We start from the raw sequence: 65,263 nt of genomic DNA, 5'->3' as shown, positions 1-65,263 counted from the left end.
GGGAAACCAGGCAGCTGCCACGCAAAGCAAGTGCATGCGCTATAATCCCCAAACCAGCCATGGCTTTTCTGCCATCAGCTGACACTCGGTTACTTTAAGGAACGGGTTTGATGAGTAGTGGTAAAAGCGGAGCAAAAAGCATCACCGTTGGTGCACGAACCCGATCATCTTCCTTCTCATTCTCTGCGCTTGCTTTTTTGTTTTGTTGATGCAGTTTAACCCCTTAGGGACATTTGACGGTTCAGGGCCGTAACACAAAAACGGTCTTAACGACCTTTGACGGTCCTGAACTGTCATTAAATACGATTAGAAAGTGATCAACGATCACTTTCCTCGCTTAAACGGTGTTGCTGTAATGTCTCGATGTTGAGGCATTCAGTAACGCCGAGATCTGCATTAGGGGCCATGTCTTGCCCCTCCCCGGGCGTCAACATCCGCAATACATTGGGCGCCCGTTTTAAAAGAGTATAGGAGACGCCCTTTAAAAAAAAAAAATACAATTACGTTGAAAAGAATCCTCAGGAGTGTCTCTCAAGACCCTCCTGAGAATCTGGCTCCAGTTGCAGGTTGAATACAGATACTGCATCCAACCATGCAAGTCAATGGAGCCCAGCTTTCTAATCACAATGTGATTAGTAAAGTATTCAAAACAAAATTGCTAAAAAAATGTGCTAACATTTCAAAATAATTATGCAGTGATGTCACCAGAGGAACCATCCAGTACCAGCACAATGTAAAAAAACAAAAAATAAAATAAAGTTTATTATGAGCAAGTGCTAAAATTAGCGTTTTATCGTCTCAAAAAGCTCAACATAGAAAGAGTTAAAAGAAAAGCATTTCAAATACCCAAGGGGTGTCTAATAAAATATGAATGGGTTTGATGGGGTAAATTGGAGTGGCCGGGCTCAAAGATAGGGCATAGGCACAGACTGACCAAAATGGAGAAAAAAGGCGTACTTCCCAAATGTGGCATTTTAACCCCAAACACCTGACAAACCCATGCATGTGGGGTATCTCTGCACTCCGGAGATAATGCTGAACACATATTGGGGTGTTTGACAGTGACGCATACCAGGAGCTATGAATTCAATTCAATTTGTGTGAAAAAAAATAAAAAATACTACCACAAGATTTGGCAAAGGCAGGTGGAAGAATCTCATGCATAAAATGATTAAAATACCAGCATTTGAAATACTTTGGGTGTCTAGTTTTCAAAAAATATATGGTTTAATGGGGTATATTGAATTAGCCGGCTTCAAAGATGTTCCAAAGAGGAGATGGAGGCAGAATGACCAGATTTGGAAGAAAAGGTTTGGAAATCATAAAACGCTGCTTGTACTTATTGCCCTATAACTTACAAAAAACAGCAAAAAAAACATTGGGTATTTCTAAACTCAGGACAGATAGTAGAATCTATTGAGCTAGTTTTTTTTTTTACTTTTGTAATAAAAGATTTTTCAAATAGAAGTCATAAAAAGGTGTTTTATGTTTTATTATTAGTTTTTTGAGTAAATAAGACGATATGATCCACATAATGGTATCTGAAGAAAGCCCATCTTGTCCTGAAAAAAACCAATATATAACGTGTGGGAAAATTACAGCTGAACACGAGCACCGCAAAAGTGTTAAAACAGCCTCGGTCCCAAGGGTACAAAAAGAAAAAATAAGCCCGGTCCTTAAGGGGTTAACGCCGGTGACATGTCTACGGCTGCCGCAGCTGTGTGTGTCGGCCCTGAGAAATTTCCATGTGCTTTATAACTACGCACCCTCCTGGAAGCAGATCGCGCAGGTTAATAGCAGTGTCACATTACAGCAAGTAAATCAGCCGCATGCATAGTAATGGCCGGGCGGTTTTACTACGAGCCCGCGTGTCTGTAATGTGAATGTATAATAACACAGGGAGAGTAACCATCACAAGCACCGACAAACGCTGGGGATTGTGTTACTCACAAGACACCTTCGTCAAGCCTTTGGGAATAGAAGCGAAACATAAAATAGTAAATGTGTGATAAATGGAATTAAATGGCACTGCGGATGTTTTCACAATTACTAAACTAACCTGTTTTCCTTCTCTGCATAGATGCGGACGTATGTTTAGAGAACAGATCCGCAGCTAAGCAAAGAGCTTCACGTATTTTAGCGTGTGTGTATATATATATATATATATATAGTGTATATGTATAATTATGTGCGTGTGTGAGAGTAAAAGTACATATAGCCTGACAGAGACCCCCCTCCTTTTGCTGTCATCTTTATTGCAGAGTGACAGGTTTTCTCCCCCACCCCTCCTCTCACTTCGCACCCAGTACGGCGGTCCGTAGCGTAAACGGGCTGCTTGGTGAGATCATAGATCTCCCTTATAACTGACCAATTCAGTAGGGGCAAACCAGGCAACTTGATCTGCCCCCATTTCAGAGGGGGCCCGAATACACTGCAGAGTAGAACTGGTGCGCTTTCTTTTTCAATAATGTCAATTACTGGAGGCTTATAGACACATTGGCCCTGCAATAAATAAATGCAGTCTTAAGCTGCATTTACAGACATTTTATACCGTTTGTAAATAGGCATCATTGTAAAAGTTACGGATTTCAGCATTTCACACTGTAACACGGCAGATAATGGCGACTGTAAAAGTAACAAAACCCCTGCGCTGCATTCACGGAGCTGATCTTTTATTCCCGATTGTGTAACTTTACAAACAGCGACTTTTCCCACTTGCATTCCTAATTTTAGAATACGTAATCGCTGCCGCTCGGCGTCCTCCCCCACTCTTTGTACAGCAAACAGCAACAATGGAGCAGAGCCAATTCCTTGTGACAGCGGAGGCGCCCACACCCACCGACTACTGTGCGTCCGCAGCTCTCCTGCGCCACCTACTGGCAGCTGCCCCAATAACACGTGCAGCGCATGCTGCGGCCACGCAACATTCATTACAAAAATTGCAGTTTCGACAAACCCTGTAGCTGACAGCCGTAAATGTCACTTTTAGGGATCTTAAGCACAGTCCTCTAGGGCAATAAGGCTCAGGAACACTGAGCTGCAACAAACTATAAAAAAACAAACTCAGAGCCTCTCTAGCTATACTTTGCTGGCCCAGCCCGACCAGCCCAATTTCTCATTTCACTTACCCACCAGACAATGGAAACCTCCCCCACACAGGACACACGAGTTCAGGCAGGTTTTGCACACTTGGCTCGGGGATCTTCTTCGTGGCCTCTCCTTGGCGTGGGCATTTAGTCTACTACCAACCTAGAGTTGGACCATTGGCCGGCCCGCCAGGCTCTTCAAATGTTTCACCCCAGGGACAGACAGACAAGATCTGCACATCAGCTGTGCATTAAATACACACAGAACATGTCCCTGGGCCTGTACAGTGTCACACGGTGTATAACTCTGTGTCACTCATAGTGCCTACTAGCCTATACACTGCTCAAAATAATAAAGGGAACACTATGATTACACATCCTAGATCTGAATGAATGAACTAATCGTATGACATACTTGCGTCTTTACATTGAATGTGCTGACAAAAAAAATCACACAAAAATTCTCAATGGAAATCAAATTTATCAACCCATGGATCTGGATATGGAGTCACACTCAAAATCAAAATGGAAAACCACACTACAGGCTGATCCAACGTTGATGTAATGTCCTTAACACAAGTCACAATGAGGCTCAGTAGTGTGTGTGGCCTCCACGTGCCCGTATGACCTCCCTACAACGCATGGGCATGTTCCTGATGAGGTTGCGGATGGTCTCCTGAGGGATGTCTTCCCAGACCTGGACTAAAGCATCCGACAACTCCTGGACAGTCTGTGGTGCGATGTGGCGTTGGTGGATGGAGCGAAACATGATGTCCCAGATGTGCTCAATCGGATTCAGGTCTGGGGAATGGGCGGGCCGGTCCATAGCATCAATGCCTTCCCTCTTCCACATGAGGTCTAGCATTGTCTTGCATTAGAAGGAACCCAGGGCCAACCGCACCAGCATATGGTCTCACAAGGGGTCTGAGGATCTCATCTCGGTACTTAATGGCAGTCAGGCTACCTCTGGCAAGCACACGGAGGGCTGTGCAGCCCCCCAAAGAAATGCCACCCCACACCATTACTGACCCACCGCCAAACCAGTCATGCTGGAGGATCTTGCAGGCAGCAGAACGTTCTCCACATCTGTCATATGTGCTCAGTGTGAACATGCTTTCATCTGTGAAGAGCACAGGGCACCAGTGGCGAATATGCCAATCTTGGTGTTCTCTGGCAAATGCCAAACGTCCTGCACGGTGTTGGGCTGTAAGCACAACCCCCACCTGTGGACGTCGGGCCCTCATACCACCCTCATTGAGTCTGTTTCTGACCGTTTGAGTGGACACATGCACATTTGTGGCCTGCTGGAGGCCATTTTCTGCTGGCAGTGCTCCTCTTTGCACAAAGGCGAAGGTAGCGGTCCTGCTGCTGGGTTGTTGCCCTCCTATGGCCTCCTCCACGTCTCCTGATGTACCGGCCTGTCTCCTGGTAGCGCCTCCATGCTCTGGACGTATTGCTGACAGACACAGCAAACCTTCTTGCCACAGCTCGCATTGATGTGCCATCCTGGATGAGCTGCACTACCTGAGCCACTTGTGTGGGTTGTAGACTCCGTCTCATGCTACCACTAGAGTGAAAGCACCGCCAGCATTCAAAAGTTTTTTGTAGCTCCGTGCAGCATTGGTGCATTTATAGCAGCTTGAATTTCTGAACCGGGATTTCATTACAATCAGAAGATGCAACCAGCAAGATTTGAATAGATTGGCCACTGTATTAAATATGTAGATATATATATATATGTGCTATTTTTATAAGAGAGGTAATTGGGGCTGCAGGGGGTAGTTGTCACCCCCACCTTATGTAATATACTCTAGTTTCTTGTTACCTCTCACGCCACATTCCTGAGCAGATACCAGCATCATGTTGTACCAACTCTCCGACAGTCATGTTTATACAAGTGCACACTGCCACTACTGAATACACATTTTCTGGCAGCTCAGGTGCACTCAACATTCAGCGAATAGACCTGCCACGCCTCTAAATCCCATCTCATCTATTTACTCGAAAAACTGAATTGCTGGACCGATCTGCTATCAACAGAGCACCCTTTAGGTTATAAAATGTGTACTTTTGTGTTTAAACCAATAATAAGCCATCCAACTGAAAGTTCAGTTCAGAGCAGAGCGACTCCCTGGCATTAAGGAGCAGGTTGATGATCGCAGCTAAAGTATCCTCTAAGGGTCTTTGTTCAGGGAGTTTTATTTATAGATGAATCTCAGCAACAAGAAAAAAACTGCAGTAAGATATAGTAGAATTAAACGTCCCCGGTGAAACTGGCTAACATGCTTCATAACACGCGTGCTAATTTATCAGGGGAGGGTATATGATATGCTGTAATCAGGCCATCAAATACATCACGTTAAAAACGCTACAATGGGGTGGATTTATTTGACTTTGCAATCTCTTACTGCGGTTTATTTTTTGTTTAGTTTGTTAATGCTGACTGTAGTTTTGGGGTGGATCATGGATGCCCTCTTTGTTTAACCTCAGCCACTTCTCAGCTGTGCCCCCAAGCACGTCCCTTACATATTACCGACATAGCGCTATCAAAATGTAATTATATACAAACTGCCAATGAAATCCTCGGTAATACCATTTACTGGAAGTTTCAGACAAGGCAAGAAATGTAAATGGGGTCTTACTGTCAGCTTATCATACAATGTCTGTCCAGGATCCGGTATTTATATTAAAAAAACAAAACAGTATGCAGAGTCGGAGCCATCGTGGAGAAAAAAAGAACTACATGTTGTCATCATCTGAATCGTCTTCCTCTTCTAAAGATTCCTGTAAAATTGAGAGGAATACATATGGTGATGTTACACACTGTAATAGTTCCATATAATGCAGCATGAATAATATAAAAAAAAAAAGTTTACCTTTGCATATTTTTCTGCTTCTTCTCGGATATCTTTAGGAACGATTTCATGTTTTCCTTTTGTTACTTGTTTTGGGGAAGAAAAAAAAAAAGTCACTATACAGATATATAACAGTCATAAAAGTCTCAATTTTTGGCATAATAAAAACACACAGATTATAATTATATATATAGATGTATTATATATAATATCGAGATATATATACACACACACACATATACACATATATATATATATATATATATATACACATACATATATATATATACACATACATATATATATATACACATACCGTATTGGCTCGGATATAGGCCGCCCCCGTATATAGGCCGCACCCTTAAAAAAGCACCAAAAAACATGCTGCCACTCTGTCCCCCCCCCCCGAGATATGCTCCCACTGTCCTCCCTCCCCAAGATATGCTACCACTGTCCTCCCTCCCCGAGATATGCTACCACTGTCCTCCCTCCCCGAGATATGCTGCCACTGTCCTCCCTCCCCGAGATATGCTACCACTGTCCTCCCTCCCCGAGATATGCTACCACTGTCCTCCTCTGCCCCCCCCCGAGATATGCTACCACTGTCCTCCTCTGCCCCCCCCGAGATATGCTACCACTGTCCTCCTCTGCCCCCCCCCGAGATATGCTACCACTGTCCTCCTCTGCCCCCCCCCCCGAGATATGCTACCACTGTCCTACTCTGCCCCCCCCCCCCCGACTTACCGGAGCAGACTCCCGGGTGTCTTGCGTGGCCGGCGGGGGACATCTACGCAATACAACTTGTTGGATACGCGTATTGCGTATCCCGTGAGTCTGCTCCGGTAAGTCCCGGGGGGGTGGTAAAACGCATCGTGCGGACAACCTCCCGTGCCGGCAACCCCCCCCCCCCCGTGGGAAGTGCTGAGCGTATTGGGGAGTAGGATACGGGTCCCCTGCACCGCTGCAGGGGATCTGTATCCTAACCCCGCTGCCTGCCCATGCAGTCCCGGGCGTCGGGCACTAGACCCCGAATATAGGCCGCACCCCCACTTTAGAGACTTAAAGTGGGGGAAAAAAGTGCGGCCTATATTCGAGCCAATACGATATAGATAGATATCTATATCTATATATCTATATCTATTCTTAATTACGAACACTTTTTTGGCAGTTGTAACAGAAAACACGGTGTCTTCTTGCACTACAGCGGAAGATGTAAATGCACGGACCTCACTATGCATTATGAAGGTGCCACCCAGTGGGCTTCCCCTGGAAGAAGGGCCGAAATGGCCCTGCATAATGCATGGTTTACTAAGCAAGATGACTTGCATGTGTTTTTTTTAGCATAAGCCAAGTTAGTTTTACTTGGGACAATAAAGCCCAAAACTAAAAATGTGCGAATTCAGAAGCCTGCACGCCAATCACCATGAAGACTACAAACCCGCCTGGTTCTTTGAAAAGGTATCCGAAACGATTCATTGTGTAAGAAACGCGTGTATTTAGGAAAGAAGTACCAGACTCCGCACCATGCCGCATGGAGATAACATTTCGAGTGCTCACCTTCTCCCACCCAGCTCAACTCCAGCTCAAAGGATTTATCCTTCACTTCATCGTGGACAATATAGATTCTTTAAAAATAAAAAAGGTTCACATTATGAGTTGCTGTTACAAGACATTAAATACTGGTATATTATGAGCATAATCCTTACAAAATGTTATTCTGTTCGCTAAGCTTTAATCACATAAACACCACCACATGCATTTTAGTTTCTATGGCAACAATCAGTGCCTGCTTTTACATCACATGACATTTAATTGTTCCCGGCAAAAGAGATCAATGACAGAAGTTTTGTTCATTTACAGAAGTGTTGAATTCTGTAGAGGAGGAACCAAAGGAAGTTGTTACCAGACCTTGTTAAAATTACATTAAACAAATATAGCAGAATCACACCAAAAAGGAGCGTTAGATGTGTGCAAATTTGGTGTAAAGTAATACTGTTTCTGGATTAGTTATAAAATCATTCAACAGTTTATTAAATGGATTATTTATAAATGTTGGGGGGGGGGATAAGACACTTACATTTTTGCCACTTCTTTGACCGCCTCCCGACAGGTCATCTCCTTCATCTAAAAAAAAAAAAAAAAAGAAAGAGAAACACAGTGTCACGGAAGCCTCCATGCCATGGGCTCCTGTAGGGGACTGAGTGCCAGCCCTGGTAAGGAGTGCCACGTTATCCAAATAATAAGAGACTCTAAAGACTGTGGAGCTCGGAAACAGATTTGGGGTTCCTGCATTTTGGGACTCTGACGGTTCCTTGAGTCACCCTACCCCTCAATTAATGTTATCCTTTTGTGTGTTATTAATAAAAATGTATTTTATTATTTCCTAACCGTTTATACACAGCACACTAAGGTCTAGGAGATCCTGAGGTCCCTGGTCAGTCCGTCACAAACAGTGTTTTATTTATTTTGTTAAACATTGTTGTGCATTCAATTAATGTACTGTCTCTATCCAAATCATTCCCGCTGAAATCAGCCATCTGCATGTACGCTACCAAATATCTCTTTTCAGATATAAGACATGAAATTATCTGCTGCTTCCATTGATTAGGAGTGATATCGAGCAGTACAATAAATATATACTCCCTGCTTTCAGTACAGGCAGCCGGAGGTGAGCTGAAGTCTCATTTTCTAACGCCAATAACTAAAGAATGCATTTAAAGCGGTAGGTTAATGATTAAAGAAGACTATATTAAAATACTGTGCGAGTACACACTCTTCAAAAAGTTAAAAAAAAAAAACCCTGACCTAGAGGCTGCAGCTCTTTTGGCTGCATGTTTTATCTAGCAAGCAAAAAATTAAGCACAATAAATGTGGTCGTCACACACTTACCTGGAGCTTTTCAATTTCTGTTTTAGCGGCCTGTTTGGCTTTACCAATAGCACAGCCCCAATATCCCTGAAACAAACAGAAAACATGTCCGATCAAAAAAAAAATAAATACATTATTGGGTTTAACATGATAACATGACAGCCTATCAAGGATGTAATGTATTAATATTTCAGGAGATTTGGTAAGCAGACATCACCAAATAAATTTGTTTATTTACAGTGTTGTTGACTTATTTTGGTAAATCTTACAAATACTTGAATTTTGTATCAAAAAGGTATAACAACGAACCAGTAGAACATTCAGTAGAAAAATCACAAAATTATGCATTACCAAGGGTGCCATAAGACCAGTAACCACATTATGCCTGACAACAAAACACATTGTAACTATAATCCTACAACACAACTTACATATGATATGCCAGATGGGTCGACCATATACAACTGAGAGCCATCATCTTCATTATAGGACCCCAGGATGAAACTGAAAAATGAAGAACAAACAAGTGTTCTAGTTTTAGAATGTAAAACTAATGAATGATGTGTCAGTGAAATGCAAATAATCCTTCCAGTTACTATTACACTATGTGAACATACGAAATGTTTTTTTTTTTTTGAATAATGCTGTCTTCTATATAAACATAGATCATAATATACATGTGAGTCTTATTTACTAAAGCAGGATTTGCGGGTGAGTTGTCAAGGAGGAAGGGTTGAGCTGCATTATACACACTTCAATCAATCAGGAAATATCCCCTTATTACCGATGGACATTCCACTCCACCTCTGTCCCTACTGACGAGTAAATGATACCCAAGCGTTTCGATGCAGCGGGCAGGACAAGGGTCAGAAACCTAAACCCGTCTCGGGGGGGGGGGGTGGTTTACAACCCACATGAGTACAGCTTCGAGACCCGCTGAAGCCACGCAATCCTTTTACCATTTAAGTGCAAATGAGCTCCTGGCATCTGGAAACCTATTGCATGTAAACAAACACAGTTTGCCCCTCTACAAAGAAACATCACTGTAAAAGTACCAAAATAATACAAAGCCGTGTATAATATGCATGTTTATTGTATTTTGCACATGTATATACACACTCAGGAGGTGTGAGATTTTACAGATCCAGCCATGATCATACCTGCAGCCGAACGGTCTGACAGCACTGTACAGGGTATACGCATGCACATACATGGCCACTCTGTCTGAGAGATGCTAGAAATGACAGAAGAGGTGGAAATAATTAGTCTCCATGATGCAGACATAGCATTAAGTGGAATTGATATTCCTGTAACACAGTATATTATTATTATTATCTTTTATTTATATAGCGCCAACAGTTTACGCAGCGCTTACCTTTAGTGGAATGTCATAGCCATAGTTAGATCTAAAGTTGGAGGCTTCTTCTCTGGCTATGTCTGCTAAGGAGCGCGCATCTGCCAGGAGACCAGCTACAGCCTAAAGCAAACAAACAACAGTCTTAAAACAAAAAGTGCTGCTGGAAATGCGTGCATCTGGAGACTTCCCATAGGTATACAAGCATAGACTATTTGGTTTATCCTATATAATTTACTGCGAAATCCAGCAAATGCAAAACTATGGAGATTACTACAAAATAATTTAAGGCACATAAGAATGCGCACATCCCTCAGTTTGATGTAATGTCAGGGTTAATGAACCATACATATATTAATAAAAAAAAACAACTTACCATACCAACGTGACGATCCACATTGAAAATCCGTTTGTTGGATCCTTCTTCATAGAGTTTGGACAGCACTAGTTTCTCTACCCCAAACACGACTCCATCCTTACACCGAATGCCGATGGCTGTGCTGCAAAGCGTAAAAATAACGACGCTTTCACACGCATAACAACATCACAGACGCCGCAATCTGAACAAGACGTCTTATGATAATTAAGGACTTCATAAAAAAATGCACAGCGTTGCAGATCTTTTGGAAACATTATTCGGTTACTCAAACGATTAACAGCAGTAATTGTAAGTTTAAAACCCAGCTGTACTCCTGTTAGTTACATGATATATATATATTAATTAAGGGAATTGTCTTAAATAGCATATTTTGAACCCTGCAGGTTTGTTTCCATATTAATATGAAAAGCATTGGAGAGAGAGGAAGACTGTGTTATGCTGTAATGAGCGGTCAAGACAAACGTGCTACCCCCCCCCGTTATCAGAGATAAATATTTGTGCCCCAGCCCCAACACAACTTTGCCATGTAATGAGAAATGGATTCCTGATTCCTCCTTTCTCAGTCAGTGCTACGCTTTCTTCCATCAACATTGCCCTACCCCACCTCTGACCAAGTACAACACAAGCGAAGCCCCCAGACCTTGGCCACTGGCTTGATACCACCATACTGAATGCCATCCTGATACAGAGCTGTTCTTCATGCCGCCTTCTATTTAGAAGGTCACCAGAATCAGGAATCTGCACTCACTCCCCACAGGAACTCAGGTGCTTAGCTGTGCCAGGAAGGGCCAGCTCCCCAGTAAATCAAAATAGAAAAAGGCTCCAGGCACTCAAGGGTTCCATCAGGCAGATTTATTGAAAGAGACGAACAACAACGTTTCGACCTCACGATGAGGTCTTTATCAAGTTGATAAAGACCTCATCGTGAGGTCGAAACTTTGTTGTTCGTCTCTTTCAATAAATCTGCCTGATGGAACCCTTGAGTGCCTGGAGCCTTTTTCTATTTTGCCTTCTATTTAGAAGTCCAGAGAAAGTCTGGCCCGCAGCACAAGAAGCCATTAAGTAAGAGAAATTGTATATCTTTTGTTTTCTCGTGCTGTTTCCTTGCTGCTGATCGCATTCTAAAGCCAATGACACGGGTCACGGTTCTCACCTGCTGTTCTCCACTGCTTTGGCTGCGTATTCTACTTGAAATACTCTGCCGTCTGGAGAGAATGTCGAGGCCGACAAGTCATACTGCAGAGAAAAAGAGGAATTCATTGACTGCATACTCCAGACACATCCTAAAGCCGATGTATGATGCTGGGGGAACCTGTCAGCCTATCATTATTAATATAGCGCCATCATAGTCTGAGCGCTGTACAATAGGCAAACAGGATATAACAATGTGGACTTGCAGAAACAAACGGTCCGCTGAAAAGAAACACGGCATAGAAAGTTACCTTCATCTACATACATGTGTTAGCATTCTGTCGTATTATACAAATGGCATGTAATCTAACCCCCAAGCATCAGCGTTATATATATATATATATATATATATATATATATATATATATATATGAGCAACAAACTTAAGTCACAAAACCATTACAGCCGGGTTCAGGTTGCTTCGTGTTAAATGACACTGTAGGGATTTAGGAAGTAATGAAATATCGTCTCTGAAGAGCAGGCAGATCCAATGTTGATGCCTCTCATTACATCAGAGATTCTGTCATCTGACATCATCAATACCAAGATCAGACTGACGTTCATTACTTTATTCCGGGGGCTATCCCCAGCAAGCGTCTCCTGCACCCACCTTCCTGAATAAAGCCTTATGTCTGAGGCTGCTGCTTTTAGAGAAGCTTCCAGATATACCCCATCTAGTGCACTTTCTAGAAAAAACTCACCATCAGAGTGACTACAACAGTACAAAGCGACCGAAAAAAGCCCCCAGAGGCCTGCTGAGCCCTGACACCTGAGTGGAAGAACCCCGCTGACTTTCACTTTCTTTTCTCGGCACAGGGCAGAAGGCAGCACGTCCACAGAACCCTCTCATTTTCCCTACCGGGCCAACAGCACCCGTCCGGGCCAGAGCAGGATACCCGGGTCAGATGTCACAAGCCGGGTACATAATGATCATGCACAAAGCCGGCGGCCATAAGAAGCCCTTGTAACCAAGAGGCCTGGTAGCTGCCTAGTAGTATCTTCCGCCCTGTGCAGGCAGCGGGCTCTCCGTATGAATGCTGTTACTCACCCCGGTACCGATAGAACTCATCGCTGCTTGTATACAGTGAAGTCAGGGGGTGAGACTGCACTTTCGCTCCTTCAGTTCCTCCGTACAGTCACCCAGCAGCAAAGCGCGATTCGATTGCTCGAGAACGAGCCAATCAGAACGCAGAGCGGCAGCGCATGCGCAATTACCTCTACGACGCACTCAATAGCAATGAGTAGTGAAGATCCTTAAAGAAACACGTTTTCAATCCCAAGAGCGCCATAAACTAGCGCCCTCTAATGGTGGGAGGGCGATTACGCACAAAAACTGTAGCAGGCTTAACTTTTACACTGTAACCACGATTAAGAAATGTAAAATAAAGTCATACTCTATTCTGTAAACGCATACATATCACTGAAGCTATACCCAAAATCGAACGCTCGACCAGACCTGATCCTGATTCAATAGGTTTTACTGGGGTCATTTAAACACAGGAATTCCAACACAACCATGTTTAAATATTTTACAAGAAAAAGCTCTCACTATACATAAACCCAAAACCGTACATAGAAAAGTCAGATAAATATGGGAGGCTTTGCTTCCCAGTGTTCTTTATGAAACTAATAATTTGCCAGTTTCACTAAAGCCTGTTTCCGGCGTCATGGATGCCTCCTACATCAAGGTATAGATGCCTTTTTCCTGATTGTAAGAGTTTATTGTTCCTGAAAAGTCAGATGCTAGGAACAAAAGTAAGTACTACTTTTTAGTTCTTTAGTTCTATGTACAAATTCTTGACTATCCTTGTTAATGTAACATTAAAGCTCACATTTTTCATAATTCCCAAAAAAGAAAAAGAGACGATGTTTATATGTTTTTTTTTTATTCTCTAGGAACATCGAGTAAATACTACATTAAAGGTCCAGCGTGTGTTATATACAAATGTGTAAGAGCGTACAGAAATCACTGAGCGATGGAAGTGTGTTAAAAAGGTTAACAGTTACACAGTAGTGAGTTTTATGGTTACAAAGAAAGTATGTTAAGAAAAGAAACAGCAATGAGAATATAAACAGATGCAGAAGAAAGTCTGTGAAAGTAGAATTCAGTTTCACGCAGGTTTCCGGATCTATTAAGATGTGTTTGGCAGAGATCTTCTTTCACCTCCTTGCGATGTCCTTAGCGCAGGCAAGCTTATAATAGGAATCCCAGGCCTATCATTAATACGGCTGATAGCTTCACCTTGCAGCTTTCTGTACACACAGCCCTTCCCCGTGTATATTTCAATTTTAAAAGTATTGAGGGGTTGATCCACTAATGTCAATATCAGATAGTGGCAGCTAACAACTCTGTTTTACTTTCCAGATATTGAAAATGAAATAAATATCTAGGGAAGAAACAGAATGATCAGCTCTGGTAAGATGCCCCACCTTCCAGGCAATGATTCCAAAGATGAACAACTGCTACTCGTTACGGCTGTAATAAATAATAAGGTTCAGGAGTTAATTACAGTCTTTCTGGCAAGCAAAGCATGTCGTATATACACCAGGGGAGAGGCGTCCATGAAGCGAGATCATTTCTCGGTAGAAAAGGCTCTCTTCATGAGCGGGGGGGCCGACTTTCCAATCTCATGCATCATTTCCAGAGGAGGATTATTAAGGCAGCACCAGTCGGGTATACGGCCGGTCTGGTTGTAATAGTCCTTAGACACAGATCGGGAACCAAGGATATCTTGCAAAGCCCCGAAGATCGCTCCTATTCAAAAGGAGGAAAAATATACACACACGTTTAAAAACACGTACAAAGAACAAAAACACACACAATGCAAAATTCACAGGTCTTTGATTCACTTTGTGATACATACTATAATAATTTATATATATTTAAATATTTATGATATATTTATTAGCACAAAAAGCATGGGATTTAGGTCTGGTCGTACCCATGTGAAAAGAAACATTTCTGCATTGCTCTTTAATGGATGTGACATCTTTACGGTTCCTGGTTATTTTCTGTCTATAAGGTAGAGTAATGCTATGAAATATATTCCCTATATGTGCGTACCTACAATATACGCTGCATGGAAGCAACTTGTCCAATAAGGTGCCCGCTGGTGAAAGGTGCACTAGAGTCACAGAACGCGTTAGGGCTGCTGCGCGATGCATCTCTTTTTTGAATTTTAGATGCTATCTGTACACATCTCCTGCAAGCTCAGGAGCGGGGAAATAGGTATATTAAATTGGGAAGATGTTACAGAATTCACCTTCCCTCAATTTATAGGAGACACGAAATCATCACATGCATTGAAGTTACCTGTATAAGAATTAAATTGATTTTTAGCTCATTTTAGAGTCTCAAAAGGTTCAGAATGATAACTTGACTCTAAAAGCACATTTCATGTCCACAAATTCTTCGATGCACCAACACATTTATACAAAAACTGTTCCCATGAACCCTAAGCTTACAGATCATCATGGGAGTTCAGCAAGTGTCTAAACCCGACTGTAGATCTATGGAAATGTTGACATTACCTCCGAGCCAGGCAACATAGTTCGGCTTTGCAGGAGGAGTATGGACCTTGAAGGTCTTGGTAGCAAGGGATTCTTTATATTTCGGCTTCTCAACCAAGTATCTTATCTCCGCCATTAATCTGTGGAGGAATCCAGGAAGCATGGCTGTGCCGCCAATAACCACTAGGTTTTCCGCAAGCTGTTTTCTTGTATCAATAGGGCACTGGTAAAAGGAGGGGAAGTAAATATAAAACACAGTATAAGCAAAAACAATACATAAATAAGCATCGTTATAGGTACTATAGTAACACAGTATTATCTTGTGCGGTGTAGAAATCTCGTACGGATATCTCTGTCGTTTTTCCTCACTTGCAATTTATTATTATTATTTCTTGTTTTATATAGCACCATCAAATTCCGTAGCGCTGTACAATGGGTAGAGAGGACATTAGTATGTAACATAACAAATTGACTTACAGAAACAACAGGTGAGGAGGGTCCTGCTTACGATCTACAGAATGAGTTAATAATAACTGTGATTGTAAACTAACCTGTACAAGGGAGTCCAGTATTAACGTGGCAACAGACTTCTCTTCGTTATCCTGTTCGAACAGTAATTCTGCAACGGAATCTCTGCAAAGGTTTTTTTACAGGAGGGAAATGGGAACAGATTTAAATCAACTCAATTCTTGCGTCATAATTAAACAAGTCAGCACGGAACCTACACCTATTAGATCAGTCTAATGAAGCATGGAGCACTTCAAGCAGAACGCACACAGAATACACGGCTGTTTTCACTACAGCAGGAGTGCGGCGACTTCTCTGCACATTATAGGAGACCAGGCTGAGCTGCCCTCTGTGATGTTAAGCCTGATGACTATGTATTGGCACCTAAGCCCTTTCAGGGGACAAAGCCGATTAGTAACAGCGTTGTCATCTATAAAATATGGATTTGTTATTTAGTGGATGCCCCCTACGCTGTAAGTTTCTTTATTAAACATTTATGGGGTTCTTGGGCCCTGATCTGTTAACATCTCCAGATATTTAATTCACATGTCCAATATTTGACATTATGGTAATCAAATAGACTAAATTGCATTTTAAAGGTTGTAATATGCAGTGACCTGATAGAGCCTTTAACATGTAAAATCTTTTGTCCATCCAGAGGATAGTCCACGTCAGGAGGAGGAGTGGGACGCTGCAGAACAAAACAGGAAGATACAAGTCAAACAGAAGTTTAGAACAATAAGAGTCCTTAATTTAAGGAGGTCATTTTACAAGAAGGTGTTTTATAGCATGTCGGCATTTAAGACTACATTATAAATCTTTAATAAATTCTGAATTTTAATACACAAATATTGTGTCATAGCTGCGAACATCCTAGCAGCTGCAGTATATTCCTGTAGGACCGACCGCTAAGTATCAGGCTGTGAAGGCTCAATGACTGTAAATGTGCAGATAAAAGTCAAGAAAAGAAACAAAGGGCATTAATCTCACCTCATCACTACCATCAATGTTGAATTTAGCAGCCTGGATTTTCATTCCTCGCTGAAGATCACTTACAAAGCAAACACGCACTAGAACATTACAAAAGATAAAGACATTTCACTCTTGTAGTGAATATATGCACTATTTTTAGGTTTTTTTTTCATTTTTTACCATGTTTCTTAAGCCACGATTCCCCTTTTCCATATTCAACCCGTACAAATTGTACATCATTTTATTCAGAAGAAGCAGAGCTTTTTTTAAAAAATAAATCATAGGATTACATAAAACATAGTTTTAGTGATAAAAACTATGTAAGTGAAAAAAAAAAAAACTATACTGAAAAAAAATGTAGTTTTACTTAAAATTTCTTCTACAATATAAGAGCCACAGATGAACAATAACCTAATTTATATTCAGTAACATCTCCTTATTATATACTCCACATACATTATTTTTTGCTGAACAGGGCCACAACCATCCTTTCCACTTTACATATATATTTTTTTAATACTACTGGTTTAAGGGATTACGGGTAGTGATTTTTTTTAAAATAATTTTTCATTTAAAATAAAAAAAAAAGTTTTGTTCTCATTATTATTTTTTTTTTTTGCACTGCTCCCAGTACAGTATGATGGCATCATTGGGCTTCCAATATTCGTTATATATTTTCCCTTAATTTCTCTTTCATAACTTGGAAGGGGGAGAAACTATTTCTCCCTCGTCTCCTCCTAATCTGTGCTGACCACTCTGATCAGCAAGCAGGGCTCCTTAGCCCTGCATTGCTGATTGCAATACGTGTGATCAGCCAGCAGGGGGGCATTTGGAGATGCCTACAGGCTCTAGAAAGACCAGATAAGTTTCTCCTGTTCCCCAGTGAACGTCCCATGGGTATCAGTACTAACAGCTACGGGAAGGGAATGTCTGAACGCGTGAACGTCCCATGGGTATCAGTACTAACAGCTACAGGAAGGGAATGTCTGAACGCGTGAACAGGTTAATATTTTGTATAAGTGGAGCAGCACCTTGAATAAAGCCATTATTGGAAAGTCAACAAAAACATCACTGTTTTCTAAGGTCAAGCATATTTCAAGACGCATACTGTTTAACAGAAAGTCATCTGTACCCAACAAAACCACACTCATAAATATTATATATACCAGGTGAATATCACAGCTCAGTTCCTTAAAATTAATTACCTTTAATGTCTTCCACGATATCTTCTGGTACACTGTCTGAAATACATAACAAATCATTAACAATTTATACGTGATGTGTACATCAAAGAAAGACGGCATATAAAACGAAAGCCCATGTTTAATGTAAATTGGAGCGAGAACGGTCGTACTCATTACAGATGGTAAGCTCTGATCCTTGGCTGTCCCGGTGTCAGCAGTGCATTGTTCCAACAAGTTTGCTTCCAGTTCTCTGCAGAGAAAATAAAAAAAATCCGGTGAAATTAACGCAATAAAAAATAAATAAATAAAAGCTTCTATGGACACACAACATTTGCTTTAATACATTTTTGGAGTGGAGCACAAACACGAAGTTACTAAACTGCACTATTATGCCTAGGGGGATCTTGTGGCTGAAACACAGGGTTGTTGTTGTATCCCTCAATGTTTCATTTTATTTATTGAACTTTTTTTTGTAGCTGGTCCATTTTCACATGACATAAAATTTCAGGGAGTAAAACGTAAACTATTTTAAGATAAAAGTATTGAGTTTATGAAACAAAAAAGGAAAAAAAGATTTACTTGTGAATGGCTTTTCCGCCCAATGGCAGGGCACCCCAGCAACTGAGGATAGGTATACCCTCATATATCTAATAGGCGTTAAGAAATATACATGCATAGAAAAACAAATCCCTTAACACTGTATACTTAGAAGCCAATTTTTTATTTAGTCCTCGCCGCAGATTCTGTTACATAGAACAATAGTGATATTAACTCAACGTTACAGTGCATTATCACACAGCGTTCCCACTGCTGGCATTGCAGACTATTCAATATAAATCCAACGAGCTATTGTACTACTACTGTAATAATACGTGACCAGATAGTCTAACACGTGTCATCGGTGATTATGTTTTTTGTGTGAGATTTAAACTAGGCGAATTTAAACCAAGGACTTCGGCACACACCAAACGCTATTACATCATTGTCATGTAGGGTGCATTGCTGGGCTACAGACACCTCACTAGTGCATTTACACAACTGGAACGAGCGGGGGGGGGGGGTTCATCATGTTAAGAGACTGCAGGAATCAAATACAATAATTTGCTGTAATGACGATTAAAGCAAATTTTTCTCGTATTCAAAGAAGGTAGAAGGGACTGACCAACATCCGGAGTCTCAAAACTAGTAAACAAGCTCTAGCCGAGACATCTCATAGAAGCATGTATAGGCTTCAGGGTTTATTCGCTGTCAATAACACATAGAGGCTGTTTAGCCCCTGGTCTAAAATAACTGCTATGAGAACAAAGCACACACAAATATAACGTTTTAAGACTTTGCTCCCCAAAGGGAAGAAGCTGCAGACAACATTCTGCTCCATAGAAGGATACGGGGAGCACTAAGCTTTCTTTATATCCACAGTCCAAGACCAAGGCTGAATTGACTCCAAGTGTCAGGAGAGACATCAAATGCCCCGGCGCAAACAGCACAGAGGGGACCTGTAGATGGACGAGATGAAAATTCATCAGAAATTGGTTAATGATGACTGAGCTAAGCACATTTCTCACTTCATTATATATATATATATATATATATATATATATATATATATATATATATATATATATATATATATATAATTTACACACACATGCTTTTATAGGATTTCACCCTTTATGGAATGCTGAACTCAAATTTATTTTGTCAACTAAACTCTGCCTTTATCCTGCTTTTAAACAGGCTCCGGTCCAATGCAAGTCAGCATATCTTTCACTGACTTATTTCCAGTTGAGTTATTCTTAAACCATGGCTCATTTTGAAGACTTGGAACAATTATTCATCCATCTTTCAGTTTTGTTAATTTTTGTTTTGAATTTTGGTTAACATACCCTGGCTTACACATGGTTTAACAGCTCGCTTTCTACTAATCTCAATAAATGCAAATTATATCCTTTAGCTTTGTCCTCACAATGGGTTAAAAGAAAATGATCTTACTTCAAAGTGCTTGAAAAGCACCCGTGCGAGTGTTTCTCTGAAGGGAGATGGAGACAGAACAGATTCTATTAAGACTACACGACGATCCCTGGGGTTCACCAAAAGATGCCTGAAAAGTAAGCAGACGGAACAGGAACGTCACTAAAACCCCATAACAATAATGAAATAACGAAAAGCACTTGTGCTCCGGCACAAAGATGCCCGTGTCGCGAGCTGCGGCGTTGGCTAACAATTCTTATTACAATTGGTTACCTAAAGTGTGATTCAGGGTCATCACTCATAAATAAATTGTGGGCTTCTAACACGTCGTCAGACAAAAAAAAAAAAAAAAAAAGTGAACCGTGACTACGATAATAAAAGGAGCAGCGCCACCGCAAAGCAAAGCTTTAATAAACCATACAAAACATACTAAAAAAAGTACAGACTGATAATCACCGCTTACCTAAAATAAAGCATATGAATAAATTCTACCAGGTATGAATAAAGTTCTTCTGTGTTGATACTGTACTGGACAACTTTAATGGGCTGTAATAAACCAACAAAAATACACATATTTAGATTTTTTATAAATAAATAGCATGCCCAAAACACATCCCCAAGCAAACAAGTGTACCGCAGCCAAATGTTTGAATTTAAAGGTGGACTACAAATTTTTTCTCCTTAGCTTTGATATAAAGCCAGTCTTTTAAGTATAGGGAGGGGCTCGTTTTATTAGTTCGCATATTAGCTTCTCTTTCATTGCAATGATTCACTTTTTAAACTGAATTTCCATGGTTACCTTGGGAATCCCTGGTTTCTTTATCTCACTGCGTATAATGCACCGTGGTCCATTTTCACCGGCAAATCCACATCTGAAAAGCAGAGTTTTCGCAATGATTTTTGTTGTAGAATGCGAACAAAAAATTTACTTCAAAATAAAACATTTAACAGCAAATGTTAACATATTAGTGACATATTTAATACACCAGTTATGTAACCATTTAGTGAATAATCAGAAAAAATACCTGTTAATCCCATGAGTCTGGTGAAAGTGTACTCTATTGTTCAAAAGTTTGGGATCACTTAGAAAAGTTGTTTTTTTTGTTTTGTTTTTTTAAAGAAAAGCAATTTTTCCCCAATAAAACAACATGAAATGGATCAGAAATACAGTGCAGATGTTGTTAATGCAATAAATAACTATTGTAGCTGGAAACTACTGATTTTTAATAGAATATCTTCATAGATATGAAGATGACCTTTATCACTGCCATCACTCCTGTGTTCCAACGGCACATTGTGTCGCTGATCCAAGTTTAAGTTTAAAAGGCTAATTGATTGTTAGAAAACATTTTGGCTATTATGTTACATAACATACGTGTGATTGGCTGTGGCGCATGTGAATCAGAGGCCGACTGATTTTAATGGGACTGCTACTGAGAATGTGCAGGAAGCATACTCAAGTACACTTCCTGCTTTTACCTTAAGAAGGAACACTAGGCAAATTTTTAACACCGCCAAAGAAAATGAATGCATGCAGAAAATTGGACTCCAAAAGACGTTAAAAAATAAACTGGGGTATTAAATTGTTCCTTTACCCTGACCTATCACATCCTCCATGTTTTTATAACAGCATTTAGTAATGTAGTAAGCAAAACGCACAATTCTTAAATCAGTAAGTGACAGGAGCGTCCACAACAGCGGCGCTTCCCATGTACGTGCACAGATCTCATAAGACTCGCCGCGCTGGTGCAGAATGCACGCATGATATGTTCAAACAAAAAGACCCCCCCACAATGAAAATAGCTGGGGGGGGGCAAACGCATACAGGGAGATCTGCAGAATCACCAATGCAATTGCAAAAGGGACCTCGGCCCTCATGTACAATAAAATGCATCGGATGCCTGAAGTACTCCTTTAAATAGAGATTCAGTATATATATATATATATATATATATATATATATATATATATATATATATATGACAGGGCCTGTGGAGTTTCACCCCATTTAGTATCAGACATTACTTATTCTTGTTAACACTGACCATCAGGGGTATTTGGGATAGAAAGGGTTAATCATAGGGATACTGAGGGGGGCATCTCTAGCAGTTCCTCTCCACGACCAGTTTAGTGACAACCAACGCAGCTGCAGAACATCTTGGATGCCTAAGCCTTGTTATACATGCGTCTAATTACCGGGGCTGTTCTACAGCAGCCATGACGTCCATCAATCGCTTGTCACCAGTAGGCTCATACACATATTGACAGCTTAGGGGCCCCTAAAATCCGTCCGCAATACAGTGGAGCACCCGGGGCGGCCCAGGCTCTGTACTCACTTCGTAAACGCTTCTCCTAAATCAATAACAACTGCGGTTTTCTCGCCCCCGGTGCCCAGGCCCTCGTACAGCGGCATCTCCCCGGATACGGCGCAGTCTGCCTCTAGCCACAGTGACTGAAGGGCTGGACCGGCGTCACCCAGGGGTCCTTCCGGAGAAGACTAAGGCTGCCCGCTCAACTGCCTGTCTAGAACTCACTACATAACGCAGCCTCTTCTTTGGTCTATTTACACTTCCAGACATTGTTAAAGTTCACCTTTATCCCAGAATCATGTCTTGCATGTTTCCCAATGTGAGAAAAGGGGAGCATTTTTTATTGGGCGTAGTTAGGGGCGGGGCTTTACGCGAATATTTATATGATTTTATGACCTAATGGCTTATTTTCACGTTCCAAACACATTATTGTAACTTTGCGCATCTAACAGTCCCAAACGTTGCAGGACAGTCCCAATTATAATTCTCAAAAAGTGCAGGGCAGCAATTTACACATTTCCGACAGTAATATGTTAAATGTGGCCAATTCACAATCTAGTTCAAAATGACAAAATCAAGTAGTGAGTGGCTGTCAATCAGGGCTGGAGTGAGGATGACAAGGTGGTCCCGGGACTTTAAGGCCAGTGACCACCTAATGATGTTAGATGCTGTTTGGCTAACACAGTTTAGCATTGTACACTAAAACACCCCCAAAAAACACACACAGTTTAACACTGTACACTGACACCCCACACACTCATTCTAACACCTCACACAGTTTAGCATCCTACAGTAACACACATACAATGATGGTAGCACCGTGCACTAACACTCCCTTCACACACACACACTATACACTGACATACTGTACATTGTTTAATTTGTACACTGTCGCCCCCACACACGCTTATTGTAACCCTGTCTCCTGACACACACACTTATTCTAACCTTGTCTCCTGTCACACACACTTATTCTAACCCTGTATACTGGCACACACACACTTATTCTAACCCTGTATACTGACACACACGCTTATTCTAACCTTGTATACTGGCACACACACACACTTATTCTAACCCTGTATACTGACACACACACTTATTGTAACCCTGGCTCCTGACACACACACTTATTCTAACCCTGTATACTGACACACACACACTTATTCTAACCCTGTATACTGACACACACGCTTATTCTAACCCTGTATACTGACACACACACACACACTTATTCTAACCCTGTATACTGACACACACACTTATTCTAACCCTGTATACTGACACACACACTTATTGTAACCCTGTCTCCTGACACACACACTTATTCTAACCCTGTATACTGACACACACTTATTCTAACCCTGTATACTGACACACACTTATTCTAACGCTGTATACTGACACACACACTTATTCTAACCCTGTACACTGACACACACTCATTTTAACCAAAGACAGGGGCAGACATGGTTCATGGTGGACATTTTCACAGTTGCTGGACAAACAATACTAAAATAGTGCCCCTGGGTTAAACATGTGTTAAAATGAACCATTCCATTACCTTTAGGCCTAAAACAGTAATAATATACATAGACTGTCAAAATACCCATATATACACATTCAGTGTCCTTACAAATGCCTGTCCATATGGACTCATATACACAGCCCACATACACAAATATACACACATATACACTGCCCTTACAAATGTCTGCCCATACACACATATACACTGCCCATCCACACACATATAAACTGGTCATATACACACATATACATACGCATGTACATTGCCCTTACAAATGCCCTCCCATACACAAACATATACACTGTCCATACAGACACATATACCATGCCCATACACACACACATATACACTGCCCATATACACACACATATACACTGCCCTTACACATGCCTACCCATACGCACACATATAACCTGCTCATATACACACATACATATACGGCCTGTGTGCACACATATCCACTGTCCTTACAAACCCCTGACAGTATGCACATACATACACATGCACATTCAAGCTTGCCGTTACACACAAACCTACTGGCTCATACGTGCCCCTGCAGCCACAGCTTACTTGCTCTTAGACACACTTGCCCTAACATACACACACATTTAAAATACAAACACACTAGCTCTTCCCTTTCTCATTACCCCACCACTTTTTATTTATCTCTCTTATTTCTCTTTATCTCTATCTCTCGTATATTTAGCCTCATCTTTCTGGCTTCTCATTATATCCTCTTTTTTTTCTTTCCTCCCCATTTTCTTTCTCATTTCTCTTTAACCCTCCGCTTTTTAAATAGCATGTACCACCCCTTTCTCCCAGTCTCTTACCTTTCTCTCTCTGCTTTCTTCGACTTTAGGTCCTGTGCCACAAGCTGTGGTGGGAGCTGGAGATCGGTTCCTTCAGGCCTCTGCTTCAGCACTCCCTCGCTGTGTGCCAGGGGTCAGCACCAACATTGCTCATGGTAGACATTTACTGGGGTCTGTGGTGGACAAATTAATGCTGTCCTATGGACCTTCACAAACCTTACCACAGACATTAGTGTCCTTGTACGGACACTTTGCCTTTCCCTGCTGAGCCCTGGCATATGACGTCACATCCCAGCAGTGTTAGGAAGCAGAGGTCTGAAGGGACAGACATTGTGAACCCTTAATTTTGGGACGGTAATAGGGAGATTGTTGATCTCCGCAACCTGCCCTGCACCCAACACTCGCAACTTCCAAGTATGCTGTAGGCAGTGTCTGAACAGTCCAGGCCTGCTGTTGATAACCAGGTCACTACAGTCCCTTGTTACTTCTAAAGAAAAAGCTGCTTTGTAAAGATTGTTGGAGTATTGAAAACCGTGGCTTATTCAAAAGAATACTAAAAAAGAATACTAAACTTATATACTAAATATAAGTATCCCTTACCGAACCATATATATGGGTTTTAGAAAGCACACGTCATTATTATTCTCCTTGACAGTGTCAGATTGCCAAGTTCAAAGCAAAGAACGGCCATTGCTTTTATTTCTGGCAAGTGGTTAAATACTAGACTGCCCAGTTCCTGATTGGACGACTGGCAACTTTAGTTATGTATGGAAAAAAAAGCCAAACTAGGGATCAAATAAATAACTATTACACAGGAGGCACAGAGGTCTCTTCTCGCTCTGCCAGATCAGCAGTGATCGTCCCTTTAAGTGTTCTAGTTTTTCTCAGGAAAAGGGGAATCAGTCACAATAGGGACGTAACGACTACTGGGCAAGAAGACGCTGCACTGGAACCACCCCACCGCAGAGCCCCGGCACCCGATTGTTCTTCCCTCTGGGTTTGATTATCTCCAGGGATGAAAGTAACTCCAGTTATTGCCATATTGTCACCGGAGTAATTATTGAAATTAGTTCAATGGCTGCACTGGTTTAGTTATTACTAAAGCGCTACAATAATTAACCCTTTGTGTACTTTTACCACTATTTTTTATATTTTTTAATATACGGTACGTTTTGCATGGATTTGGGTGTACTTTGCATGGAAATATAAATATACAGGTATATATATATATATATATATATATATATATATACACACACATTTGTTAGTCCTTTATTTCTTCCTCGTCTGCCAGTTTTTAGAGGCACAGCGGCGCATGACATCTCAGGTCACAATTATGCCATCAAAGCTGTTATGGAAGTGAATGGGAGGTCACTGCATCCTTGAGCTGCACCGCTCTGTGAATTCACTATTTTGCCTGAAAATACAGTTGAGCTTCATCACACAAACTTTGTATTGTAAAACATGCATATATGGGTTTCCAGCTGGACTCGACAGTTCGCTACAGACTATTGTGATCAGATAGTTTCCTACTCTGGGGACTCGTGTGGTTTGCTATAATTCACAAAAATCCAACTAAATTCGGAATATTTTTCCTTCTGAAGTTTATAAGGGCTTTTATTAGATCCATCGGTGTACCATCCTTTAGCGACGTAGAATAATAGATTTTTTGTGATTATATGCTCGATTATATGGGTCTGATATGGTGAGAGAATATTAAATACATACACACATACACACACACATATATATATATATATATATATATATATATTCTATGTGTCATTTTAGACTTGAGAAAGGGAGAAGAGCTCCCGAAAGCTTGTCATTCCAAAATTCTGTTGCAATAAAAAAGGTACTATCACAAGATACTTATTCCATGTTATTCCATCTGTTATTTGTATGTATATATATATATATATATATATATATAGTAACTTTAACCAGCGTCCTGTGAAAAACTGACGAACTTTGAAATGATATATTTTAATTTAAATGTTACTAAATAATATTCATAAACAATTATTATTTTTTAAATAATATTTATTTCCAGTAGTAGACTTTAATAACCAGTATTGGAACATATAGTGGGAGGACCTCTGAGTCAGGGTTTATAAACATATATAGATACTTTTTTGATATTATTTACTACCAAACACAGCCAAGAGATTGCCATTTCACAAATAATTAATATTTTTACATCACATATGATATAGTTACACACACAAACATATAAATACTAATTTACTACTCTTATTTACCTAAATGTACATTATATGCATACGTTATATTATACATACATGTGTATACATATCACTAACAGCATGAATGATCTGAAAATACAAATAAATATGATCTCACCCCTCCAGTCCATGCTGAGAGCAATTGCAAGCTGGAATAGTTTATTTGGCTTCAGAGGGAGGGCTGCGCATGCGCGTTGCCAGGCGGGGTTGCATGGGCAGTCTGGGCTCCTTGGAGTGATCCGGAGAGAGCGCTGATTGATGCTTCTTCACCTGCCCCTCTCTGGACAAAAGCCCCAGCCTGGGCGGTTCCTGCACGAGAAACAGTAGAGGCATCAATAACAATAGTGCGATCGCTGGAAGGACAGAGCTCAGGAGAAGGACAGCATGCTGATCACAGGACGTGTGTAGATGCCACACTGAATGAAGCCTTCTGCGAGCAGGGCTGGCTGGTAAGGCTCCTCAGATCCATTCTCCACTAGTGTTTATTTCATTCTATTAACAGCGATCGATATGAGGCTGTATACAGCGGCTGAATGGGTTTCTCATATTGCAACAATGTATCAGGATGCACAAGACTGGTAGCTGCCTTGGCCATGTCTGTAAGGAGCATCGCCTGTGATCAGTGGGGTGCTGAGAGGGATCGCAGAGTGACAGCAAAACACACACTGCGTGGAGCTCATCATAGACAGTAATCATTAATAGATCACCATAGACAGTAATCATTAATAGATCACCATAGACAGTAATCATTAATAGATCACCATAGACAGTAATCATTAATAGATCATCATAGACAGTAATCATTAATAGATCTTTCGGTGCAGTGGCCACCAAACGCATCAGGGCTGCTTTGAAAGCTAATGATCAGATGGATGAGGGGTTGCGAGGAGGCTCCTACAGTGTAACTTCTACTCCCATCAATGGCTGTTTACAAACTAAATCACATTTAGAAATTCAGTGAGAAGAATGGGCTGTATAATGTACAAATTGTATCATGTCAATAAATACCTCACTTGCCTTCAAGAACTGTCAAAAGGACATGTTCTAGAATACTTGGATGGTGGGATCCATAAGCTCAGTAGACCAGAATTACCCATCATATGGAGATCTAGGGGCAGTGGGAGCTATAGTCTAACACAGCCAAAGGATGACCTTTTTTCCACCCGTAACTACAGGAGCAACATGATTTTATGTGTTTGTTAACCGTTTGCTAAGAACCTTTGCTAAGATCTTGTTAAATAAATACTTGACCACACTTCACGTCATTCAGGTTCCAATAACCAGAAAGGTCATTACAAAAGCCAGAATTGGGTTGGAAACCCTAACCAGAGACTACAAAAATCTGGAAAAACTTGTCTTCTGTATAGTTTGTAAAAATACCCGTTCTGCAAGCGTATGGTTATCCCGTTGTGCACATGTATGTTTTCAGCTGTAGGTTCCCTCTAACCCCGATCACGTGTACCCGAAATCCCAGTGCTTTAAATCTCCTTTATTTAAAACTATATATAAAAATAGTAAAATAAGACAAGCTTTTCCACCATATCGATTTCCAGGTACAGGGCAGCGTGACGGACCCCCGAGGATACATTTAAAAAACAAAAACAGATCATCTCAACAAAAATTGCAAACATCGAATCGTCATTTACAGCATTGCTGTTTATTTTATAGCCATAAAATTAACAGATGCAATGAAATCTGTTTTTCAGCACCGTGTGTGTTAAACCTCTTTAATGCTGGAGTGCAAAACTTCTCAGTGTGTTTTTAACCTCTTTAATGCTGGAGTGCAAAACTTCTCTGTGTGTATTTAACCTCTTTAATGCTGGTGTGCAAAAGTCTATGTGGGTAATTATTCAACCTGTAAGTCGTGTTGGTTTGGAAGCGTGTGTCTATAAGCGCTGTGGGCGGGGCATAAGATATAGGTTCAGCTAGCTGTGGGCAGGACTTGTAGGCGGTGTATACTTCCAATGCGGAGTCTAGTCTGTCCACCTAGATTGTAAGCTCACAAGACCAGAGCCCTCTTCTCCTTTTGTATCAGTTGAGCAGAATCATAAAGGTCTCCTGCGAAAACTCCCTCTCCTATTCATTCCTTGTCTCTACTAGACCCAAGAACTCCCCTCCAAAGCTGCCTATTAATTGCGTCATATCTTTCCTTTTCTTAGTTTCCTTTCTTATAAATTACATATAGTCGTTTTATAAATGTGCACATTTCCACTTCGTATATATAAGATGGATATTTTTGTATGAACATCTGAATTTTGATGCATATCTTTGGATGGCCTCAATGTAAGTTATCTAGAATCAATTCCCCAAGATTTCCAACAGCGGGGTTTTATATTACCATTTAGCTCACATTGGCTACTAGAAACGCACTATAGCTACAGCTGTTCCAGGGGTATTACCTGGCAGCATCTGCTTTAACTCAGAATTACTATACTTTATGGTCCTTGCCCTTTAAAGGCTAACTCCTACTAAATGGTTTCATTACTAGTATCACATTAAAACTTGTTTTAAAAATATTGTGTTTTATGTTTTTATAGCTTTCATGTATTATACCTTTGACTAAAAACACTATAATTATCATTTAGATTTGTTCTAAGCAATGGTTAAGAATATCTCAGGCTTAATCACAGAGTGGGACCATCTGACTCATGAAAGTTTAGGGTGGAAAGGACTTTATTAGATAAACAGGACTCCATTGTCAAAGGCAAAGTTGCTATTAGGGGTAGCTATAAGTAAAACCTATTCATAGCGATAGCATGTAAGAAAAAGGACGAAAACCCCCACTCTAGACCATCTATATGCTTTTGCTAAAACACGACTGCTTCAAACTGCACATCCCAGAACCTTCATGTACGTGACAAAGTGAAGGCACTGACATCATAAGGTGACGGTGACACGGACCGTGAAAGCAGAGTCATCCACTGATGGCATAATATATATCCAGATGCCACTTTGTACTTGATGGACTTGCTTTTTTTCGAACGTTAGAAAAAGGTTGTAATGAAGGCCATCATATAATTAATGTCCTTGTCCTTGTGGGCAACAAATTATCCATGTAGGTTAGAAAATTGCTAAAATGTTCTACCTCTTGACTCTCATACCAATGAAACTGTCTGGCACTTGTAATCCCGAGGTATTTAAAGGGATTAACCATTATAGTGCCATTCACACACGTGACTTGGATAACAAAACATATTTGGCTAAGGTCATGGTGCTTTGAGTATGAATTACATGTAAGCACGAATCCTCTGCATGCAAAGCAGACCTATACTCCACGCTGGCATTATTTGTGACTTTGTTGTGTCGGCAACCAAGATCAGGCAATAAGCAGAGGGGCCGCAGGTAATTCTGTACATATTTCATTAATGCTCTTATGATAGCAAACTGCTGCCCTCCCAAGTGCCCGCTTTTGTAACCCTTTGCCTCCCTGCCCTCTTTTACCATCAAGAAGCAGAGTCCCTGGTTCTGGACATCATACCTACCAAGTGTCCGTCTTTGGGAGAGATAGTCCCTCTTCAGGACCCTCTTTTCTAGGAATGTTTGCTGTATAGGAGGCTACAAACGGGTTTATTAATAAAATAATATAAATACAATACTTATTTTTAGTACCTTGTTCAGTTATATAAATAGCTATCAATACTTCTTTGGCCATTGGAAATGTTTGGAGGTAGAAGACATTCTTGAACTAACTGGATGATAACAGTAGAAAACACAGACTTTTTAGATAAGCCTGGGCTTCCCACAGGACCACAGTTGATTAAAGTGAATTGTGTGCTAAAATGCTTTTGGCTGCTGTCAGCTTTGGTGTAGATAAAGTGACGGTTTTCAACAAACATGGTAATAATAACTCTTGTATGTGCTACATTTATTTAACAGGTTTGAATGAAAGAACCAAGAAAATGTGGGCTTTTGTGAACAGGGAAACTATTAAAGAAAGTGACTTAGAGTCCATAGTTCGGCTTCAGACTGGACACTGGACAAACTGGGCAAATTCTTGGTGGCGCCCGTGCCCAAAGGCACCTCCCGTGTAACATAGAAACATAGAATGTGTCGGCAGATAAGAACCATTTGGCCCATCCAGTCTGCCCAATTTCTATTAAAAATTCCTTAGTCCATGGCCTCATATCTAGGATAGCCATATGCCTATCCCAAGCATGCTTAAACTCCTTCAGTGAACTAGCCTCTACTACCTCTGCTCGAAGGCTATTCCATGCACCCACTACCCTCTCAGTAATGTAATATTTTAGTACCTCTTCTCTGAACTTTATTCAAAGTATCCATATCCTTCTGGAGATACGGTCTCCAGTACTGTACACAATACTCCAAGTGAAGTCTCAACAGTGCTCTGTACAACGGCATGAGCACTTTTCTCTGTCTACTGCTTACCTGCTGCTCTACTGCATTGTCTGCCTACCTTTAAATCCTCAGAAATAATTACCCCTAAATCCTCACACGTTGAGGTTAGGACAGTATCAAATATTCTATAGTCTGCCCTTGGTTTTTATGCCCCAGGTGCATTACTTTGCATTTATCCACATTAAATGCCAATTTCCACAGCTCTGACCATTTTTCCAGTTTACCTAGATCATTTGCCATTTGGCTTCTTCCTCCAGGAACATCAACCCTGTTGCAAATCTTTGTGTCATCAGCAAAAAGACATACCTTACAATCAAGACCTTATGCAATATCACTAATAAAAATATTAAAGAGAATGGATCGAAGTACAGATCCCTGACGTAACCCATTGGTAACAAGACCTTGCTCTGAATATACTCCATTGACTACAACCCTCTGTTGTCTGTCGCTCAGCCACTGCCTAATCCACTCAACAACATTGGGATCTAAACTCAGAGATAGCAGTTTATTGATAAATATATATATGGGACAGAGTCAAAAGCCTTACTGAAATCTAGATATGCAATGTCTACTGCACCACCTTGATCAATTACTTTAGTCACTCAATCAATAAGACTAGTCTGGCTGATCTGCCTGAAGTAAACCCACACTTTTTTGATTTTGAAATCCATGTGACTTTAGATGTCCAACAATCCCATCCTTTAACATAGTTTCCATTAACCCCTTCAATCCCCTATGGACGTACCGGGACGTCCAGAAAACGCCTAGTAAAAAACCCCTATGGACGTACCGGTACGTCCAGCCCTTTGTGCAGCGCCAGGGACACATCCCTGCCGCTGCACGGGAGATCAGGCTGGCGTTTGACAGCCTGGACTCCCCACTGTTCTGCTGTCCGTGCTGGCATGAAAGCTGTTACGTTTCAAACTGCCCGATCATGCAGGACCTGCATAGAGATAATACAAAAAAAAAAAAACCTTACATCCCATTGCCCTAGCATAACATCTAGCCAGTAGAACCCTCCTGCCCCCGTTCACAACCCCCAAACTCGTTAAGCCATAGGCATAAAAATTATACAAAAAATGTACACCTTATAGTATGCTCCCTGGTGCTGGGAAAGTATGGAAAATCTATATAAATTAGGTATTTCTGAAATCAGCACACCTTAAATAAACTTGGAGGGGATTTTCCATCACTTTACCTAATTTTGTGAGGATTCAGAGGGAAAATTTTAAAAAAATTAGTTTTTTTTTCTAATTTTCGCTAGTTTTTACTAAATTTCTCATTCTAAGTTTTCAGCTAATCATCCAAGTATGGTATCAAAAGAAAACACAATATATAGTTTACATGGGTACACCATTCACAGGAAAAGAGAATCATCTCTAAACCGACATAGCGCAAAAATGGCAAAATTGCTACGGGCTTTGAGGTACCAAAAACCCCTGGGATTGAAGGAGTTAATTTCCCCACTACTGATATAAGATTTACTAGTCTGTTGTTGCCCGACTCGTCCCTACTGCCTTTCTTGGGAATGTCCAATGTTCTGAGACTACTCCCGTTAACAATGATTGGTTAAATAAATCCGTTACCGGTTTCCTAGTATACAACTAAGCTCCATTGACTTATTTGTCTTTACTTTAGACAGCTGAAGTAGAAACTCTTCCCCGATAAACTCACATGTATCAAATGACTCCAGTCATTTTTCCTAACAGAGGTCCCTTTCCCTTTTTCCTCTATTTCATCTGTAAAAACTAAACAGAAATATTTGTTGAGGCCGTCAGCTAGACCTTTATCCCCATTCCTTCTTTTGTTTGAAATCTAACTAATCCTGTTTTACCTTCATTTTCTCTTTCCTTTTTGTATCCCCCCCGCCCATTTCCCCTTTAAATGGGGGTATTTACCATGACATCAGCGGGAAAGCCCCCAATGTCAGCGGGAGGGCCCACCGACGTCAGCGGGAACACCTGCTCACGTCAGTGTGCAGTCCTGGCTGCGTCCCGCAAGGGAAAGCTCCGGGTAGCCGGAGCTCAGAAGTTCCCAGGTATCCCCATCAGCTAGATCAGAGGTTCCCAAACTTATTTGGCCTACCTCCCCCTTTACAGAAAAAAAAAATACTAAGAGCCCCCCAGAAATCTACCAGGATCGTTCTAGCGCCCCCCCCCCCAGGGGGAGGTATCGCCCACTTTGGGAAGCACTGGGCTATAGTTTTAACTTGCATGTTCTGTGTTTGGAAACGAAAGTAATCGCTATGACTTTAACTCTGTTACACAAAAGATGAAACACGTATGAACCTTTTTTTAAAAAAAAAAATCTACTCTTCCCTTATTTCTTCACGCTTCCCCTTATTTTAATTCAACATCCCCCAATTGCACACAGGGTACAGTATCGCTCACCTTGGGAAGCACGGAGCTGGAGACATGCTTCTGTAGTGTGATACTACGTGTATCCATGAGGCGGCTGCATGTATGGAATTTAGCGGCTGATGGGTTCCAGGGACGATTTCAACCCCCAGTCTATGAACTTGGCCAAGCTCTGCCATCTAAGTTTGGAAGCAGCCAAGTTTTGTGATGACTTTAAGTGAAGACAATTTATTATCGTCTCTTGGCCACCGTAGCTGGGTTTGTAGTGCCATATAGCAGATGTATTTTGTTCTCACGAGCCTTATTTGTAGAACCTTAATGTATGGATAGTGTTTATGTTTCAGTGTAGAATTCTGTATCATCTACTTTAAAATTGGCAGTATACGGTAATAAATATGACCAGGGTGAGCAAATGTCTGGTGAACTAAAATGCCAGCCTGATTAATTTCCAGAAGAGCGGAGATCAGTATATAATAACACAAAAAGTTAGGTTCTGGCCCTGTATAATTTTAAGAGCCATGGTTATCGTGGTATGTAGATGCTGATACTAAATTATGAATTTAATTAATAACTTTTTAAGGTGTGTCATGTCATACAAATTAAAATCACGGGTAATTAAATATTGAGTTGACTAGAATTAATGGTAGTTATAACTTAAAAGTAAATGCCTAGCATGGCTGGTTTTAGGATATATTAGCATCTTATTGTATCAGTCATGGAGTTTTATGTGTTATTTGCATTGCATATTATCTGTTTCAACTCTTATTTGCACTGGTTATCTATCAGTTTTCTTTGTTTTTAATCAGCGGCAAGCTGACACTATTTTCAAAAAAAAAATATATATATTTTTTGTAAAAGCACCCTTTTTTGTTATTGCAGTAATCAGGTTCTCTTAGAATACACTGCATTGCAGTCTTGTATTCAATGCCTGCTGTGGTGGCTCCAGACTGCAGCGCCACTGTATGACAGTCACTCAGGGTGTTTGGAAGCAAAGCATTATGGGTCATCCTTCATCAGTGGGATGTTACAGTCTCTATGGCAACACTTAGGCAGTGACATCGGAGGTTCACCTAGTCCTCTCCACTGAGAGCACAAACAGACTGCGCTTATTGTTTCATATAAATCATGCAGCTTGGCTAAAGACATTATTTATTTGTCTAGAAGTCTATTTATGCAGCTTTGGAAAGGCTTGTTCTTCCTACTCATTCATTTCTATTTAGAGTCTATTCACTAAAGAGGGATTTGTCCTGATATCACGAAATATCACGAAGAGCCAACCCCAGTGAGCTTCTCTTGCAAGAGGAGCTGGCCCTGTATAATGCATACTTAAACCAGAGATGAGAGAAATCTCCCATATTAAATACCTATGCATTTTAGAAAGTAACAGCCAGTCTGGTCAGAGGAGCCCACTGAGGTTTGCATAGTCATATCAGGCATGACTCCGATTTATAATATAAATATTATATAAATATTATATTAAGGCTGTCATACTGGCAGCTCACCTTGTGCCTGTTTGTGGCCTGTGGCAACCAATGGGATAAGCAGTAGTGGTTGGCTGGCCCAGTCCCAACAGGGCAAGTTAAACTTGCCCACTTGAGCACAATGGGGTCACACAACCCAATGTTAGATGAGCCTGCAGTAATATCGTAACCATAAGGAAAGGCTCCAGACAAGGAAAGGCTCCAGACAAGGGAAGGCTGTGGGGGTGTGAGTTTTTGGAGGTGTGATGGGATGAGATGTGATGATAGAGTGATGTTTTTTTATTAGAGAGTGTGTGTGCTAGTGTGAGTGTATATTTGTGGGTCTGGTACAGCTTGTTGGTCTGACAAAACCCAGCCCCCACACCAATGAAGTTGTTCAGTACTGACTTATAGAAAATAGAAATGTTATCAGCACACCATCTTTTCTTTTGCAATGCTCTTTGGAACAGAAAAAGGTGAATGTCATGCACCAGTCCCAAAGCGATATAATAAGTACAGTAGTCAGACATATAATGGGTACAAAAAATATGAATACATATGTTCCCCGAAGAACTTGCAGTCTGTGTAACTTTCCTGGTGTCATTATAGACATTATTGTGATTTAGAGCCCAACAAATATTCTGGGCTCTCACAAAGTGGTACAAAGGGATTTCACTACCAAAGAGGATCTTTTCCTCCTAAGCAGGGACACTTGAGGTGTGTGATACAGTGAAAAACATAATGCTTGGAGGAAGTAACTATAGTTCCCACCATCAGAAATCGAGGAGATTTTGTGGAGCCAGGCTTTCCTGGTATTTTACAGCCAGGTAAAATAGTGGCCAATAAATGCAATTGCATGGCAGAAACATATTGGAACATATTGTAAATACTGTTTAGTCTTAATTTAGCTCTGTGACTTTTTACTAATCTTTAACACTCTGGAAAATATAATTTCAATAAATGGATCTAACTCCTTCAACATGGGTTATTTTCCTAAATTATACCGATTCTTCTTTACATGTTTATCTCTCTATTCTAAAGATAGGAACCTTTCAAACTCTGCTCCAGTTACCATTCTCTGGCATTGAATGTATGTTTCAGTTATTTATTTTCTTTGGGTCTCCGGCTGTTTTGCAAACTGCAAGCAACCTGAGGCTTTATACTTGCTGTTAAACTAAAAGCCTCATCATCCTTAGCAAGCCATTGTGAGAAACGTAGCTCACCAAGAGCCCAGGAGCCCTGGGAGGCTCACCTCTGCTTCCTCAGCTTTCTGTGGTGCCTGGGATATGCCGCTGCTTCTTGTTTTGGATGAAAATGATGAGATCCCTGGGGATTTCCAGCAATTTGACCATTCTTTAGGGAGGCTTTTGTTTTCGCTGCAACTATGACTAATATTACACCATACTCTAGGGTGACCACGTTTTTTTTCTGCCATTCAGGGACACACTATGAAGCAGATGAGATTACACACACACAGGCATACACACTGTATACACATATACTATTATATATTAATTATTAAGAAGCCTTGGAAACCATGTTGACTTCAGATTTAATAATATACATACACTCATTACAGACATGAGTAGATATAGAATGTTAACGCCTCTAATACCAGGCATGAGTAGATTCAGAGAATTAACTCCTCTATTATCAGACATTACACACAGTCACACAAACACAGTGACACAAACAAACACTGTGACAAACTGACAAACATAGTCACACACACAGAGTAAAACACACATACCTGGTGCTGGCTGCAGCTTACTCTGAGTTGGTGTGAAGGAGGGACTCAGCCTATCAGGAGAGGGTTCTGAACTCTCAGGCAATCAGGAGAGTTGAGAAGTCTCTCCTGATTGGCTGAGACCTCCTTCACTCAGACTCCTCATTCCGGGACAATGCATTGTCCCAGATTGAGGCGGTCACCCTACCATACTCATGTGCACCTTTTCACTTCTACTCATTAAGGCAGAAATACAAAATTGACAAAATGTTGTAAATATCTAAATAAATACAGTCTATGGATAGTTACCAGCACTAGAGTGCTGGTAACTATCCATAGACTGTGTATATTACTTTGCCTTGTTACCTAGCACCAGGCTACTACAGAATTGGTTTGGAGTGCAATAGCATATTATTGGTTTTGTATCTAAATAAATAGATATATAGTCCCTCTTTTGGACCCAAATCCATATTTCCTCTCTTTTTTTCCAGGAACTCATAATGTTTTGTAGACATTAGTCCATCATAGTGTTCCACAGCTCTAAAACACACCATAATATGTATACAATATGTATACAATACAAAAAATTATACACTAAATTGAATAAATGCATTATCGCTCTTAGAAAAGCCTTTTAAACAGTCATTAATAGGCCAAAGCTGCACATGAAGTCGTTTAAAGTCTTCTCCCCAGTCGCACCTTTAACCATATTTCGTAAAACAAAAGTCCCTCTTTGGCCATTTGAAATGTTGAGAGATATACAGCTATCCTAATTTTAATGCGATATAAAATACTATGATGTGTGTGTGTGTACAAAGTTCATGGGAATAAAACTATGTAGAACTGCTTTCCTCACAGGTAATCAGGGGTAAAAAAGGCTTATCTGTATTTAAGTTTTTATTAATAAGGGATTTTGCAGAAGAGTTGCAATTTCAACTCGCTGCCTTCATGAAACATTATGAAAGGTTGGCTATGGCAAGTTGCTCCTTCCAGGAGGGTGAATTCAGGAACTCTCTAATCTTATAATTAAATTCCAGGAGATTTAAGCTGGTAAACTGCTGATGTTAGAGTAGTTACTCTCGAATGTTGCTTTCTGGTATTTTTTCTTATCCTAGCAAAAATGACAAGGGGTTTGTATACTTCCCATCTTTGAGAGTGGCTGGAATGGCACCCAGCTATGTATGTGCAGATAAGATAACATACAACATATCATACACATATTATTATGTGTTAATCATGGTGCACATGCACGTTCCACATCACTAGGATAAGAGAAGCGTGATGATGGATTGCAGACCAGCCTCTTATTGGTAATGTCTCTTGTTCCTGGGACGCTTGGGAGGCATGGGTTTGATTGTCTAGGTGCCTTCAACACATAAAGATTGGAGAAGATATTTCGGAAAAAGCTACTCTTCCTTCTGTGACCATTGACTATCATTCCACTTGACAGACCTTATTATGTTCAAGCCCAGGACTATCTGTAATTAAGGGTGCAGGGCGGCTAGCAGACTGGATGAACTTTTTTAAAAGTCTTTTAACCTGGCCTCCATTGGTGGGGATTGCAGAAACTGCCGACCATACACATAGCATTGAAGTATGTGTATCTATAAGTCAGGATTCGAAAGTAAAACAGGATATGGAGTTGGTTGTAGGAGATATGGGCTCCTTTATAATGCACGTTGTTCCGACAGTCTGTGTAATCTATCTTTCAATTCCGACGGTATGTATAATTCCTACCAGCATAACACAAAAAAAATATTCCTGTGATGATTGGAGTTTAAAACAATGTTTAATTGGCCAGCGCTTGTAGAGAGTACCTCTTCCTGATAAATGAACCTCTGAGGTCTTGAATAAGTACATGACTCTTAATTTTGTTTTATGAATTCTAGTTGACTAAAAGCAATCATAAACCACTCTAGACTCCAGATGGTATTCAGTGTACACAATTTTATATACTACTTGTTATGTCCTGTCTACCCATTGTTGGTGCTATATAAATTAATAAATAATAATAGATATATAATACATACCCACATAGGCAAGGTGACTTTGCATTCTTACTCTTTTAGATTTATGAAAATCTCGGTGAAATGTTAGAAATATATGTTCTTTTTATTGACCTAGTTTTTGGACTAGTAATGCTAAATGTATTAACTCAAGAGAACCTGCCTTTGGCAAACACCCCTTTCCAGCAAGTGCTAAACTGTATTTTCTTATCAGTATTCTCACAAAATCCGTCTACACCCTTGTAAACAGCAGAGCCGTGAGACTTTACTGATTTAACTGGGATACAGTTCTACTTACTACCCTTCCTTTTTATATAATTCAGAAGCAAACACTTCTCTTTTGTAAATTTTCACGTGTTTGGAAGAAAACATTTATATGCAGTGTAAAAATATCCAGAGTATACATTGATGTCAAAACCTAAATCAGCGTTTCTCCGGTCCCTGGTTATTCGGACGAAAAGGTTAAAGTTCTGTACATATAGAACCGAATCTTGAAACAAGTCTTTAAAGGGGATTTCCCACAGATGTTTCCTCCTTTAGGATGAAATCCAGCACTCTATACAATAATGTGATGCAGTATTGGCTAAAATCAGGGGCATATCTAGAGTGTTTGGTACCCAGGGCGGATCCTAAATATGCTCCCCCACTGTGAAATGAAAAAAACTTTTAATATTTGCAAGAATATTTATTGCACAAATTTGTTAACTGGAAAAAAATAGATATAGGAAAAATAAATACGTTTAAATAAATAACATTTGCCTAAGAGATGATAATGCTTTCTATAATAACAACCCACCCCCCAAAAAACACAGGTCCAAAGTGACCACTATGTCTATTCTGCAAAGGTAAATGGATTTACATCCTCTGCCTTCGAGCCTCCATTTCTGCAAATTGACCAATGACTTGATCAAAGCCAGACATGGATGCTGGTACATCACTATTTATTGAGCCAGACATTTACAGTGGTACAGCATAACTCCCATCACTATATATTGGGTCAGTCATTGGCGGCAGTGCAGCATAACTCCCATCACTATTTATAGAGCCAGTCATTAACGGTAGTACAGCATAACTTCCATCACAATATAGGGAGCCAGAAATTGACTGAGCTACAGCATAACTCCCATCACTATATACAGAGCCAGAGTTTGACAGTGGTACAGAATAATTCACACATTCATAAACCCCATCACACGCTCACTAATGTTTTCTCACACGCTCGTTCACACTTTGATGCTCTAACAATGTCTCCCTACCTTTCCCGTGTTCCTGTCTCCTTTCTGCAGCTTATTTTCTTCTTCCTCCTCGCTTTCTTCCTCCTTCTAATTTTCTTCTCTTCTTCATCTGTCTTTCTCTTCTAAATAAGGGTGGTGAGCATGGTTTCAGTACTGAGCTATGACATCATATCCCATCGCTTGATTCTTTATGGCAATGCTAATGTAGTCTGTTCCATAGGTTTTCATTGGTCAAAGTTATCAAACTGGGTGATTAAGACTGAGCCAATCTGCTGTTTATCACAGGCAGCATGATAAGGAGTCAGAGTGGTTGTCTACTGTAGTAATTTGGAGTATTAATAATAGAAATGTATTTTTGAGTTAGATTTGTATACTGATTGCAGCTTTTATTTAGACTGACAGATGCTGTACCTTGTATAAAAACATCTCATTAAAGAAAAACAACACCACTCATGCTTATATTTATGCTTATACATACACATGTTTTTATATTTATAGAAACAGAATCAAAAGTATCAACATCATCTTCTGAAGAGTAGACTTCTGCAGTCAACTTCCTTCCTTCCTTTTTCTCTCTGGCTTACATGGCAATATCCATTTTCTTTAAGCTATAGCTAGAACAGCCCCCTCCATATTGATTATAGGTATTCCTTTGAATAGGGGCAGGTAAGGTTGATTGTAATATAATTCCCTCCTCTGCGAGCTGAGGCCACATCCCTTGATATGCATGCTGGCAAAAAATACATGTGTTTTTTTAACCATATAAAATGACATTATTTTAGTTTTGTCTCTTTAGGTTTTATTTGCACTAATGTGCTCCTCTACAATCTGATATGAAGAGATCACTCTTTCCAGTCTTTGTGGGGCTGTGTTCCTTACTACTGGGATCACCAGGAGCTAGATGTTTTTCTGTTGGAAAACGGGATGTTTTCACCATCCCAGAGATAAAAGAAGAACTTGGTGACATTGGTACAAATAGCACTGTCACCCCCAAACCATTTATTGAGACATCCCTAACTGTAACAGAGCCACCACTTAACAAGGATGTAGTCAACAGAACCAGAAATGGGACTTCACTAGAAAATATTTTGTCCGTTGAAGAAAAACCACAAAGTAGCCAGACTTCAGAAGTCAATAGCCCTATTCTTATAATTCATGATAATTCCAATGGGCAGGACAATACAACCGTGGAAAAGTTGATTTTAACTACTTCAGTGTCTACAGAGGATTATATCACAAGAATAACTTCTCTTGGAGACACCACAGAACTGGATTTATCTAAACATGACCAAGAAGTAGGCGGAAAAGACACAAAGCTAGAAGAAAGTAATTTAGAAAATCCACCTCAAGTTAACACTGTAGAAATGCTGACTACCAACCCAAGAACCAGCAGTACTAAGGTAGTAGATGACATGTCTACTGTTCCCTTAGCTTTTGTGGACCAGCCAGGCCAGGCCACGCTTGATAGCCTTTTAAAAGAGGAAACGGTCCCTGAAGAGATTTCAGTGACTTCAGTAAATGTAGAAAATGCTGTATCCCTTAATATACCTTATGATCTGGAATCTGCAACAGCGATAAGTAAAGAAACTAATTTCACTGTGCCATGGGCAAGTGAGGAATGGGATGATACAAAACTGACAACACAGATTTCCCTAACACTGAATACACAAAATGACATCACTCCAGCTCATGATACAACTACACATACTACAGATGGTAGCCCAGAGAGTGGAATAAGTTCATTGTTCAATACGTCTCCAGGAGTTGATGTCCAAGGTGACACAGACTTTATTGTTAACATACCTACAGAACAGATTCCAACCGATCATTCAGGACCTGCTGCTCCTACTGCAGATGATAGCACTACTATGGAGCAAAACAGCTCACCCTCAAAGCAGATCATAGACTCCGCAACCAGCTCAAGTCAGGAACTTTCTGCTTCAGAACAAGGTAATTCAAATAGCGATTTAACATTTTTGGAAAGAAATAGGTCCATCTAACCCTACAATGACATGGTAGAGTGCAGTAAAGCCTTTTAATTGGGGCAGCTTTATTTTTAAGGTCAGAACCACAATGTCATTTAAGTTTGTGATTTAAAGTCATACTGTAAGTTGAGTCAACGTAAAAGAAAAGGACTGCTTGTATAAGGAACTTCCAGCGGTGCTTTGTATACTTTATCACATTGTAGTGATCCATATCATGTTGCTGTGTCACATTCTTTTCTTATTCTCCAGTTGAAGGCTCCTTCGGATGACACTGAACTTTCCTTAGCGCTTACATTTTCCCTCAGGCAGGCAGCTACTGTCGCAACACAGTTGTAGTTTGCAGAAAAATGTGTTATTTGGTAGGAGGCGGAATGGACTGTTTGATTAAGAGAACACGGATGTCTTGGAATGTTAGCACTGGCTCCTGTTTCCCTGTGGCAGCCGGAATTAAGGCTTATGCTCCATTTCACATGCCTTATAGTGTAAAAATAATTAATAACATTAAATGCATTTTCAGATTTGATTATACAGCAACTGAATGAAAGCTTAATTTTGACTTCAATAATCATTCAGGTTTTAATATACAGTGGTTTTATATAGTTAAGAGAATTTGTTTAAAGGAACACTCCAGCCATCATACAGACTTTAATGGACACGATTGTCAAGCATCCCCTCTAAGTTAAAAGTTTGTTCCTGTGCAAGTACATGGAGAGATTCATTAGAATGCCCTTCTATACATTTCCAGTGTTTCCCCACTACCAACTCCTTGGCTTGCGGGGAATGCATTGAGCCGACCACATGCCAGTCAGCTCAAGCACTGGCTCGTGCAAGAGCTCTTGGGCTGTAAAGAGACCACCATGTGCGCATGCAGAGATATCCAGGTGAAAAAAATTGCAACACAAGAGTGAAATAACCGCTGTATTAAACTGCTTAATTTAAAATGTGCCACAACTTGCATTAGAGGAGATTCAGAGTCAGCTCAGGCACTACATATCTCCCAAGTGTCCTGGTTTTAGCAGGACAATCCCTTTTATCTGCTGTGACAAGCACAGGGAGCTGAAATAATGTGCAATTGCAGCTCTCTTGCTACGTTGTGAAGCTGGTCACCACAAGGTAGCTCTTCTGGTAAGGGGAGTGGGTGGTCTCACATTTTGCCCCATCTACTCCCACCTGGATCCCTGGCCACTCATGGCCTCAAGCAGCACCCTCAACACCAGTGTCCTGATTTGGATAGTATTGGCACTGTAGTCAGAGGTAAGCCAATGGTTGGAACGCAATATCAAACAACCACCAATAAGTTTACAACAGGGGATGGAGATTTTTAGTCATAATCAAGGTAAAAGTCCAGAGAGATGATAAACTGGGTCCATTAGTGAGTACCAGAAACCCAAAACTGCTGCTATTTAATCGGCTTTAGATCACATGGTGACCCAGGGCACAATAAGGTTGCAGGACGTTTAAGCCAATCATATGTGGCAAACATAGCTCTGCCTGGCTAGGTTTCTAGTTACTGGTTGTTGTCCTGATTGGGTCCTGGTGTACTGCGTACTGGTCGCTGGCATCAGTGAGAGCACTCTCCTACGTCAGTGGGACCACTTGCTTCCCGCAAGGGGGTTCCGGATAACTCCAGCACGTTCTGCATAAACAGTCCAATCACATCCCATATGTTTTACATATGTAGTCAGTTCTAGTCCTATTGATCACAGAACTAAATAATAATTATGATGGCATCCAAAGCACTCGACTGCCCAATGACAAAGCTGTAAACAGGTCCATATACATCTAAGTATAAGTAGCACAAACAAAAGCTTATTGGTAACATCAGTAACTGCTTTTCATACTATAGTCTCTTCTTAATGACAGGTTCATGAGAGGCTGTTAGCATCTTGTCTTCATTTTAATTATTGCAGGTGTCAAACAGGAGGTCTCTGAAGTAGCCGTGCACCGTGATGCCACACCATCAGCTGCCGTTTTTATGGACGTTACTACTAAAGAAAACAGCCAGAAGCTTGACTCCAGTAACAATGATGACGAGCCCACTTCAGAGGACCCATTGCCTGGCAGCAGTACGCCACCTCTTGAAGTTGTCAAAAACACTGATGATGCTGATTCTTCATATTATGTGTCGTCAGCTGGAATGCCTGTGGTTGAAGGTAAGTCTGGAATGCTAACGAGAAACCCTGAAAAACAATCTAAATTACAATGTTTGCATAAAGTATTATTCTACAGGGGAAAACAGTTTGCATTTGTAATTCATATTATGCCAGTAATCCTTTTAATTTTCCTATTCATCAGTTCACTTTGACGGCGGCGTGTTAAAGTACCGTGAACATGTTAATAATGACGCCATTGGAGAGGTTATTCCTAACTGGTGCTTGTTATGATAATCTCACTGACAGATTCATGCCAACTTTACAGCACTTCTAATTGGAGTTGCCAGAGACATGATAACAATTGTTTAGGTTAGTAATGTTATGATCTAGTACGTTCAACAAATGCAGGCTACACCAACATGCCTAGTCCTCATGAAGGTGGTTCTATAAATGGTGCCCATTGACCAGCTTAGTGTCCTGGGAGTTTGAAAGTGAGTCCAATGTCTGTTGTCGCCCTTCCACTTTTATACCACCCCATCAGTGAAGTAAAACTTTATTACAGCTGAGCTTCTGGCCCTGTAATTAAAGTGACTCAGAACAAAATATGGTATTGTAGAATATTTTTTTCAGCTTGCTTTTACAATTCCATAAAAGATTTGGAGTGACCCACTCATCATGATTACAGAAAGGATCCTATATTCTATTTGTAGGATTGTACACTAAATGAAGTACATGGACACCCCTCTTAATTATTGAGCTAAGGTGTGACAGCCGTATTGATTGTGGGTGTATAAAATCCAGCACATAGGCAGCCATTTCTATAGACAAACTTTGCCAGTGAAATGGGTCGTATTGAAGAGGTCAATGACTTTAAATGTGGCAGTGTCACAGGACGGCACCTTTACCGGTGGTATATTTACCTCCACCTCTGTGGTTAGATCACTGGTATGCTTTAAGAAATGTAGCCCAAGGATATGATGTCATTAGTTCCAGTGAAGGGTAATGTTAATGATACAAACTAAGAATGCAAAAAAAACAGAATGTTGCAGAATCTTGTAATACCTTTTTTTATTGGACTAACAGTATTTAAAATAATAGACGAGCTTTCGGGAGTCCTCCCTTTATCAAGTCAAAAGTGAGAAATGCTTTTGACTTGATAAAGGGAAGACTCCCGAAAGCTTGTCTATTATTTTAAATACTGTTAGTCCAATAAAAAAGGTATTACAAGATTCTGCAACATTCTGCTTTTTTGCATTCTTATACACTGGACTAATACGGCTACCCCAAACTACTGATGCAAACTATAAAGATATACTATATCTTGCATGCTTCCAACTTTGTGGCAACAGTCTGGCCCTTTCCTGCCCCAGTGCACAAAGTGCATAAAGACATGGTTGGATGAGATTGGCGTGGAAGAACTCGACTGGCCCGCACAGAGCCCTGACCTCAACCCCACTCATTACCTATGGAATGAACTGGAACGTAGGTTGCGAGCCGGGCCGTCTTGTCCAGCATCAGTTGCCTGACCTCACAAATGGATGTGGATGAATAGGTAAAACCCCCACATTGGAGGCTGTTATATCTGCAAAAGGGAGCCAACTCCTTAGAAATGCCCATGATTTGGGAAAAGAGTCCAACAAACTCATAAGGGTGTGATACTTTTTGTCATATAATATACTAGTGACATTTGTATTTTCTACTAGTGTGGAAATCTTAATATTTAAGCATTTCCAGTCTAGTCCCTAATTGCATTTGTGTCTGTTTCAGTGACTACCGCTGTATTAATTATGGCAGATACTGACAAAGATAAGGCGATGACAGTCGGCACAGTTACATCTGCACCTCTGACCTCCCAAACGAATGTCCTGGCTCCCCCTGCAAGACGAGTCAGTTCCACAGAGGCTGATGGGTTGGAAAAGCAGGATTCTGAGGGTATGGATAACATGGCAACCAACCATATAATCATTGCACAAATATTAAAAGTGTACTGCAAATCATACTGGGGATTCATTCATACAGCCGCGTATTATTTAGTCTACTAGTTTAAAGCCTAATTAGACGGAGTGGTATGAAATGTAGGAATCATGCAGTCGTTTACAAAACTGATTATTTTAGGACACAGGAAAGCGATCTGTCAAAATTATATATTTTATATGTTCATAGTCACTGCTATTTAAAGCCAAACAGGACACTTACTTGTGGATGGGGCCCTCAGGACAGGTTGCTGGGGCCACAACATTTCATATCACACTATTTCACTTTAAATAGAATAGTTCCCTTTTATCTCTAAAACAGATGAATATGTAACACATTACTTTTGAATAATTTTTCCATCTAATTGAATCTCAAGGGGTTAACAACGGTTGGATATCTGGATCAGTAGCCACGCAGATAAACACCATTCGGCCCCTCTAGTATCCACATTTTTCCTGATGAAAAGTCTTAGACCTTCATTAGTCCTTGGTCTTGTCTTAGAATCAGGACACATTTCTGCCTAGCCCATGTATGTTTAAGATCACCAGATTAACCTCTACCTGCATGCAATGCATAGAGGGCTCACTTGCAGGCATGCCGGGACCCTCCTACTGTTGCATTATGTGTAACATTTGTGTGCATCTGGTTGTGTAAGTATATGTTTTAGGGTGTGTGTCTGTTTGTGTGGATTCCTTGGTCTGTGTTTTAGTGTGAGTATCAGGTAGTTTTAGTGTGAGTGCCCCTCTTGAGAACAGGCTCTGGATTGACCACTCTTTACATTTACAGATCTATGTATTCTTTTAACATGCTAACATTCATGCTTCAAAGATTAACACATTACGTTAAATAGTGATGCTGTTATACTACAAAACTGCCCTGTAACAGCTTGCTCTGTACCATCTTATAGCTAATCTTTATGTCATTTAACATATATATTTATCTTTATGTCAGGAGATCCTATCAAACTCTATACTCCCAGACTTCATTGATTTCTAGATTGTAAAATGGCTTTAGCAGTTGCAGTGTACTTCCAGAAGAGGGCAGTGCAGTTTGAAAAAACAAAGAATCTATAAAATGTGACTTTTGGGTCCATTCGATAAAAGGACAGAGTTTGCAGGAGAGTTGGACAGTCCTTGATATCACTATACATTATCAACTACAAACCCCAGTAGGCTTCTCTTGTAGGAAGGTCCCAGCTGACCCCATACAATGTATAGCTCTAGAGTGTAAGCTTTTACGCAGGGCCCCCTTTGCCTATTATACATTTGCCAATTATAGTTTTGTCATACCTTTGAATGTATGGACTGTAAGAAGCATAACATGTTTATATATAACTAAAAGGGAACAATAATAATAATAATAACTAAATCACGAAGGTGTATTGGGAAGCCCCCCCCCATATATTATACAAAGACTTCTCACTACAAATAAACCTTTCTCACCCTGTCATAACTAAAAGCCTTTTGTAAAAGTTTACTAATCCATAATGTTTACACTAAAGTTTAATATTTGCAACTGAATGAAGATTTCATATTTAGAATAATAACCTGTCAGATTAGTAAAACTGCTATATCAGAACTGATCTTAGTTTAATGAGTTAATCACTCATATACGGAGAACTATTTCAATTGTTTAAGTTAAACAACGATAATTATATAGCATACATATTCTGGTATTTGTCTAAATGTTAATGTTTAATAACTAAAGTGGTTAAAGAAGATATATTAAAACAAAACAAAAACATCAGCTGGGTCCACATTACAAAACAAACATAACATTTAACCCCTTCAGGACTGGGATTTTGATACTAACGTGTTACTAAAGGACCGGAGCCGTTTTTGTGTTTTGGCTATGTCTTTCTTCAACTGTAATATCACCCACACAAATCATACATTGTTTTTTTCAGCACAAGTAGGGCTTTCATTTGAAACCATATTAAGCTGGGTAGTACATTGTTTTGTTTGAAATAAACTGGAAAAAGTGGGGAAAAAATGAAAAAAAAAAAATTTTTTGTATACATACAAATTGTACACAGATTGAACGAATGGGAAAAAATTATCCAAAATATATTCATTAACTTGTCCTGATTTGGAAACCACCCAACATGGCCAGGATTTTCATCTATTTTGACCAGTATAGGGCAAATATTGCAAGGCATGCATCACGTTTTTAAGATGTAATTTTTTTCAAATTTGGCATGGTAGTCTAATAACTGCAATAGTTGTCACAGATACTGATTATCCCCCCAAAATAAATGTTTATGAATAGTAGATAAGTCAAGGTGTACAACTAGGGTCATTTTGACACTTTCAAACAGGGATTTTATCGCCAATTGCTGCCAAATTTTGAGGTATTTTTATTATTTTTATTTTTTGCATATGTTGCTTGAGATTATATTATATTTTGTATAGAATATGTGCAACTGCAGAAAAAAACACCAAATTGTGTTCACCAACATCCTCCAGTTCCAACAAGGCCTCACATGCACGGTTTATGCAGTTTTTGAGGAAGCTATGAGGGAAAACTTGAACATGCGCATTTTAGTTTTCAAATTTGCAATTTTCAGAAATTGGTTTACTGGGCCCATATCCCAATTGGGACATTTTGAAAACCCCCCCACTGTAAATTACCCCATAAAAGTATATGTTTATGAACAGTAGACAAGTCAAGGTTTTCAACTAGGGTAATTTTGACAGTTTTCAGGCAGCTATTTCTTCACTGATTTCTGCCAAATTTCAATGTTGAATTGAATTTCTTGCACACCCTAAGTGCAACAGTGGAAGAAAACACCACATTGTGTTCACAAACATCCCCTGATTCCAAAAAGGCCTCACATGCATGGTTCATGCATTTTTTGAGGAAGCTATGAGGCCAAAACTGGAACATGCACATTTTTTTTAGAAATTGGTTTACTGGGCCCATATCTCATTTGGGACATTTTGGAAGTCCCCCACTATAAATTACTCCATAAAAGCTTAGGAACAGTAGACAAGTAAATGTGCTCAACTAGGGTAATTTTGACAGTTTTCATGCTTGTTAGTGATAAGTTTAGGCCACTGACATTGACCAGGGAGTGCTATTATTTTTTTTAACTCTTTCAATGCTGATGCTCCATTGGAGCACAGCATTGACTGATATTTAGTCCCCATAAGCTTGTGGGGATAAATGTTGACCCCTGCAATGCCGCAATGGGGGCTCGTTTTTGCTGTTGCTGGTCTGCCTGGAAGACCACCAGCAACAGAGCCCTGGGAATTAACGGGAATTAACCCCTAAAATGCCATGATCGCGGCATTGAAGGGGTTAATGCTGCACTGTCGCTCTCATGGAGCGATCAGGCAGCCAGGGGGATGTTGTGTCAGCTCCTCACACTTGTGTGGGGACCCAGTCAACACTCAACCCCTTTCCTGAAGCTGCCTGTATCAGCTAAAAAACCTTTTCAGCCTACAGAATCACTCCATGGGAGTGATCACAGGCTCGGGGGGCGGGCTCGGAGTGGCTGTGCTGGTCTGCCCAGACTCCTGGGCAGACAGCAGTGCCCCCGCAATCACCACGAATGTGGCGATGTAGGGGCGGGTTTTGGGGATGACGTACCTGGTACGTCCCGGTCTGGTGGTGACGCATGACCAGGAAGTACCAGGTACGTCCCGGTCTGGAAGGGGTTAACGTAATGTGTTCATTGTTTGTACATAGATTTGTAGAACAACAATGGTGTTTTGGTCTTTTACTGAACTTTGTTTATTTTATACCATTTTTTCCTGTGAAAAAGTGCATGTTATCTCAGCTTGGATTAATTGAATGAGTTTACAAAAATTGTAAATTTTGCATGAATATACACCGATCAGCCATATCATTATGACCACCTGCCTAATATTGTGTAGGTCCCCCCTTTGCTGCCTAAACAGCCCCGATCCGTTAGGCATTGACTCCAATAGACCTCTGAAGGTGTGCTGTGGTATCTGGCACCAAGACGTTAGCAGAAGATCATTTAAGTCCTGTAAGTTGCAAGATGTGGATCCTGGTGTTGTGTGTTCTCCAGGTAAGCGATGCACCCAGCCATCCAAGTGATGTGAAAGAAAAAACGTGATTCATCAGACCAGCCACCTTCCATTGCTCCGTGGTCCAGTTCTTATCCTGACGTGCCCTTTGTAGGCCCTTTCAGCAGTGGACAGGGGTCATCATGGGCGCCCTGACTAGTCTGCGGTTACGCCATACACAACAAACTGCGATGCACTGTGTGTGTTCTGACAGCATTAACTTTTTCAGCAATTTCAGCTATAGTAGCTCGTCTGGTGGATTTGACCACACGTCTGCTTTTCCTTCCTTGGACCACTTTTGATAGGTACTGACCACTGCGGACTGGGAACACTCACTCTAGCCATCACAATTTGGCCCTTGTCAACGTCGCTCAGGTCCTTACACTTGTCCATTTTTCCTGCTTCTAACACATCAACTTTGAGGACAAAATGTTGACTTACTGTATCCCACCTAGTGACAGGTGCCATGATAACAAGATTAACAGTGTTATTCACTTCACCTGTCAGTGCTCATCATGTTATGGCTGATCGGTGTACAGCCTCATGCTACACAACTAAGCTTTATTTCATGCTGAATAACTTTTAAACTAGAATGTATCTTAAATAGAAAACAATCTTTAATTTAAATGTGTTTAAAATAAAAAACAAAATCGATTTTCTTACTCTCTGAACACTGGTCAACCAAAAGGTATCTCACGGATCTTTGGACGCTTGGGTCATTTTTGTGAAACACTTCATTAACATTCTTGTCCTCTGTAATCTGATCTCGCATGTGCCTATTATCTCCTCCTGATTCATTTCATCTTCTTACGTCTGTTTTGGACAATTCCTCTTTCTCTTTTATTTATTTAGCTCTGTAAAGTTTGCTGGCTTGCATGTTACATCTCCCTCCAGCCATGCAGAACTGCCGGGAGGGGTATGTTGTCACCCAGTTGTCACTGTTTTATTATTTACTAATGCTTCAGTGAGTCATTGATACTTTATCCTTTCATTCTTCTGTACTATTGACTTTGCTTTTTCACCTCCTCACAACCTGGATGTGGTCAGTGTGTTTTTTTTCTGCTTTTTACATTTGAATGGCTGCCAGAAAATCAAAACACACTCTAACTCACAAGGAGGTCTGCCGAGCCTCCATTATCTCTCACAGTCCTTAATAATATTCAGAATACGTGAAAACCTTGCTCTTGTATGACGCCATCGACAGGTGATGCGTCGGTTTGTGGTCTGTGGTATGTGCTGTACATCTGTTTTAGGTTAAACATATATCCGCGCATGAACTGTGACCTTGTTGCTGAAATTTCTATATGTATCCCCAGTTATAGGGGATATTTAATTGTTATTTTACTACTGACCATTAAAACACTTTCAAATTAGGGGCTACCTTTTTATGATTTAACATCCTTTATATATATATATAGCTGCAGTCTCAAGCAGTAATGAAATGTCTTATCTGTTTTATGACCCTTGATACAGAAACAGCTGAGGAAGATGAGGACGAAGAAGACGACGATGAAGATGATGGAGATGAAGATGAAGAAGAGGATGATGACAAATATACAGACTCCTTAAATGAGAGTGTAGAAGGAGATTCATATATGGCACAATTCACCCTCCCAGGCTTGCCCTCCCAGGAGCCTTTAGAAGACAAGAACAATGTTGTGTTGGTAGATGGGGCAGCATACCAGGTTCCTGACTCCCAGGAATGGGAACAGCAAAACCAAGGATTAGGTAAGAGAAAGTGCTGCATATACAATAAAACTTTCACTTTTCTCCTTGTATTTTAATTTTACCATTTAAAAGTTTTAAAGTTACGTCACATTTCACATACATATAGTTATTTCCTCTCTTTATATTTTGTATTTTCAGTAAGAAGCTGGATGGAGAAACTTAAAGACAAGGTAACTCAATTTAACATTAAAGAATTACACCACCCTTAATGGTATTTCTAGTTAATTGAGCATGGAGAAGCCCACTGGACAAGTACATTGTTGCGAATTCTCCAACAGTACAGCAAGCGGATCCGCTGATCCCTGAACCGTCTCTGTCCGTATTGCACGGTGTTTACATAGTTGTGAAATCAGCTTGATTCAATGACCCATCTAGAAAGTAGACCACTGAGAAAAAAAACAGCCTCCTCTTTGTAATGGAGCATTAAATTAGTGTACAACGGCCTAAAAGATCTATACCTACTTGAAAATCTAGCTATACTTCATATAATCCCTTAGGGGAGGATTCTAACAAATGCAAAACTCGGTGCGGACAGACCATTCAATCGCTAAGCATGCTTTTCACCTGCGTTAAGTCCAACTAACATTTGGGCAGCTCATTGAGTGGAGCCCTGTAAGTGCAAAGACACAGACATAGGGTCTCAATGTTCCTGATGATCCGTCATAAGTATGTATATATATTACATAGAGGTATATATTACCTCCCAGAATGACTGAGAAACAGATCAACATGAAGTTCTTAATTTGAAAGAATCCAGATCTGCTCCCCATCCATTATTAAAACCTAAATAACTTTACAGGCTTTAATATAACATTTTACTCACTGCTTCCTTACAATTTACTATGTAATAAATCTTCTTTGACTGTACAAATAGTTGAAACCATTACCTCCTCTATACTGGCTGTTCTTTCTAATAAAGCAATGAGACACAATTTTGGTGCACTGCAGATACATCTGCATAGATCCCAGCCAACTGATATACATTCATCCGGACATTGTAAAGAATTGTCTGTCCCAGCCGAGTAATACAGTAACACAGTAATACATCACTTATAGCAGTGCCGCATTACACTCTGTGATATATGAGAACAATACCAAGAAACAGGAGTACATCTTTGTTTATTAGACAACTATTACAACAGACCTTTACATGCGCACTTTGTAAAAAGTTTTTTTTTTGGCAACAGTTGCAATCACAGATTTTCTCATAAGTACATTAATTTACTTTATATCATTTCCTGTGTTGGCCCAATAACATGTTTCATTTTTGACTAAAAGCTCCAGTAAATACAACACAGGGTGTGTCTGGAACAGTTTGAGTTGAGATGTTTAGGTTTTGTAGAATTTAAATGACTGAGATGGGTTATGTGACTTTACTGGTCATTGACAGGCATTTCCGTCACTGAGTGAAGTATTTAGGAAAAAATGCAGTCATATGTAATGTGACTTTTAGGACTGTAGGACGCATACCCAGAAAACATTCAGCAATCCTATGTTTTAGGGTTCCAGAGAAGTGGGATGTTACAGCGAGGTAGCCATTCCTGGCAGTACAAGTTATTATTTCAGTCTCACGTATCAGGTAGCGTTGATTGATGAGATATTTACAGAAATCAATTTTCTAGTTGAAAAATCTGCTTCAAGCCCATGAAGTGAACTTGCTGAAAAATGATAGGCTTTGAAGTGATGATTTATATGTTTGGATCATTATAGTCATTAAGACAATCGCTGTCACGTGTTGCTCAAAGTATGACTTACTAATGAAGGACATTCTGTGAAGCATTAATAACTTGGATGGTCCGTGTTTTGGAATGTTCAAGTGTCTTTAGGGACAGTTTGCCTGTCAGATATATTAGAGAACTGCTAAAGCTTTTAAATTCTTTAACACATTGAATGCGTATGGGTTTGGAATGCTTTGGCAGTCAAAGGGCTGTCTGGTCTTGAAGATAATGAATTCTGTGCCTGGTAATGGGCTATTAGAATAAATGAAGAATTATTCATGCTGCTGCCCATTTTAATGCAGGCTGGGTACATGTCTGGCATGTTGGCACCAGTGGGAGTTGGGATCGGTGGAGCTCTTTCTATCCTCGGAGTTCTGTACGGCATAAAGTTTATGAATCGCCGCAGGAGAAATGGCATTAAACAGCATAAGAGAAAGGTATGATTATTCATCAAAAAGACCTGCCTTTTACTTAGTATTCATTTTTCCTGTCTCACATTAATCTTGAGGAGTCTTTCACTGGAATGTTTTATTATCCATTCCAAACCTCTCTCGGATTGCTTACTATTTCCATTGTAATCCTTTGTTGCCTTCATCTCTTTTGTCTTTAAGCAGAGAGAATTTAACAGCATGCAGGATCGAGTGATGCTCTTAGCTGACAGTTCGGAAGATGAGTTTTGAACCATTACTGCCTGAATGCGGGGAATTTTGCAACGAAAATTTTGAAAACCAAAATGACATTTTCACTGCTATTAGCCAGCTGTATAACACCTAGTAGTAATTACCATGCGTTGGGGTCGATGGCATGTTGTCTTGTACAATGATCCTTGTTTTCACTTGACTGTGAAATAAGTCCTATCATCCGGCCAGCCTCTGGTGGATTCCAGCCTGCAAACCCTGTTTGAATACACGCTGCTCCTTGACAATATGCAGAGTTCGTATCGTGCAAGTGATATATGTTTTATATACGTTTTTTCTTTTGTACTGAATTACACTGTTATTATCAATGTACTTATCTTGTGAAGAACGCCAAAGCTACAAATGGTAAGGACCACATTACATCAAAACGAAGTTAAAGAAGCAATCTCGCTCCACATAAAAATACAGAAATATCCTGCCATGCATTGATTGCATTTGTGTGTAAGGTGGGTAGGGAAATATTCCTTATTTAGAGGTATTATGTGACTAATTTGGGGTCACATATTTTTATTTTGTGTTTCTGAAAACAGAAACAAATGTTGAAATGGTCATCACATTAAGAAGCAATAGACTTTACATTAATGGTTTTTGGGGTATCTGGGGCATGTGTGTAAAATGCATTGGTCAGCTCCTCTTACCCAGAGTAAGAAGATTGTATACAATATACATTATCTGCAATACACCACTAATCATGCAATAAAGAACTTAGCACGGATTTATACTACACGGGAGGTTATTGAAAGAAGTTGTATCCACAGCGACCTTCCTGAAAATGGTAGTCCCTCTAATAGAAATCTGATTTATCGGAATGGAGGTTAAAGATGTTTATAAAACGGGTTGCATTATCAGCATGCTTATTGTGTGAATATCTAAACTAACTGTATAATATGCAAACTGGGAACTGTCCTTAAAGGACATTTTTCTGCTGTAAATAAGGAAACTATAAAATTAGCTAAATTTTGTTCTTCAGTGGCTTTATTTAAAGATAAAATGCATTTCATGTTCATGTCCTTAAAGGAACGGCATAGCGTATACTGTACCTAGAAACCGCACCATATGTCATAGAAATAAGGAAACACTTTTGATTTGTGGGCAGTGCATTGATCATAACTCAGTTCTCCACAGGTATACCATGATGTGTGCTTTAAATTCACCAGTTAGTAATCCAGGTCACTAAAAACATTATGACAAACATTTGACTTTGTAATCATTGGTTTGATATTAGACTGGAATAAATATCTTATTAACCTGTTTGGTGCATGATGTTTCACTACACAATTCTAATTCTGCTGAAAAAAAACCCAAAAAACAAGGGTTGAATTCCCGTCCAAGAACCGCGCTACTATTTATTACAGGAAAAATGTTATCTAGCATGGAGGGGTAGGGTGCTAAGTAGAAAAAAGCTAGTAGAAATGAAGGTATTAAAGTGAAGGAACAATTATTTAAGTAACATTGTGCTTCATTCCTATTTTTGGTTGGCAATGATTATATAACCGTAATGATCAGAGCGGATCCACAGTGCAGAACCAAGGGACTGATCCAGAATCCGGCACCAGCAGAAAAATACACAAGTCCAAAAGCATGGGCAAATACGAGCCGAATTCAAGGGCAGGTGCAGGCAGAATAGTCCAAAATAGGCCAAAAGGTCAAAGCAACTAAAAACACCAGCAAAAAATGCAAAGCCCAGAGCACAAGAGAAAAAAAAACTCTTTGGCTGGCAACTGTAGGACAGCTAAACAGTCCTTAAATAGGTCTTGTAGGACCCCCCCCACCACCACCACCACACCTTTAGATGATAGAGGGGCGGGGAGAAATAAGGAGTATGTTCTTTTAATTGGTATCTTTTGCACGCGCATCGAGCCTCTGATTGCTTGTCATTGCGGAACTCCGTGTCTGCCGGCAGAAGACTCCACTTGGATTCCCTGCTATGTTGGTAGTAGCAGCAGGGAGAGGAGGTAAGAGGGTGACAGTTTAATTCATTCACATTGCAGACATTGATAGTTGCTCCCATAGAAACTGGAAAAGCTACTTAAATTATGTGATTAAACCTTAAAGGAACACTCCAGCCACTTTATGCATTTACATACGTATGATAGGTGAGAGGTACCTTGTATCTCAGTCTGTGGGAGAAATTATTTCATTAGTGGGATGCCATTCGCATTGTTATGAACAGTAATTTCAGTGGCATGGAAATGATCTATAACTTTGCCGCTCTTCTGCCTCAGTTCTGCCTCTCCTTCACTCCGTGAGCCTACATCAGCTACAGTGGTACTATCCCCCAAATATTTGGGCAGCCAACAGTGTGGCGTCAGTGGAAAAAAAGGCATGCCGTGCGCTAGGGGTGCTCCATATGTTGCAGATGAAGTTGATGGTTTGTCCAGCTGCCTTGAACAGTTCTTCCTTCAACAATGGCACACAAGACTGGTAAAAGGAGGGCACTACAGTCCTCCTAAAGGTGATGTGACAGGGAAGACAGTAGTGTTTGGCGAGGGTCTCTAGCAGCTTCCTGAAGGGCTACCCCTCAATCGCGGAGAAGGAAGCACCTTCTGTCACACTCAGAGAAGGCTTACCACTTGTGAGTTGTGGGTTTGCTGGGAGCACCAATGCCGCCAGTTCCCCCTTGAAGCAAAGCTCCACTGTGTTGGGTTCATACCAGAATTGGTGACCCTGGTCAATATCTTAGGACACAATTTGCACTTTGCAGTGGGCCCATCTCTTACACTTGATGAATATGGTTATAATATGGCATTTTAAAACAACAGCGGCCTTTATATCATTTCCCTTATTGAGTTCAACCTCCAATGTTAGAAAAACCCAACCAAGATTAAAAAAAACGTATTTGCTCGATTATAAGACCCCCCAAAATTTAAATATATTAATGTAGAAAAAAAGAAAAAGCCTGAATATAAGACTACATTAGAAGAAAAAAGTTGTATTAGTAAATATTAATTCACATGTAAAGTACTTTTTCATATTTAATAAAAACTATGATTGAGAAATATGCTTTTTGTTTTTATTTCCTTTTATTTGCCAAGCTGCCCCCCTGATATGCACATCTGCTCCACGCCTTGCTACTCTGCCCCTTGATATGCCTAATACCCCCTATTTGTCATTCTGCCCCACAGATATGCTTTATACCCCCCTATATGCCATTCTGCCTTCCTATGCCACTTTGCCCCCCCTATTTACCACTCTGCCCCCCCAGATATGCCTCCCCCCCATATGCCCCCCCGACATACCAATGCATCCATAGACGAGTCCCCCGTGCTTCAGACTCCCTGATGTCAGGTGGGGGCAGCCGATGGATGTCTGCTGATACGCGTAGGCAACCTCTGCTGCCCGTTAGCTCCCCGGGACTTCGATGACTGAGCACCGGAAGGTCATGTCATGCCGGTGCTCCGAAACACAAGCCCCGGCAGAAGTGCCGCCAGCAGCGGAGGTTGTCTGCGCACATCACACAGACGTTCACCATAGACAACCACTGGGATATAGTTAGCCAGCTTTACATAATTTGTTTAATGCTTTCCCATTTTTCATACCTTGGATTTTTCTCCTTATACTCAGTAACTACTCGTTATCGCTTTATGAATACCTGTAACGTTCACCATTCGCTGTCTGGACTTGTTTAAACTTTGTGCTACTAATTTCATGTTTCCAGCCACTAGTGGCCGCCCTTGCCACTCAGAACTGATTATCATGTCCAGGTGTACCTTGCTACCTGATTATCACAGCCTATATAAACCTGCCCAGCCCTGCAGTCTGGGCCTTGACATTGATGTTTGAGGACTACCTGTTTGGTTCCTGATCTGTTCCTGCTTTGGTTCCTGATTTGTTCCTGAGTTGCGGCCAGCGCCCCACTAAGTGGACTCTCCCAAGTCGAGTGCCCTGCAAGTGGGCAACCTGCCGTGTGCCCTGCAAGTGGGCTTCCTGCCGTGTGTGCCCCAACCCGAGGGCTTCCTGCCATGTGCGCCAACCCGAGGGCTTCCTGCCGTGTGTGCCCCAACCCGAGGGCTTCCTGCCGTGTGTGGCCCAACCCGAGGGCTTCCTGCCGTGTGTGCCCCAACCCGAGGGCTTCCTGCCAAGTGACTTTCCTTGTATAAATATTGTTGTACCATCATCTACAATACAGCTCTTAATCCTGATCTTCTGTCTGTGGTTTATTTCCTGCGCCTGTCTGTAACAACCCCAGGCCATCATGCATCGTGGGGTACAGACAGAGCCCCTGCACCTGGGCTCCTATCAGACCTGCTCCCCCGGTTCGTGACAATACCATTATTTCCTAGATATATATCAAATATTTATTCAGACCTCAATCTATTCAGTGAACACACTCAAATTAGCACACAGGTACATAATACAATAATTCTTCATCCATAAACAGATCTTCTTCCCTAATAGTGTTAATTGACCCCCACACAATTCACAGTAACCACTGTATCACTATATAGACCACAAAAAATGGCCTCATTTCACACTTGCGTGCAACACCCTACATTTTTTTATGCTTTTTGAAACAAAATAAAACCATGAGACAATATATATATATATGTAGATGTTTCCTTTATTATACTACAGAATCGGAGTTACTTTGTCAGTGAAGTCAATTCTTAGAGATAAGAAATCTACGGGCTGGCATACTAGCTTTTTTTTTTTTTATAACAATACAAAGCCTACCATAATAAAGGTGTCAGGCTGTCCCCTATTCTATTGCCGCCTGTAGGGCTGCAACTAACGATTATTTTCATAATCGATTAGTTGGCCGATTATTTTTTCGATTAATCGGATAAAAAATAAATGTACATTTTTCATTTATTTAAAATAATTTAATAAACAAACAAACAGGATGTTAAAAACAAACAGCAGAAAAAAAAACTTTGATAAAAATGCATTTCTCCATTTCATTTCCCAACCTGCCCCCCCCAGTTATGCACATTTGATCCCACATACCCCCAGATATGGCACACTGCCTCATATACATGCCTTATATACCCTATATGCCTTATACCCCCTGATATGCCACTGTGAACCCTGATATGACTGATACCCCCAGATATGCCATTCTGTCCTCCCCAGATATGCGATAGTGCCCTCATAGATTCAGACTCGTTCACAGCACACTGACACAATACTTTTATAAATAAGTACTGGGTTAATCTTCACTGTCCCCAGGATTTAGATTCCCCTTAGTTTGCACCCCTTTACCGCTAACTGCACCTTAAGTTAACCTTATTAAAGATCCCAATAACCATAGCTGCCCCTAAATTAACCCTAAAGACCCCATTAACCATAACTGCCCCAAAATTAACCCTAAATACCCCATTAACCATAACTGCCCCTAAATTAACCCATAATACCCCATCAGCCATAACTGCCCCTAAATTAGCCCTAAATACCCCATCAACCATAAAGCCCCCTAAATTAACCCTAACGATGTAATTAACCATAAATGCCCCTAAATTAACCCTAAACACCCCGTCACATATAACTGCAGCTAAATTAACCCTAAAGACCCCATTAACCATAACTGCAGCTAAATTAACCCTAAAGACCCCATTAACCATAACTGCCCCTTAATTAACCCTAAAGACCCCATCAACCACAACTGCCCCAAATTAGCCCTAAAGATCCCATCAAGCATAACTGCCCCTAAATTAACCCTAAACACCCCATTAACCATAACTGCCGCTAAATTAACCCTAAAGACCCGATCAACCAATCCTGCCCCTAAATTCACCCGTAATGCCCCATCAGCCATAACTGCCCCTAAATTAGCCCTAATGACCCCATTATCCATAACTGCCCCTAAATTAACCCTAAAGACCCCATGAACCATAACTGCCCCTAAATTAACCCTAAACACCTCATCAACCATAACTGCCCCCAAATTAACCCTAAATACCAATTAACCATAACTGCCCCAAAATTAACCCCAAAGACCTCATTATCCATAACTGCCCCTAAATTAACCCTAAAGACCCCATCAAACACAACTGCCCCTAAATTAACCAAAAATACCCCATTAACCATAACTGCCCCTAAATTAGCCCTAAAGACCCCATTAACCATAACTGCCCCTAATTTAGCCCTAAATACCCCATTAACCATAACTGCCCCTAAATTAGCCCTAAAGACCCCATTAACCATAACTGCCCCTAAATTAACCCTAAAGACCTCATCAACCACAACTGCCCCTAAATTAACCCTAAGGACCCCATTAACCATAACTGCTCCTCAATTATTTTTTTGTAAATCAAAATTTTATTAATTTTTAGAACATTTTACACACAAAGTGAGAAGGGGAGACAAAAAACAGAATGGGGAAGGGCAGGAAGACAAAAACAAAATCAAAATCAAACATCGACAGCGCATGACCACAGGAGCATATCACGACACCCTGACGCAGCAGGGCTAAACACAGTGACATATCCCAAGCAGCAAAAACATAACAGGAAACAGAGACCCCAGCAAAGGAATCTCAAGACCCCCGCCTAATTACGGCAGCAGAAGTTGGGTGGAGGGGTCCAAAAAGAACTGGGACCAGTAGAACCAGGTCTGTCTATGGCGCTCACCCTGTCTATCAGAGCGGGCCACCAGCTCCTCCAAAGCGCGCACCCTCTCCACCCGAAGAATCCATTCCCTAAACGAGGGCGGGGTGACAGAAGCCCAATGTAAGGGAATCAAGGCTTTAGCCTCGTCTAGCAAGTATCGGAGCACGGACTTCTTATACACCGCAACAGGCGTGGTGGTATGATGGAGCAAGTAACTGGCAGGATGAAAGGGGGGCGGAGAGTCAGTGAAACGCGGGAGGACAGCCTCGATAGCCTTCCAGAAAGGAACAATAAGGGGGCACTCCCACCAGATATGAAGGAGCGACCCCACTGACAGGCCACATCTCCAGCACAACTCCGAGTGGTCAGGGAACATGCTATGCAGGCGAGAGGGCGTACGGTACCAGCGCGTAAGTAACTTATAGGAGAGCTCCTGAGACCTGGTACTAAGGGAGCAACCATGCGTTAAGGAGAAAATCTTCCCCCACTGCGCTGCCGAGAGGGACACCTCGAGATCCGATTCCCATTTCCCCACATAGGCCGGCAAATCCCCCTCCCCCACGCTCAAGAGCAGCCGATAAAGCAGGGAGATCCCATGAGGAGGAAGAACCTCTCTCAAGTGCAGGGATTCAAAAGGCGTGGGGTCCCTGATAAGGTGGTGTTTCTGAGGGATAGACATAACATAAGCCCTGAGTTGCAAATATTGCAGAGTCTGCAGCGCAGTCGGGGCAGCGTCCCCAACAATGGTAGACAGGGAGCGGAGTCGCGTCCCGTCCATATAGGACCCCAATGTCGGCGCATCGCCCGGACCCGACACCAGGAACGAGCCTCCCGACACACCCGGGGGAAAATCAGGATTAAACTTCAACGGCGTCTGCGGCGACGGATAGGTAAGCAACCGGGATTTACGGGAAACAGAATGGAGAACCGCCAGAGTAGCCAAAAGGAAGGGGTGACCCCCCGCCCGCCTCCTAGCCACAGACGGCTCAAGCCACAAAAGCACCTTTATCGGCACGGAAGCAGCGTCGGCCTCCAGAGCCACCCACAACTTATGGGCAGGGCGGTGGGTCCACTCCAGGGAACGCAACAGATGGCAAGCAAAGTAATAATTGCGAACACAGGGAAGGCCCAGACCTCCCGCGGCTTTAGGTTTCTGCAACAAGGCCAGAGCCAACCGCGGAGCCCGCCCCGCCCAAATGAAGGAGAGAAACAGCGCCCGCAAGGAGGAAAAGAAAGCACGCGGCAAAGCAATCGGTAAGGCTTGGAACACATACAGCACCCTGGGGAGGATGTTCATTTTAAGAGCGTTCACCCTACCCACCCAGGAAACAAACAGAGAACCCCAAGACCGAAGATCCTTCCGGATCGCATCAAGCAAAGGGGGAAAGTTAAATTTATATAAGAGGGAGACATCATCCGCCAACCAGATCCCTAAGTGCCGCAATTTACCCACACACCACCGGAAAGGGAAGGAGGAAGCCAACGCCTCCACGTCAGTCACAGGAAGGGAGACATTCAAAATTTCCGATTTGGAAAAGTTAATCTTCAAATTAGAAAGACAGCCGTACTTCCTGAACTCGTCCATCAGCACAGGTAAGGACACACGCGGGTTCACAAGGGTGAACAACATATCATCCGCAAAAGCCACCACCTTATGATGCACACCCCCACTCACCACACCAGTAACGTCCGGATTAACTCGAACAGCCTCCAAAAGAGGCTCCAGAGAGAGGACAAAGAGCATAGGGGACAACGGGCAACCCTGTCTAGTGCCATTAGATATAGGGAACCGGTCCGAGAGGGCCCCATTAATACGCAGCCTAGCCGACGGGTAAGTGTAGAGCGCAGAAACCCAGCCCAGCATATGCGGACCAAGGCCCACAGCCCCCAACACTTCAAGCATAAAAGTCCAATCAAGCCGATCGAAGGCCTTCTCGGCATCCGTAGAAACTGCTCCTCAATTAACCCCAAAGACCCCATCAACCATAACTGCCCCTAAATTAACCCTAAACACCCCATTAAGCATAACTGCCCCTAAATTAACCCTAAACACCCCATCAACCATAACTGCCCCTAAATTAATCTTAAACATGCCATTAACCATAACTGCCCCTAAATTAAGCCCACCTCCCCTAACTTTCAGCAGCCCAAATATTAATGTTATACTTACTGTTAGATGAGTTGCTGAGCGGTGTGGACGCTATAAGGAAATGGGCGGGGGCCAACCGTCAGAGTGACTGCAGGGAGGGACTGTAAGTATTAACTGCTGTGACACTGAATGAACCGGATTATAAAAACGAGGTGTATTCTTCAGAGCATCCTCATCTTATAATCGATAAAATCGATTAGTTGTTGCAGCCCTAGCCGCCTGAGTGTTCACCCCCGGTCTGTTGCTGGTCTGCTGCCTGTTTCTCCCTTTCACTGCTTCCTACCTATTCCCTACCCTGTCTGCTGCTACCTGCCTGATTCTCCCCTCTTAGCCTGCTGCTACTTGCCTGTTCCTGCCAGACTGCCCCCCGTAGCCTGCAGTGGCTTGCCTATCCCCCAGTCTAGACCTTACCATTTGTATAAAATGATTTCTTTAGTACCTGTATGATACTACATCCTAAGAAATAAGACAATAAAAATGGGAATAAAGGTATGGGCCGCATCATAATACTATATCCTTCTGGAGATACGGTCTGCAGTACTGTATACAATACTCCAAGTGAGGTCTCAACAGTGCTCTGTACAACGACATGAGCACTTCTCTCTGTCTACTGCTGATACCTCTGGCTATACAACCAAGCTTTTACAAAAAAGACAGGTTGGGGCTTTAAATTAAAATTTTTGCAATTTATCTAAATTAAAGAGTTGTGTCAAAGAACCATTATACTTCATTTTTACAGTCACCTTGGATAAACATTATGTTTCTTGTTTTCGGCAAAATTATTATATAGTGAGAACTGTATTTCACAATATTAAATATTTAAATGTATCCCCTTAAATTATCTAGGTGTTAAAATATATTTCTTTTCTATAATGTTATAATTTATTACAATAAACCCATGTTCGCTTGGTGTACAAATTGCTTCCACCTCTTCTATATTGATATTAACTTAATGTGCATTATTAACTTAATTCTATGTTTGCATTCTATATCAACAACTTCGTCGATGAAGCGTTCATCAAACATCTTTATATACGTTACCCATGAAGCAAATTTATTTATATCAGTTTTAACATATAAGTACCATATGCATGGCTTTCAGTACACTTCACAAAACAAAAGACTGGTATTTATTTGCTCAAACCTCAGTAATTTAGTCAGTTTCAATCATTTTGCTTAATATGACTGTAAAACTGAGAGATCCAAAAATGCTGGCCCGTTTGGGATCTTTGGTGCCGGTAGATCCGGGGCCCTGTTCTTTTGGCATATTGCTCATGAAAACACTATATTTCACTATCAAAAACAGTAAGGGGACTTCGATATTTCAAAAACACATTTGAAATGTAAAAAAAACCCCCAAAGATGGCCGCCTTAATCCCGCATGCCGAGTCGCACGGCCGTGGGCATGAGGTCATCGTATTCTATATGTGACAGCCTATATATATGGGGCAAATGGCAGTTATAAGCTATCAGTTCTTGATTCCCAGTGGTGTATACTATTGGTGCGAGAACAGCGTTTTATTTGGAGAAATGCCATTCCTAGCGGCTTGGAAACGTAGACGTCAGGATGAAGACCCGAAGAACCCTGAACCACCGGGAAAAGAGGAGGGAGAGAGGACCGAAGATCTACCCCGGGACGACCAGCAAAAACGGAAGAAACACAGCTCCCAAGGAAGCGAGACGGACCGCGGAAGAAAGAAGAGGAAGAAGAGCCCTGCAGGAGAGCCCAGCGGATCAGAAGATGGACCCAGGAAGCCCCTCAGCCTCACAGACTTCACCTTCTATTCTGAGTTGGGAAGAGGTGGATTTGGCAAAGTGAGTAACGTGTTTATTTTATCTAGGGGTACAGAAAGAGTTTTTAGGGGAAATATGTAACAAAAAAACACATAAAACATGCCTTTGACTTACTTCTGGGATCATTCTAGGTAGGGAAAACAGTGACACTTTAATCCAATAAATCAGTTTGAACACAGCCCATATTATAGACGGTACGGCCTCCAAAAGCTGTTTATTTTCACTCATTCCAAACACACAAGCTTTACACTTAAGGCTGGGAGACGATATCCTCGGGTTTGGATTGGAGAGCAGCAAAGGTAGAGCTTGATACATTGTATCCGGGGTCTATCATACAGGAGAAGCACACTGAGCAGTTACTGGACACTCCACGCGGTGGCGGCGGCAGTTAGGCAGGTGGGAGATACTGATTTGCTCATGCAGCTGTCACTCACGTCATATATCATTCATTCATTAATATGAAACGATCTTAACTTTATCTTTGTAACTAAATGGAACAGTAATGAGTGAAATGTTCAGTATATACCAGAGACTGCCAGGCCTACTGAGTGTCCATATTGCCAGATTAAGGAAAAGTGGATGTGCAAGCGCATTGGTGTCATTTATAAATCAGGATGTGCCGGGTATTAAGAT

The 65,263-nt window shown here is 41.0% G+C and overlaps 4 protein-coding genes across 6 annotated transcripts in view; 2 read left to right on the top strand and 2 right to left on the bottom strand.

The window, feature by feature from the left end:
* Positions 1-5,469: 5,469 nt before the first annotated feature.
* On the bottom strand, positions 5,470-12,918 carry PSMA3 (proteasome 20S subunit alpha 3). Its single transcript, XM_053475717.1, has 11 exons — positions 12,782-12,918; positions 11,696-11,778; positions 10,540-10,663; positions 10,185-10,286; positions 9,970-10,043; positions 9,241-9,313; positions 8,831-8,896; positions 8,019-8,065; positions 7,499-7,566; positions 5,963-6,027; positions 5,470-5,870 (listed from the first exon to the last, which is right to left on the bottom strand). Exons 1-11 carry the CDS (start codon positions 12,800-12,802, stop codon positions 5,826-5,828), a joined length of 768 nt encoding a protein of 255 aa, XP_053331692.1. The 5' UTR covers positions 12,803-12,918; the 3' UTR covers positions 5,470-5,825.
* A 1,083-nt stretch (positions 12,919-14,001) lies between these two features.
* On the bottom strand, positions 14,002-22,333 carry ACTR10 (actin related protein 10). The gene is made up of 13 exons (XM_053475716.1): positions 22,214-22,333; positions 20,677-20,749; positions 20,341-20,423; positions 19,899-20,007; positions 19,295-19,402; positions 18,486-18,553; positions 18,077-18,156; positions 17,928-17,963; positions 16,741-16,820; positions 16,368-16,441; positions 15,795-15,876; positions 15,265-15,466; positions 14,002-14,488 (listed from the first exon to the last, which is right to left on the bottom strand). Exons 1-13 carry the CDS (start codon positions 22,288-22,290, stop codon positions 14,307-14,309), a joined length of 1,254 nt encoding a protein of 417 aa, XP_053331691.1. The 5' UTR covers positions 22,291-22,333; the 3' UTR covers positions 14,002-14,306.
* Positions 22,334-26,979: 4,646 nt separating this feature from the next.
* Positions 26,980-55,390, top strand: ARMH4 (armadillo like helical domain containing 4). Of its 3 annotated transcripts, none has more exons than XM_053475715.1 (8): positions 26,980-27,218; positions 40,706-41,859; positions 43,805-44,047; positions 45,755-45,919; positions 51,469-51,723; positions 51,862-51,893; positions 53,744-53,878; positions 54,056-55,390. In XM_053475715.1, exons 2-8 carry the CDS (start codon positions 40,743-40,745, stop codon positions 54,119-54,121), a joined length of 2,013 nt encoding a protein of 670 aa, XP_053331690.1. In that variant the 5' UTR covers positions 26,980-27,218; positions 40,706-40,742; the 3' UTR covers positions 54,122-55,390. The 3 variants fall into 3 exon arrangements, with proteins under 3 accessions (XP_053331690.1, XP_053331688.1, XP_053331689.1); XM_053475713.1 differs by having other exon boundaries at positions 54,053-55,390; XM_053475714.1 differs by having other exon boundaries at positions 40,692-41,859; positions 54,053-55,390.
* Positions 55,391-64,217: 8,827 nt separating this feature from the next.
* Positions 64,218-65,263, top strand: part of LOC128504423 (protein kinase C theta type-like) — a 5,854-nt gene continuing 4,808 nt past the window's right edge. The window contains exon 1 of the mRNA XM_053474451.1: positions 64,218-64,246. Within this exon, the coding sequence (XP_053330426.1) occupies positions 64,218-64,246 (29 nt within the window). The remainder of the gene's footprint in view (positions 64,247-65,263) is intronic.

Source organism: Spea bombifrons, chromosome 9 (genome assembly GCF_027358695.1).
Source record: "Spea bombifrons isolate aSpeBom1 chromosome 9, aSpeBom1.2.pri, whole genome shotgun sequence".
NCBI classification, from domain to species: Eukaryota; Metazoa; Chordata; class Amphibia; order Anura; family Pelobatidae; genus Spea; species Spea bombifrons.
Note: the sequence above shows the minus strand (reverse complement) of the source record. Positions and strands in the feature narration are given on the sequence as shown.

Bases quoted from the DNA above. Each gene is read 5' to 3' on its own strand.
- ACTR10 (XM_053475716.1), bottom strand. From the start codon at position 22,290: ATGCCGCTGTACGAGGGCCTGGGCACCGGGGGCGAGAAAACCGCAGTT. The intron at 20,750-22,213 runs GTGAGTACAGAG...TCTGCTTTTCAG, and splicing joins TTAGGAGAAGCGTTTACGAA to ATGTGGATTTGCCGGTGAAA. The intron at 18,157-18,485 runs GTAAATCTTTTT...TTTTCTCTGCAG, and splicing joins GGCGGAAAAGCCATTCACAA to AGAACTGGAAGCAAACTTGT.
- PSMA3 (XM_053475717.1), bottom strand. From the start codon at position 12,802: ATGAGTTCTATCGGTACCGGG. The intron at 9,314-9,969 runs GTATGATCATGG...TTCATTTTTCAG, and splicing joins GTCAGACCGTTCGGCTGCAG to TTTCATCCTGGGGTCCTATA. The intron at 8,897-9,240 runs GTAAGTTGTGTT...TGTTTGTTTCAG, and splicing joins ACCCATCTGGCATATCATAT to GGATATTGGGGCTGTGCTAT.
- ARMH4 (XM_053475713.1), top strand. From the start codon at position 40,743: ATGAAGAGATCACTCTTTCCAGTCTTTGTGGGGCTGTGTTCCTTACTA. The intron at 41,860-43,804 runs GTAATTCAAATA...TAATTATTGCAG, and splicing joins ACTTTCTGCTTCAGAACAAG to GTGTCAAACAGGAGGTCTCT. The intron at 53,879-54,052 runs GTATGATTATTC...TTTGTCTTTAAG, and splicing joins TTAAACAGCATAAGAGAAAG to CAGAGAGAATTTAACAGCAT.